Here is a 72,089-nt window from a genome sequence, read left to right on the forward strand (position 1 = left end):
ATTTGAAGAAATTCTCTCTTGCTGTGAAATGATAAAGAGAGTCTATAATTTCTTCTACAAATTTTATCCTTCATGTTTAGTTCTTCATTTATTTATATATTTTTAGTACTGATGATTGAACCCAGGGGCTCTTTACCACTGAGCCTCATCTCCAGCCTTTTTTAGTTTGAGAAAGGGTTTCATTTAGTTGCTTAGGGCCTTGATTTGTGAGCCTCCTGCCTCAGCCTCCTAAATTGCTGGGATTACAGGCATGCACTACAATGCCCAGCTCACATAATTGACCTGGAATTTATTTTTGCAGGTGATGCGAGATAGAGAAGTCTATATTTATTTATTTATTTAGTGGTGCTGGGGATTGAACCCAGGGCCTTGTGCGTGCAAGGCAAGCACTGTACCAATTGAGCTATCTTCCCAGCCCAAGAGTCTATTTTTTAATGCTTTGGTAATTACTTGTTCTAATAATATTTGTTGAACAAATTCATCCTTTCCTCCAGATTGGAATGCAGTACCACCTTTGTATGTTTCAAGTTTCCACCATCGCATGGACAAGGTTTGCATTTTGTATTTTCTTATATTCGTTTGTTAGCCTAACCTTCAAGAAATCTCACAGTCTCTTTAACATAACTTTTAAATAAGTCTTGACAAATATGAGTGGAAAATTTACTTGTTTGACTTAAAATTTGTATTGACTTGTTCGTGGTCTTTTGCTCTTTTATATGGATTCTAGTTTCAGATTATAAAGCTACACAGAATTATTGACTTTTTTTGGTTACTCATTCTTTATTTAATATATTTTAATCACCCTACAAAATTTGGTAAGAGTGAATTTGAAGATTTAAAAAGAATATATGGAATGCTTTTTTGAATTTGCATATCATCCTTGCACAGAGACCATGCTAATCTTCTCTGTATCGTTCCAATTTTAGTACATGTGCTGCTGAAGTGAGCACAAAAAAGATCTTATCACCTCCCCAAACCATTATATGCTTGTGTGTTTTCTTGGATTCTGTTTTCTACACCAGATTCCAATTTTTTGATGACAAGCCTGGCCAACTCTTCTTGGCTAGGGCGAGTTCTTATCCATATCCCTCTCTCTCCCGCTCTCTTGTCCCTAATTCTCTTCCCTTGAATATCTTCTAAAAGCCCATCTACAAAGGTTTTAAATCATATTGAGAAATCCAAATTTGCAGTTATTTAATTATTGATTTTCTTAAAATGGCTCACGTTAATCTCCCCTCCCCCCAGATCTCAGAGGCTGAAACCATGTTGTAATGATTGGTCCTTTGAGCTGATATTTTCTTTAGACTAAGGGTTGTGCCTAAGTCTTTCCCAAATCTTGAGTAAAACAATGTTAATGATCCTGAAATTCATTACACCTTTGATGAATGGTCGTTTTCTCTGGATAGTGCAACATCTCTACTTACTTGAGATGCTATAATTCTTTTGTCTCTTTGGCTGTCATTGCCCTGCTAGCTGGACACACCCATAAAGCATTGCAAGAAAAGCTTAAAACTACTTTGCTGATGAGGTCATTCTTTGTTCCAGGATTTTCCGTACAGATCAGTATTGGTATCTTCCACCCCAGTAAATAAGAAATGCAATTTAAACTGATGTATGGGGGTACCATTTATAATGTAGCTAAAATACTAGAAGCATAAACATGTCTTGGCAAGATGTTGCTAGGCAATACCAAATTCAGATTTGGGGGGGTGCTCTGCTGTAAAGGAGCTCTCCTGCTGGGTCTTGGAGCTACATTGGCCTCTGCTGAGAATGGCTGTGTTTGATGATTAGATTGGCTCAGATTCATTCCCTCTCAGAGAGGATTTCCGTGTCTCCCTTGGAATTAATCCACAAGAACAGAATCCAATTTCCTTTTTCTTGCAGCATTGCCACAGGATGTCCCTTAACCGCTGACTCAGGTTGGAAATATCAGGCTGCTGCGCCATCAACCGCGGTTTTAGAAGCACTGCCATGCCCCATGGCTATGAGCAAAATTCTTGGTCAACAGAGATCTCTCTTTTTGGGTCTTGAGTGAGCAGAGTTGATTAATGCCTATGAAAAGAACTTTGACAATTAACTGGACTGGGGAAACTTATATAAATAATAATAATAAAAAAAGGATGGTATTTAAATTTAAAGCTGAAACCAGGCTGCCTTCTCCTTCCATCCAGGCCCTGTGAAGCTCATGCACCTGGAGGAAGATGTCTGATAGCCCTCTTTGTTGCTGTCATCCATGCTTCTTGGTTGAAGGTATTCATTTATGCATCCTCATTTATTAAGGACTAGATCATTTGGGTCACTGTCCATATCCCTAACACTAATCCTGTCACCAGACAAATATTGAGTATCTATGCCTGCATTTTTTTTCTCCTTTTAAGACTATGGAATCCTTTAAACATATAAAAAAGTGTATAGTGCCAAGTGCTGTGGTGCACACCTGTAATCTCAGTGGCTCAGGAGGCTAAGACAAGAGGATTGCAAGTTTAAGGCAGCCTCAGTAGCTTAGGGAGGCCCTAAGCAACTTAGTGAGACCCTGTCTCAGAATAAAAACAGCTGTGGATGAGGCTCAGTGGTAAAGTACTCCTGGGTTAAATCTCCAGTATCAAAAAAAAAAAAAAGCATAAAGTATGGTATCACTGTAACTGCTAATAAAATTAAGACCATATCATCTCAAAATATATTGCTGTAGCACATTGACCATTTTGAATTAAGGGCACATAAAAAATAGTAAGTGTAACAAGGTCTCTTTGACCTTCCTTTTGTTTCCTAAAAACAGGAGATAAAAATTCCCTTGTAAAAGATGTCCTCCCTGTAACCAGAAGGAAAGTATTATTCTTGTCATTCAAGGACAGAAAGTTGAGATGAGAGAAGAAATCCATGCAAACAAATCTTGTTTAACCCTTATCTACCTTGTCACTTCTCTACCCAATTAACCACATTAGCTCAAGCCCCTTTGCCTTGTCACCCCTCACCCACCCCTCATCCAGTCAGGTACATCAGTGTTCAACTCTCACTGTGCCAGTGAGTTCTCATTTCCTCGTGAGGGCTCCTGTGCCATGTAGAACTCCTACTAAATATACTTGTGTACTTTTCTCCCGTTGATCCTTCTCATGTCAGTTTAATTCTAAGGCCCAGTAGGAAATCCCTAAGAGAGTAGAGGTAAAAACTCTCTCTCTCTCTCTCCTTTACAACCTGTGTACATACCACACAGCTTTTCAGGATCCTAATACCTTGCTGTGTTTGCTTCAGATAATTTTTCATTAAGAAAATCTGGGACTGGGGTTGTGGCTCAGTTGGTAGAGCACTTGCGTGGCATGCATGAGGCACTGGATTCGATCACCAGTACCACATTAAAAAAAATACTAAATAAACAAAATAAAGGTATTGTGTCCATCTATAACTAAAAATATTTTTAAAAAGAAATAAAATCTAACAAATACAATAAAACCCACCCTGACACCATTTCTAGAAAACATGACTATCCTGAAGTCTGTACTTATCATTGCTATGCCTCTTTTTATCTTATCAATGCACATGTATTTATTCATAATTTTTTCATACCAATATTTTGCAGGCTGTAGTGGTTTCGCTAATCTATATGGGAGTGAAATTGTATTTCAGTGTTACTTTATTTTGCATTATCTTAAATTCAAGAAGAATTGAATATACTGTCATATTTTTATTTTTTTATTGGCTGTTCAGACTTTTGTCTCAGAGAATTGTTTCACTTTAAACCTTGGACCTTTTCCTTTTTATTTTTTGGTATAAATTCTTTTTTTTCCCCTCCTTCCTTCCTCTCTCTCTTCCTTCCTTTCTTTATGTCTTTCTTTCGTGCTGGGAATTGAACCTAGTGGCAGTGGTGCTTTATCCTTGAGCTACGTCCCTTTTTATTTTTTATTTTGAGGCAAGGTTTTGCAAAGTTGCCCAGGCTGGCCTTGAGTTTATGTTCCTCCCGCTTCATCCTCTCAAGTAGCTTGGATTGCAGGTGTGCACCACTATGCCAAGCTGCTATGAATTCTTTATATATTCTAAATACCAATCTTTTGCCAGTTGCAAGTCAAATACTTCTTTCAAGTGATTTGTATTTTCTTTTTGTTAAAAGTATCTTGATGTATGAAGGTTTTAAAATTCTGTTTTTCCTTTTGGTATATTTCAAAATCTTTCCCTAGCTATGGTCACAAATATAATTTTCTATATTTTTGTCTTAAAATTTTAATGTTTGCTTTTCTGATTTGTTTCATCTCAAAATTTTTTAGATGCTATTTAATAAGGATCTAATTTTTACTGTTTTCTAATAAGTACTTAGTCCAAGCCACTTATTGACTAGTTGCTTCTATCCCCATGATTTTTAGTACTAGCTCTGATATATTATTAAGTTTTTAAAAATTGTAAACCCTAACCCTTGTTGTTATAGTGGGATCTCTGGTAACCAAGTCTCATTGACAGACTTGGTTAGCCCTCCACCAATTCTATTCTGTATTAATCACAGCTCAGGATCTAAATATGTTCTTCTTCAGGTTTTGACTATTTTTGGCTTTTTGGTTTTCATATGAATTATAGAATCAAGTTGTCAAAGTGTATAAAGAATATTTTTGTATTTTGATTGGATTTGTACTGCCTTTATGGATTCATTTTGGAAGATGATCTCTTGATGAGATTGAGGCTTCCTATCTATGAACAACGGACGCTTCTCTGCTTACTTATTCAGGGCTTCCATACTGTCTTTGATACCGTACTATGATTTTTTCCACAATGTATTGCATATACATTGTAGGTTTGGTTCTCAGTCACATCTAGTACTTATTATTTGTGAAAAATATGATATTAAAATTTTACTATTGCTGCTTATTTTGTTCTGGTGTATAGAAAGTGATTGATTTTTGTATTTCAATCTAGTATCCCAATAACTTGCTGAACCTTAATGGTTTGTAAATTCTCTTGGATTTTTGTATGTTGATAATTACATCATCTATCAATAATGACAGTTTGGAATTGATTTACAAACTTTATAATACTTTTTCTTGTTTCACTACACTAGTAAGGTCTTTCTTCCAGTATAACGCCTGATAGAATCAGGAATAGTGTGCATACTATACCTTTTCTACTTTAATGAGAATGTAACTAGAAATTACCATGAAATATGATGTTGCTTTTAGAAATGTTGCTGATTTTTATTCTTAGATTAAGGATATTTCTTTCTATTATTATTTTACTATGAATGGGTTTATATTATCTTAAAAGCATTTTCTGTAGCTATTGAAGGAATCACATAACTTTATTTGCCTTACTTTTATGAGGTAAGTTACACTATTTTTTTCTAATATACTATATTTGTATTCCTAGGATAAAAATGGTTTGGTTGAAGGTTTTTTAAAATTTTTTTATTCAGTTAATCTTCAGACATTTATGAAGGCAGTGTGGAAGATGCTGAATGAGTCTCATTTAGTATCTATTTCAGTTTCCTTCTTCCTTTCTTTATAAATCATGATGGTTAAAAGTGAAATACTAGAATTCACAAATCTCTCCTATAGCCAGGTATGGAATATGACACAATTCTGAGCAATAAGATTTTTGCCCTTTGCCCTGGCTAAAACTTGAGCTGACGCATGTTAGAGTGACAGATACTCTGATAACATGAATGAAGGGAAAAGGAGACTGGGAAGGGAGGCATGAGAGAAACATCTGGGACATTAAATAGACTATGAGGAAATTGATTCACCTGGAAGCAAATCACTTCCATGTCAAACAACAAGAAATTATTAGACAGTCATGTTATTTTGACCAGAATTATGCAGAGTTCTTCTCTTTGTCCTTCCCTCCATTCCTATCAACTTGGCATGGTCTTTTAGAAGTCTTTTAATTTCTTTACTTAAATCCAGTTTCTTCCCTTCCTTGATGACTTCATGAAGCTACAGCTTCACTCTTAGTTTCTCAAGCAGTGTATTTTTAGTTATGTGAGAAAAAGAAAGCCCTTATTTAGTTAAACTGCTGTAATTGGGATTTTCTTACACCCACTAAAGATAATGATAACTAATTCAGGTTCAGTGATAACTAATTAAGTGTTTCCTGGTCAGTTCATAAAATTCAGATTTACATAATTCGGTTGGGGATTAGGAAATGCTATAATAACTAAATTAATTACATTATTAATTCCAAAGCTAGTAGTTTTCATTTTATAAACCTGGCTTTAGTATTAGTCTACCTGGTATTCTAACATTCAGTAGGTAGTCCGGAAATATTTGATGGATAAAGAATCTTTTGATGTTAGTAGCCTTCTTTGCAAGATATATTTTTTTTAACTTTTGCTTTTTTTTAAAAAAAAATTATTTATTCTAATTTGTTATTCATGATGGCAGAATGCAATTCATTTTTTATTACACACATGAAGCACAATTTCTCAAGTCACTGATTGTACACAAAGCATTCTCACACCATTCGTGTCTTCATATATGTACTTGGGGTAATGATGTCCATCTCATTCCACCATCTTTCCTACTCCCTTGCCCCCTCCCTTCCCCGATCTTCCGTTTTGTTGAGGTTTTTAACACACTCAGATTTTTTTTTAAATGTGACTTTATTTATTTTATTTATTATTATTATTTTTTGGCATTACAGAGATTACATTGAATTCTGAGAATCATGTGGAATAAATGCCCATCCTTTTGGAGAAAAGTGGAGGTTTAAAAAAATGCACTGAGTGTCTGGGGAGACAATATTACATATTGGTTAAGGACATGGATGTAGGAGTAAACAAAGTGTGGGTTTGAATCAGAGATACCATATTTGCTAGATATTCTAATCATCAGTTTCCTTCTTTCCAAAGTGATTCCATGTCAAAGAGTTGCAGTGACAACCAGCAGTAATAAGTTTTCACACTCAGATTTTAAGAAAGACTTCCTTTAGTTTTGACTTTCACTGACACACTTTTTATGTTCAGAAGTGAGAGTGGCCTATAAATTTCCTTTTTCATATCTTTATTTAATTGTGATATAATGTTATATTAGCTGCATTAATGAACTATTAGCTTTGTTAAATAAATAAGAATGTCTTATTTTTCTATATTGTGGAACATGAGATTGAGCTTTTCTTTGGGTATTTTCTGGAACTTTTCTGTGAAACCATTTAGATTTGGTGTCTGTAGCACATATATGCCTATTTGTGCATTGCCTGTGTGTGTGTTTATGTGTGTATATGTAGAAAGAAGTAGTTTTGTTTGTTTCTTTTGTTTTTGATACTAGAGAGTGAACCCAAGGGCACTCTACCATTGAGCTACATTCCCATCCCCTTTTATTTTTTATTTTGAGATAGGGTCTTCCAAAGTTGCCCATGCAGTCCTCAAGCTTGTGATCCTTGTGCCTCAGCCTCCCGAGTATCCAGGATTACAGATATGGGCAATTGTGCTAGCTAATTTTTAATTACTAAAACACTTGAGTGGTTTTGGGTTTATTAAGTTTTTTTTTAAAAAATTCTCTTTAATTAGTTTGGTAAGTAATATTTTTCTGAAGTTGTCATTTTCAAATGTATAGGTGTATATAGTTTCCTTTTTTAATATGTATATTTCCTTTGTATTTACGTCTCCTCTTTCATTTGTGTTTTTACGATTTCTTTTTTCTTGATAAATCTTGCCAGTCTGTCTCTCTCTCTCTCTTTTTTTAATTCAACATTTCGTTTTGTTCATTATGGTAGTAATTATTGTTTCCAGATTCATTAATTTCTGTTCTTATTTTTATTTTTCATTCAGTACATTTCTTTCTCTGAGTTCTTTTTCAAATATTTTAAGTTGGAATAGCTTGCCCACTCATTTTCAGTATTTTTTTCTTTTTAAAATAAACATTTAAAGAGCTTCCTAAAGGGAGAGATGACCCCAAATACCAGGTTTAGCTCTTCTTCTCCTTGATCTTGATGTGTCATTCTTCACTGCCTTCTGGGGCTCTCTAATTCTTTCAAGTAAACTTATTATGTTGAGGTTTGGATTGAAGTTATTGTTGTAAACTTCGTTGAGGTAATTATTAAAGTGTAGTCCATATATGGTAAACTGTACATAATTAAAATGTATAATTTGTTGAGTTTTGACACATATTTAACGTGGATTTATTCTTGTTTATGTCTTTGTACACATAGTTTGGACTTTCTCTAAAAGTGGGAATTGCAATTGTATTGCATATGTATTTAGCCATGAAACCATTATCACAATTAAAATAGTGAACATATCCATTACCCTCCAGAGTGTCTTCATGGACCTTGGTAATCTCTTTTTTCCCTACTCTCTGAGTCATCCTAACTCCCCAACCTCAAGTACCCACTGATTTACTTTTTGTTACAATGAACTGGTCTGCATTTTCTAGAAATTTATGTAATAAAAGCAAATAGCCTTTACTCTGTTTTGTGTGGCTTCTTTCATTCAAAGTAATTATCTTAAGATTCATCTATGTTGTTGCATATATCAATAATTCACTCCTGTTAAATAGTAGTATCACGTTGTATAGATGTATCCTCAATTTGTTTATCTGTTCATCTCAAGATGGGTATTTGGGTTTCCAGTTTTTGGCTCTTATAAATCAAATCACTATGAACATTTGTGAGTGGGCATACATTTTAATTTCTCTTGGGTAAATAGCTAGGAGTTGAATAGTTGTAGTTGAGTCCTGTGGTAGGTGTATGTTTAAGAATACTTTGCCTTGTTTTCAGCAGAATAGTTGGTTGGATTATGTAATCTACTATTTTAAGAAGTAAAAGTCCCCTATATTATCTTTTTGTACTTTTGTGATTTCTTTTTTTTCCCCTTTTAAGTCTCAGATTCTGCTGGAGTTAATTTTGGTGTTAAAAGTAAGGCATCTTGGCTGGAGTTGTAGCTCCATGGTAGAGTGCTTACCTAGCATGTGTGAGGCACTGGGTTCAATTCTCAGCACCACATATTAAATAAATAAATAAAACAAATAAATAATAAAGGTCCATTGACAACTAAAAAAAAAAAAGAGTAAGGCATCTAACATTTTTTTTTTCTTCCCATTAGCTCCATATATTGACAACAATATAAATAAGTCAATACTGGAAGTGTGCTCTTAAAACTCATCAGAGGGTTGAATGAAGATTTGGAAATCTTGTTAACCAAAATAAACAGAAACAGAGACTTGCTTCTCTGTTCTGAGAAAGATGCTTGGAGAGTCAACAGGGAAGTGAACCATCACCAAATGAAACATTAATTATGGTTATTTTGAGGATTTTTCTTTGCCATACTTAAAGGAAGAAAAGAAAACAAAAGATATTTTAACCTCAAATATTTATCTCAGACAATAATTTTATGTAGTCTGTGTTTTCCCTCAATAACAATTATGTAACTTTAAGAAAACAAAGTTGTTATTTTGAATTTTAATCATGTTTGTTAAATGTGAAATGAGGATAAAAAAATGAAATAGTCTTTCAAATAAACCAGTGTGGAAAATATAAAACAGAGTTAATGCAATTCTTTGATATGATTCATAGTCCAGAAAGAAACATTTCTCCTTTTTTGATTTCCCAAGTTAAGATAAATTATCCATGTGGGGGAAAATTTACATTTATGAAAATGTAAAAATGAAGCAATCATTGGAAAAAAAAGCTACTGCTGTCTATGGATTTCTAAAGAATGTGTATTGTGACTTTTGGGTTACTATGTTATAAATATAATTCCTCCTCCTCCTCCTCCTTCTCCTCCTCCTCTTCCTCTTCTTCTTCTATCAAAGCAGAAGTAGCATTTATTATGTATTGATCAGTAGCCCAGGTATAGAGAGAGGCACACACTTAATAACAGTTCAGGTTTTTAAACATAATAAACTTTTAACATGGATCCATAGTCTGATGGCACTTCCCCACAAATCTCATTCCGTCTATGGCTACATTAGTGGACCTATGGTATTTAAGGACAAAAAAGGTCATCGTCCCTTTTCTTAGTGCTTATTGGTTCTGACCTTCATTCCTTTCCATTTGTTCTGAGTGAGTGTATAATTATATCTATAGAAGTCCCGCACTTCTGAAAGCATGATCCTCATCTTCCCTAAATCTTTTTAATAAGCAATATAAGGAAAGTTCTTGAATATTTTAGACCACAACTTTAGAAAAGGATAAGAACTCTTGTTTACATATTTACACTGATCTTTGGTGGAAGAAATGTATTGTTTTCTAACCTTTAAATCTATAATTAAATGCATTGTCTCCCCCAATAAATAAAAGAACTATAGATTGAATTTGGAGTGTGAAATATTGAATATTTTGGTAAAAGAACAAACTTAATATAATGCATGATCTGTTCAAAATGTACATTTGTTTTTAAAATTATACAAGTTTGTTGTTCCAAATCCTATAAACTTTAAAAATATGTATAAATTCTCTAGGTTTTGATCTATCTTAAAAAATATTTTAACTTATTTATTCAGCTAATATTTGTTACTTTATTGAATAGATATCCACTGATACTATGAACTAGCCCTGGGCACTATTCTGGATATTGAGAGCACAGCAAGGATCAAAGATGGACATGGTCCCTGGTCTCACAAAGTATATGTGCTAGTGGGGGAAGCAGACAATAAACACACAGACACACAGGTAAGATCTGTACGTTGGAGTAGATATTATGAAGAAAATTAACTGTGTGACCTCAGGGAGAGTGGATAAGGTGGGCAGTGTATAAGGGCATGGCTCACTGATGTGGGTTGAGCACTCTGCCAGGCCCCCTAAATGATAGGAACCCCATATGGCCACCTGAGATATGGCTTTGGAGAAGAGTCCACATGGCTTAAATCCCATTTCTGCCCAGGAGGTAGATTTACTACCAGCTAATGCTGCTTCAGCCTCAAGGTCCCTTACTCGGGAATAAGCTCTTTTTCTCCATGCAGTTTTGGGACATCTCCCTTTCCAGGTAGCCTCCACACATGTAGAGTTTTCACACTGACCGGTTTCTCAGATATTGGCTTCAGGGGTCCAGGTCCAGGAAGTACAAAAGCAGAAGCAGCTGGTCTTTTTAAAAGCTTAAGTCTTTTCTAAGTAAGCATTTTAAGAGAATTGTCCAAAGCCCTCTTAGAAGAAAGGGACTTGCATATCTGAAGTTTAAGTAAGAAGTCCTGATTTTCTGAGTTCATTCTGAATATTCACTTTCTTACCTAATTTTGTATTTTAGGATTAAGAAATTTTTTTTTCAAGACAAATTTTTTTTCCTATCCCTGTTTGTATAAGCTTCAAGTCCCATGAAACTTGATTTTGCTCTTGGCTTAGCCATTGACTATCTGTATGATTCTGCAGAAGTTATTTAAACTTTTCTTGCCTCAGTTTCCTCATTTGTAAAATGGAAATATTACCTTTGTCATCAGATTGTGTGGGCATTAAATGGAATTAAATATAGTACTTCAAACATTACTTACAATATTTGGCACACAGTAAATACTTCATAAGTGATGGCTATTATGAATATTATAAATAATATCTTTTAAGCTCTTGAAAGATTTATAATTTTGCTGGGGAAAGCAAAAGCAATAAACATAACTCCATGGAAGCTACTACACTGAGCAGATAGAGATTGGGAATGTGAGCTCTGGAGTCAGATAAACCTGTCTAAATCCTATTTCTGTAACTTGCTATATGACCTTTAGCCTGTGTTTCTCTTATACTCTTTAATTAATATGTATAATTTGGCTACCTAAAAATTTGTATATTAGTAGCTACCTAAAATTTGTTTTAGTGATACAGTGCTTGGTGCAGGAAAAATCTTTAGTAACATTAGGGTATGTAAACTTAGAGAAGCTTTCTCATAAAAGCTTATTAAAATCTACATCAGATTTTCCTTTACTTCTTGGTTTGCCATAGAGAAAACTTGGAAACAAGCCAATTTTTAAAACAAGTTGAGTTACTTATGCAATGGATGACTATTTAGTCATTAAAATGAATGAGCTAGATATATGGTTTTGATATTAATAAAGCTAAAAAGAAGTTTCAGAATGTTATGTGCACTGATGCCACTCATATTGAAGCAAAACCCCACATAAAATACTACCATGCCTTGTTTATGAGCCTATGTTTTGATGGTCTTTTGCTGCATAACAAACCACCCAAGAACTTAGTGACTTAAATGAACAAATATTTTATTTGCTACAATTCTACCATCCAAGCTCAATCCACTGGACAATTCTCCTGCTCTTGTTGTTTACTTGGTGGCTGGTAGGTCAGCTTGAACTGGGATCCACAGGGACTTGGGAATAAGCGCTTTTTCTCCATGCAGTTTTAGGGCATCTCCCTTTCCAGGTTAGCTCCACACATCAAGAGTTTTTACACAGACCAGTTTCTCAGATATTGGCTTCAGGGGTCCAGGGAGTACAAAAGCAGAAGCAGCTGGTCTTTTTTAAAGCTTAAGCATGAAACTGTTCCAATGTCAATTCTACCAATCACAGATTAGCTCAGAATAAAGGGATAGATTTACTAACTGTGTGAATTCTAGAAGATGTGCTTACTAATGTAACAAATCACCATATTATGTGTATGTGTATATTTGTGTGTGCACTGGACATAAAACAATATAGTCAGTTCAAGTTCATATAGTAGTGGCTAGTGGCTAGGGAGGGAAAGTAATAGGAGTGGGAGCACAGGGGATATTCAGTATAGCTGAAATGTATTTCTCAGAAAATTCAATCTGAAATAAATGCAACCGACATTATAACATGGTCATTTTTAGTTTTCTGTCTTAACAATGTTTAATAAATGGTAGTGATTATTAATACATAGGAAGGTTTTGATTAATAAAATTGTTTTCCTTTTAGAAACATTGTGTTTCCTTCTTGTGAAGGTTCCTCCTGGCATGGTAGCATGTCTCTGATTAACACAAAACAGGCAACCTTAATGGCAAAGCTCCAGATGTGCTGATTGAGTGTAACTTCATAAATACTTAGCATGATACAGAATGTGGGCTTTTGTGGAATGGTGAAAAGGAATGTGCTCATAGTTATTTACCTCATCCAAGATTTCCCTGTATCATTGGAGAACAGCATGAAGTAGCATACATTGACTGGGGTTTTCATGGGCCTGTTACAAAGGAGGGGAGAGGGTTCAATATGGGCTACAAACACCAGTGAAAGCTTTGGAGAAATAAATTAGATGTTGATTGATGGTGGGTAAGTTTGGATAGGTGGACCAGATGACTCAGGATTCAGGGTGTCAGAGGAGAGAAAAACATCCTGGAAGAGTGGAGCTCCAGATGTAAGAGGCTGGAGAGGAGAAAACATGAAAGGTCCTTAAAAATAGCCATAATGAGGTGTTGAAGAATCATAAGAACCTCATGGTAATAGCAGACAATTTGAAATTTCATTTAAATCAAAAATTGAATTTGTATTGAAAAATATTTTAAATTTTGTTTCTATTACTGGTTCATTTCATATTCCAGCTGGCTAAAACTTTGTCCCTAAAGCCACAGAGAAGAAAAACCATCTCCTTCACCTTGGCACTGAATCCTTGGGTCACAACTCTGAGAAGCTATTTAGCCAGTTATGACTTGCCCAAACAGTTAAGCCTGGGCTGACTCATTAATGGCTTGTTTTACTAAGAATGGTTATTTAGCTAACAGAAAGCAAATACTTCCAGATGATTAGTGTGTCTAGAACCAGCTTTAATGGGTCTTGAGCACCCTGAATGTTAGAGCGAGAACTGTCCATAGGAGTGAAGCTATCTGCCATAGTCTAGGCGATTGTAGACAGTAGACATTGCACTTAAATATGTCCCTGTATGGCTAGACAGGTGAATGAGAAGTGTCAATAATCAAGTGGAGGAAATTTTTAAAAATACCTAATGAAAAACATTCCACTAAGAAGAAGGTCTTGTGTAACTCATTGTTTAGGCAATTTGAATTAATCTTCTACTTCCTAACACAAGCCTGGGGCAGCCTTGAGGCTGTCTGTCATGACTTAACACCACTTTAAAGAATGGACAAGGAAAGGGCAGCAGGACAGATCAATTACAAACAGCCTCTGGGCAGATGGCCAAGGAACGTGTAGGGTCAAACTCAAGAAGGCCAACAGGTGAAGATAGCCACACATCAGACACCTGGGCTCCAATGAGATTTGTATTACTGCAGGGGAAACTGGTTTTGGTTAACTTAATTTCAGGGCAAGGTTTTTGTGTATTGTTCACATTGACTAACAAAAAATGGGTGTTAGGTGTATTTCACACTTGATGTTTTCATCGTTGAAATGTTAGGATACATGCCATGGTTAAATTATTATCTTGAGATTTTGGGAATTTTAATCCCTTGGTCTTGTCTTCTCTCCTCTCCTCTTCTTGTTCCTTCCATCTCTCCTCCCCCCACTTATCTAATAAGCTCAGTAATAGTATCGGGCCTTTAAAATCTGCAAAACTGGATGTGGGTTATAGCTCAGTGGTAGAGTACTTGCCTAGCATGTGTGAGACACGAGTTTGACTCTCAGCACCACATATAAGTAAATAAAATAAAGGTCCATTGTCAACTAAAACAAAATATAAAAAAGTCTGTGTATGTGGTTTTTATATGGGTAACTCTATACATTCCAAGTAATAAAGTTTAAAATGTCATGATAATTTTTGGATATAAGAATAATGGGATGGCGGCGAGGGGAGTGCATTGCCCCCGTGTGCTGCTTCACTGTGTGGGAGTATGACAAGTCAGGACGGCTAAAGGATATCTTGTTAGGAATTTCCAGCAATAGTGGGGTGCTCCGGAACCTGGAGGAAGGATTTCCATCGCACGAGGATCAGCTACGGGGACTCAAACGCGAGAGGTTTGTCGCACGGAGGGTAACACTGCTTATTCAGCAAATCGCCCCGCGGCTAGAATCTGCAGCGTGCGCTGGGATAGAGACGCAGGGTTACAGCGCTGCAGTTTCTGCCAGCCGCGCAAGCACCGTACTCAGGGCTGAATTCTGGGTTCGAGACGGGGGAAGGAAGCAGTCCATCTCGGTTCTCCACACCGGTCAGACCACAGAGGAGGCCAGCAGCCACCATGTTTGTAAACTGACGTCACCACCCCTGTTTTCGACTGACCGCAGCTCATTCAGCCATAGAATAGGTAATTTCAGGCTGCAATTCGCCTGCGGCTTGCAGACAGATTGCTAGGGCTCAGCGCCTGGGGGCTTCTTAGAACCTGATCTTATCGGAGTGAATACCAAGCGCGGGGCGGCCGAGTTCCGGCTCCCGGAACCGCCCTGGCCCAGGGCTGCTGAGCCTGCGGAGGCTGCTTCTTGGACCCTGCTCCTACCAGGGCATACAACAAGCACTAAGCAGCCGAATTACGGCTCCCGGAACTGAGCCCGCGGGGACTGCTTCTTGGAGCTTACATTTATAGGAGCTTACACCGAGCACGGAGCGGCCGAGTTCCGGCTCCCGGAACTTCCCTGGCCCGGGGCTAGGAGCCCGCGGAAACTGCTTCTCGGTCCGGATCCTGCTGAGGGCCGGTCAGGACTCACCCGGTGCTTTGGTTGCCCGGCAAGGGGAACGAAATGCTGCCATTCGCATAGGATACCAACATGGCAGAGATCTGATGTCTGCAGAAAGCGGCGGAGGAGGGAACTTCATCAATACCAGTGGTGACATAAGCAGTTGGTCTCCTGGTAGGGGCGGTGAGGCACAGTCACCCGAGTCTCCTCAATTTGTCGTCGAGCCAGAGGGAAGGAGCCGGGCTGCCACCAGCGCCCGGAGCAGGCCCAGCGGCTCGCCAGCGTGGTGACCGCGTGACCCCAATTGGAGAGGGGGCGGAGCGGAGCCGCCACCCGCAACCGCAAGGTGGGCAGACCCGCGACCCAGTGGTACATGGGCGTGGTAGGAGGGGCAGGGCAGAGCCGCGGTTCGCGCTGTGACGAAAGAGCGTGCAAGGTAAACAGACCTGTGACAGCCTGGCGGGTCAGGCCCAGTGGCCTGCCAGTGTGGTTCACACGTCACCCCAACTGGAGTAGGGGCAGAGCAGATCCTTCTCCCACGCCCGGATCAGGCCCTGCCGGTGTGGTGGTCACGTGACCCCAATTGGAGTGGGGGCGGAGCGGAACCGCCACCCGTGCCCGCAGGGTGAGCAGACCAGTGATCAACCTGCAGATCAGGCCCAGGGGTCCGCAGGCGGGGTAGGAGGGGCAGGGCAGATCCGCCGCCCGCGCCTCCAAGGTAGGCAGACCTACAACAGACCGGCGGATCAGGCCCAGGAGCCTGCCGGCGTGGTACAAACACCACCCTAATTGGAGTAGTGGCAGAGCAGAGTCGCCGCCCGTGCCAGGAACAGGCCCAGCGTCCTGCAGGCGGGGTAGTCACGACACCCCAATTGGAGTAGGGGCAGAGCAGAGCCTCCACCCGTGCCCGAAAGGTGGGCAGATCTGCGACCGACCAGCGGGACAGGCCCAGTGGCCTGCCGGTACGACAGACACGTCACCCCATTTGCAGTAGGGGCAGAGTAGAGCCGCCTCCCGCGCCTGCAGGGTAGGCAAACCTGCAACCGACCGGCGGATCAGGCCCGGTGGCCTGCCGGCGTGGTACACTCGTCACCCCAATTGGAGTAGGGGCAGAACAGAGCCGCCGCCAGCTCCCAGAACAGGCCCAGTGACCTGCCGGCGTGGTAGCCACGACACCCCAATTGGAATAAGGAGAGAGCAGAGCCGCTGCCTGCACCTGCAGGAAAGATACGCAAGCAGTATGAAAAGACAAGGAAAGAAAGGACCACAAGCAATGCAGGTCAACGCAACTTTAGAAGAGGTAACAGCTGCAGCAGATGGAATGTCAGATAAAGAATTCAGGATATACATGCTTCAGATGATCTGGAGTATCAAGGAAGACATTAAACAGCAAAATCAGACAATGAAAGATCACTTCGACAACGAGTTACGCAAACAAATCCAGGAAGCAAAGGATCAACTATACAGGGAGATAGAGGTTATAAAAAACAAACAAACAGAAATCCTAGAAATGCAGGAAGCAATAAACCAACTTAAAAACTCAATGGAGAATACTACCAGAAAGAGTAGAACACTTAGAAGATAGAACATCAGACAATGAAGACAAAGTATTTCAACTGGAAAAGAACATAGACAGCTCAGCAAGACTGTTAAGAAACCATGAGCAGAACATCCAAGAAATATGGGATAACATTAAGAGACCAAACTTAAGAGTCATTGGGATACAGGAAGGTACAGAGCTCCAAACCAAAGGAATGAGAAGTCTATTCAATGAAATAATACAAGAAAACTTCCCAGACTTGAAGAATGAGACAGAATCCCAAATCCTAGAAGCCTACAGGACGCCGAATGTGCAAAATCATAAGAGATCCACACCTAGACACATTATAATGAAGATGCCCAACATACAGAATAAGGAGAGAATTTTAAAAGCTACAAGAGAAAGGAAGCAGATTACATTTAGGGGTAAGCCAATCAGGATAACAGCTGATCTTTCAACACAGACTCTGAAAGCTAGAAGATCCTGGAATAACATATTTCAAAAACTGAAAGAAAATGGGTTCCAACCAAGAATTGTGTATCCAGCGAAATTAAGCTTCAGGATGGAGGATGAAATTAAAACCTTCCACGATAAACAAAAGTTTAAAGAATTCGCAGCTAGAAAACCATCTCTTCAAAACATCCTCGCCAAAGCATTACAGGAAGAGGAAATGGAAAATAACAATGAAAACCAACAGTGGGAGGTAGGACAGTAAAGGGGGGGGAATAATCAAAGAGGAAAACAAACCATGTTTAGTAACAGAAATAAACAAATATGGCTGGAAGAACAACCCATATCTCAATAATAACCCTAAATGTTAATGGCTTAAACTCACCAATTAAGAGACACAGGCTAGTAGAATGGATCACAAAACAAGACCCAACAATATGCTGCCTACAGGAGACGCATTTGATAGGAAAAGACATACATAGGCTGAAGGTGAAAGGTTGGGAAAAATCATATCACTCATATGGACTTCGGAAACAAGCAGGAGTGTCCATACTCATATCAAATAAAATAGATTTCAAGCCAAAGTTAATCAAAAGAGATAAAGAGGGACACTACATACTGCTTAAGGGAACCATACACCAACAAGACATAACAATCATAAATATTTATGCCCCAAACAATGGTGCAGCTATGTTCGTCAAACAAACTCTTCTCAAGTTCAAGAGTCTAATAGACCACCATACCATAATCATGGGAGACTTCAACACACCTCTCTCGCCACTGGACAGATCTTCCAAACAAAAGTTGAATAAGGAAACTATAGAACTCAATAACACTATTAATAACCTAGACCTAATTGACATATATAGAATATACCACCCAACATCAAGCAGTTACACTTTTTTCTCAGCAGCACATGGATCCTTCTCAAAAATAGATCATATATTATGTCACAGGGCAACTCTTAGACAATATAAAGGAGTAGAGATACTACCATGCATCTTATCTGATCATAATGGAATGAAACTGAAAATCAACGATAAAAGAAGGAAGGAAAAAGCATACATCACTTGGAGAATGAACAATAGGTTACTGAATGATCAATGGGTTATAGAAGACATCAAGAAGGAAATTAAAAAATTCTTAGAGATAAATGAAAACACAGACACAACATATCGGAATCTATGGGACACATTGAAAGCAGTTCTAAGAGGAAAATTCATTGCTTGGAGTTCATTCCTTAAAAAAAGAAAAAACCAACAAATAAATGATCTCATACTTCATCTCAAAATCCTTGAAAAAGAAGAGCAAAACAACAGCAAAAGAAGTAGAAGGCAAGAAATAATTAAAATCAGAGCTGAAATTAATGAAATTGAAACAAAAGAAACAATTGAAAAAATTGACAAAACTAAAAGTTGGTTCTTTGAAAAAATAAACAAAATCGACAGACCCTTAGCGATGCTAGCGAAGAGAAGAAGAGAGAGAACTCAAATTACTAGCATACGGGATGAAAAAGGCAATATCACAACAGACACTTCAGAAATACAGAAGATAATCAAAAACTATTTTGAATCCTTATACTCCAACAAATTAGAAGATAGTGAAGGCATAGATAAATTTCTTAAGTCATATGATCTGCCCAGATTGAGTCAGGAGGATATAGAAAACCTAAACAGACCAATATCAATTGAGGAAATAGAAGAAACCATAAAAAGACTACCAACTAAGAAAAGCCCAGGTCCAGATGGGTATACAGCAGAATTTTACAAAACCTTTAAAGAAGAACTAATACCAATACTTTTCAAGCTACTTCAGGAAATAGAAAAGGAGGGAGAACTTCCGAATTCATTCTATGAGGCCAACATCACCCTGATACCTAAACCAGACAAAGACACTTCAAAGAAAGAAAACTATAGACCAATATCTCTAATGAACCTAGATGCAAAAATCCTCAATAAAATTCTGGCGAATCGGATACAAAAACATATCAAAAAAATTGTACACCATGATCAAGTAGGATTTATCCCTGGGATGCAAGGCTGGTTCAATATACGGAAATCAATAAATGTTATTCACCACATCAATAGACTTAAAAATAAGAACCATATGATCATCTCGATAGATGCGGAAAAAGCATTTGACAAAGTACAGCATCCCTTTATGTTCAAAACTCTAGAAAAACTAGGGATAACAGGAACATACCTCAATATTGTAAAAGCAATCTATGCTAAGCCTCAGGCTAGCATCATTCTGAATGGAGAAAAACTGAAGGCATTCCCTCTAAAATCTGGAACTAGACAGGGATGCCCTCTCTCTCCACTTCTGTTCAACATAGTTCTCGAAACACTGGCCAGAGCAATTAGACAGACGAAAGAAATTAAAGGCATAAAAATAGGAAAAGAAGAACTTAAATTATCACTATTTGCAGATGATATGATTCTATACCTAGCAGACCCAAAAGGCTCTACAAAGAAACTATTAGAGCTAATAAATGAATTCAGCAAAGTGGCAGCATATAAAATCAACACGCATAAATCAAAGGCATTCCTGTATATCAGCGACAAATCCTCTGAAATGGAAATGAGGACAACCACTCCATTCAAAATATCTTCAAAAAAAATAAAATACTTGGGAATCAACCTAACAAAAGAGGTGAAAGACTTATACAATGAAAACTACAGAACCCTAAAGAGAGAAATAGAAGAAGATCTTAGAAGATGGAAAAATATACCCTGTTCATGGATAGGCAGAACTAACATCATCAAAATGGCGATATTACCAAAAGTTCTCTATAGGTTTAATGCAATGCCAATCAAAATCCCAACGGCATTTCTTGTAGAAATAGATAAAGCAATCATGAAATTCATATGGAAAAATAAAAGACCCAGAATAGCAAAAACAATGCTAAGCAGGAAGTGTGAATCAGGCGGTATAGCGATACCAGACTTCAAACTATACTACAGAGCAATAGTAACAAAAACAGCATGGTACTGGTACCAAAACAGGCGGGTGGACCAATGGTACAGAATAGAGGACACAGAAACCAATCCACAAAACTACAACTATCTTATATTTGATAAAGGGGCTAAAAGCATGCAATGGAGGAAGGATAGCATCTTCAACAAATGGTGCTGGGAAAACTGGAAATCCATATGCAACAAAATGAAACTGAATCCCTTTCTCTCGCCATGCACAAAAGTGAATTCAAAATGGATCAAGGAGCTTGATATCAAATCAGAGACGTGCCGTCTGATAGAAGAAAAAGTTGGCTACGATCTACAGTCGGTGGGGTCGGGCTCCAAATTCCTCAATAGGACACCCATAGCACAAAAGTTAATAACTAGAATCAACAAATGGGACTTACTCAAACTAAAAAGTTTTTTCTCAGCAAAAGAAACAATAAGAGAGGTAAATAGGGAGCCTTCACCCTGGGAACAAATCTTTACTCCTCACACTTCAGATAGAGCCCTAATATCCAGAGTATACAAAGAACTCAAAAAATTAGACAATAAGAAAACAAACAACCCAATCAACAAATGGGCCAAGGACCTGAACAGACACTTCTCAGAGGAGGACATACAGTCAATCAACAAGTACATGAAAAAATGCTCAACATCTCTAGCTGTCAGAGAAATGCAAATCAAAACCACCCTAAGATACCATCTCACTCCAGTAAGATTGTCAGCCATTAGGAAGTCAAACAACAACAAGTGCTGGCGAGGATGTGGGGAAAAGGGTACACTTGTACATTGCTGGTGGGACTGCAGATTGGTGCAGCCAATTTGGAAAGCAGTATGGAGATTTCTTGGAAAGCTGGGAATGGAGCCACCATTTGACCCAGCTATTCCCCTTCTTGGTCTATTCCCTAAAGACCTAAAAAGAGCATGCTACAGGGACACTGCTACATCGATGTTCATAGCAGCACAGTTCACAATAGCAAGACTGTGGAACCAACCTAGATGCCCTTCAATAGACGAATGGATAAAAAAAATGTGGCATTTATACACAATGGAGTATTACTCTGCATTAAAAAATGACAAAATCATAGAATTTACAGGGAAATGGATGGCATTAGAGCAGATTATGCTAAGTGAAGCTAGCCAATCCCTAAAAAACAAATGCCAAATGTCTTCTTTGATATAAGGAGAGTAACTAAGAACAGTGTAGGGACGAAGAACAGGAGAAGAAGATTAACATTTAACAGGGATGAGAGGTGGGAGGGAAAGGGAGAGAGAAGGATAATTGCATGGTAATGGAAGGAGACCCTCAGGGTTATACAGTGGAGGAGGTAGAGAGAGAGGAGGGGAGGGGAGGGGAGAGGTGGGGAGGGGGGAGGGTGGAGGATGGGAAAGGCAGTGGAGCACAACAGACACTAGTATGGCAATTTGTAAATCAATGGATGTGTAACTGATGTGATTCTGCAATCTGTGTATGGGGTGAAGGTGGGAGTTCATAACCCACTTGAATCAAAGTGTGGAATATGATATGTCAAGAAATTTGTAATGTTTTGAACAACCCACAATAAAAAATTAAAAAAAAAAAAAAGAATAATGGAGCTGTGGGCAATGGCACACCTCTGTAATCCCAGCGACTCTGGAGGGTGGAGCAGGAGGATTGTAAATTCAGGGGCAGCCTCAGTAATTTAGTAAAGCTCTAAGCAACTGAGTGAAGCCCTGTTTCGATTAAAAAAAAAAAAAAGGTTAGGGATGTAGCTTAGTGGTAAAGTCCCTAGGTTCAATACCTAGTACAAAAAAAAAAAAAAAAAAAAAAAAAGGCAAATTTTGACATTGAATACATGATTGAAGTTAATGGTCTCCAAATACTTTTTTTGTGGTACTGAAAATTAAACCTGGGAATGCTTTACCACTGAGCTGCACCTCCAGCCCCCCCCCCCCCACTTTTAAAAAAATTTTTTGTAGTTGTAGATGGACAACATACCTTTATTTTAAAAATGTGTTTATTTTTATATGGTGCTGAGGATCGAACCCAGTGCCTCACATATGCTGAGCAAGCACTCTGCCACTGAGCTACAGCCCCAGCCCCTCCAGCCCTTTTTATTTTGAGACAGGTCTTGTTAAATTACTGAGGCTGGAAACTTAAGATCCTCTTGCCTCAACCTCCTGAGTAGCCGGAATTACGGGTGTGTGCTATAGAATCTGACCATTTTTTAAATTGTGTAAGGTATAACCCTACCAAAGTTTTTACTCATGGACCCCTACTATATAGAATTTATTTATAAACTATGTACATTTAATATTATATTGATTAAATTTCTAACACTTCTTTCCTGTGTATTGATTTGTGTTTTTGGAGTGCATGAACTCCCCTACCCCAAACTCTAATATTACATAATGGTTTAAATAGCTTCTTAACTAATTTAAAGAAAGAGGTTTTTTAATGTTCCCTTAATTCTAATCATTAAGAGATTAAGAAAGGACATGATCCATAATTTTTGGAATGTAATCTTTGTTGTCAATATTGTGCTTTCAAAAAATAAGATTCTCAAGAGACAGTATAAGGAGGGGAGCAAGGCTGTTGAGGGGAGGTAGAACGGGGCAGATAGTTGGGAACAGAGGAGAATTTCTTTTAATTCAGTTTTGTCTATTGTGGGCCAGGCCTTGGGACATCAAGCTATATTAAGAAATAATCTCTCTCCTAAAGTTGCTTATAAAAATCTTAATAACTTAGAGAAATTTGTCTTTTTTGGAAGAAAATCCCAGATAAACCTAACTATCCGTGACGTGTTAGCTTAGTCTGCATGACAGGGAACAATGGGTAGAAGTGCCCAAATTGTTCCCACTAGTAAACGAATATGAATTGATATCCATTCTGTGCCAGACTCTTTTACATATATTATCTTATTTAATATTCTCAAGAATATTGTAAGATCCGCGTTCTTTAACTCTTGTACAGAGGAGGAAATGGAAGCTCAGGTCAAATAGTTTAGACAAGGTCAACAGGGGATAAGTGGTGGAGCTAGGATTCCAACCTCACAAGAAATAGTTACAATGTGTTGAGGGTTTCTTGTGCCCCAGGCAGGGACTCGTGCTTATTTACAGAATCTCATTACATTTCCAGGACAGCCCTATAAAGTGCTATTATTTTACCTTTTTCATAGGTAAGGAATCTGGGATTTGGAGAGTTGCTTATGGCATACTACTACCTGGTGGCAGAACTGTCATTTGACTGTTTCGTGGATTGTGCTTCCTCTGACATTGCGGCAAGAAGGCGTCAGCACAGAGGAGAGACAGATCATGACTCTGGGGACTAACCTGTGGAGGGAAGATGGCAGATTCCAGTGGTCTACAGGTGAATTTTATGGGCTTATTTAAGTCATAGCAATATGGTACATCTGTAAATAGTTGGGTATGTATTAGCTAAATGTTTTGAAAATTTGCATTTAATCTTATCCATAAAGTGTAAGTATTGCATTCTTTCCAGGAAACTTCGAGGCATAAACTCCATTTCAGAACAATGGTAAGGCACTGTTTGTGTCTAACTTAGAATCTGCTGACTACAGATCATCTCAGACCTATACTGGGAGCCAGGATGGCAGAGACGCTCAGATCTCTTCACAAGGATGATGTTAATAGGATTTATTTCCAGCCTGTTCTTGAAACTTGCTGCCCTCATTTATCCTCATTATCTCTCCTCCAACTTCTGAGTCATCTCACCTGAAGGTCCTAGAGTTCTGCTTCATTTCAGGAACTGCGGGCAACCACGTAGGTAAATAATGTTTTTATTCTTCCCTGATCTCATAAAAGTAGAACTGTGACTCAGTTACATTCTCCAGAGAGTCCAAGTTATACTCATATATGTCTAGGCCTGGAGTTAGTCACATAAACAGCATGGGGTTGCTAAGCAATGAGGTACACATTTCATTAGTTGCAAGCAATGGCACTGTTTGCTCTCAGTACCCAGGATACATGGGGGATTGCACGTTAAAGTTCTAAGAACACAGGTGCAGTAAAGTCCAGAGGAGCCATATGTGGTATCTTTTGACTCAACCCCATATTCTCTTTCCTCCTTCCCAAATCCCTTTGAATTAATTTTACACTTGGTGGTCAGGAGTGCAGTAATGAGACATGAAAATAGGAAAGAGGACTAATAGTTCAGGGCTGAGCATGTCAGGCAGTGGAGGGGTTAACATGTAGGACTTACTGTGTGTGTGTGTGTGTATGCATGATAAATAATTCAACTGTACAAACACCTATGGCTGGGTTCTATTTATTTAAGTAAGACAACTGGATTGACAGATGACCAGATAAGCTCAAAAGCCACCTAAGACTGGATTAGGTGTCTCCTGGTATGGGTCTTTGTTTTTTCTGGTTGTTAATAGTAAAACCTTATAGAATATGGGGCAGAATCCCCTTATGTGTAATATTTGTGGAATCCCTCCTTCTCTTTCCCCAGAAGAAGCTGAAGTGGGGGGCATTCTTTCTCTTTTACCTTTAGCAGTGTAAATCTTATTCCATCAGAATGTACTTTCTGGCATTTTGGATTGGAGATAGGAACACAAAGAAATAGAGATGGCAGGAATGCATTCCCTATTTCCAGTCGGGGTAGCTGCCCCCTGAAATCTTGTTCCTTCCATTCACATTTGGAGCTTTCTGGGATTCTCTCCATTTTCTGAGCTTGCTCCTCTAACCCTTCCAGACTCTATTAACCCTCTATACCCGAAATTCTTGTATCTCACCTTCCATGGATTTTTTTGTTTGTTTGTTTCAGTCAGCCAGAATCAGTTCCGAAACCGGCCCCAAGGGTCCTGAATAAGCCACCCTTCCATGAGTTCTTTTTCTTTTCTTTTCTTTCTTTCTTTTTTTTTTGGTACTGGGGATTGCACTCAGGGGAATTTGACCACTGAGCCACATCCCCAGCCCTATTTTGTGTTTTATTTAGAGACAGGGTCTCACTGAGCTGCTCAGTGCCTTGCTTTTCTTGAGGCTGGCTTTGAACTTGCGATCCTCCTGCCTCTGCCTCCTGAGCCATGAGTTCTTAATCACATCTGCAAAAATCTTCCTTCCTTTTTTTCCATATAAAGTAACATTCACAAGTTCCAAGGATTGGGCATGGATGTCTTTTAGGGACCACTTTTCAGCTACCCATGTATCTTTAACGTATCCCTCTGTAGCTCTGGTGATTGGTTTACTTCTCTGTCTCTCTTATCGGTCTAAACTCTTGGATCTCAGAAAGAAATTTTCTTACCCTCATCCATTCCTGGTTCTTTGTGTAGTCACACAAAACTATTCATTGAACGAATCAATAAAAAATTAAATCAAGATGAAGTTATTACTGCATTTTTTCCCTCATCACAAGTTTTGAAGCTTAAAAATTCACAGGCAACTTTTAAAAATAAATAGCATGTTGATATAAACACTGTATCTCTGTTTAATAAAGTTGGTTTGCTTTTGAACTTCTCATGGTTCCCTGCTACTACAGGAATAAGTCAGCAGACCTGCAGCATGGGGACCTCTATTTAATGTCTGCCCTACAAGGCAGACATTGCTAATATTTTATCAAAAGTCCACACACTGCCTTAGAATCCTTGACACAGGGTTGCAGGCAGCTGCTCCTTATTGTGTGAAGTGGAGCTGTGAGAAAAATATTCATGAAATTATGGTCAGAAGATAAAAAGCCATTCTCTTCAGTCTGGTCCCACCTTAGCCTCTTTCTCTCTCATTATTTCCAATGTTACATCTACTTCAGGATCAAGCAGACTACATTTCTCCACTCTAGATTCATAATGTTCTTCTCTCCTAGCCAGACAGTAACTCTCCTACCGGTTGCAAAGCAAGTCTCCACTTCAAACAGAAGAGATTTTTCTTTAACCTTGACACACATATTCATTTCTTTCCATGCTGCCAAAAATGATTTGTTTTCTCCCCAGATCTCCAATCATAATCAGCATCTACTTACTGCAGTGAGGTTCCTTTTCTTACTCCATCATACTGACATTTAATTTATTATCTCTCCCCCAAATACAATATGGTAAACACTTCAAGTCTTTTTTGAGTTTTTCCGAGGAGACTCTCATGACCTGCCAAATGGCTCCATCAGTTGCCAAGTGATGCTTCTGAGCCCTCCTCCCGACATTGTGTCTGGTTATGGAGACTGTTCCCTGTGTGTCTGGTGTGGATCAGCTGTAGCTTGAACCCTGTCTCTGGGCTGAGTTGGAAGGACCCACAAGCTTCTGACCTTTACCTTCCCAACAGGGTGATTTCAATGGCAAAGTGAGTGATAACGCTTCCAATACAAACAGCTTAGTCACCAATCAATGCACTCCTTCAGCAGGGAGAACACAGCAAATGTTTCCCCACAGCATTTTCTGCTGCACTGTGAGCCACCAAGCCCACTTAACCTTGGAGAAATTGTAGTGTGGAAATAAATTATCAAGATGTTGTCTTTCTTTAGTGTCCTAGTTGGCAGACTATTAGGTAACAAACTTTATACAGAAAGATAAGCCTGAAATTCATCTAAATCACCTGAAACGTATGTTTTGATCATTTATGTTTTTTTTTTTCTTCTTGTGGTGCTGGGGATTGGACCCAGGGCTTTGTGCATACAGACAAGCATTCTACCAACTGAGCTATATTCCCAGCCCTCATTTGTGTGCAAACATTTTTTTTTTTAAATCACCTAATGCTTCTCTAGTGTGGATAGTTATTCTTCTCTTTTTGGTAATTGTTGAGATCTCTGGGATGGATTCTGATAGGGTTAGTATCGATGTTCATAATAACTTGTTAATAGCTCTAATAGCTGATAATGGTAATCCAGTCTATTCATTGGCTGAATCAATAAAAAATTAAATTCAAGATGAAGTTATTACTGCATCTTTTCCTCACCACAAGTTTTGAAGCTTAAAAATTCACAGGCAATTTTTAAAAATAAATAGCATGTTGATATAAACATGTTTATATCAAGAGCTCATTCATTCAACATTGTAGTTCAAAATGTGTATTTTTCATATCTTTGGAAGTAAAATCAGGGCATGAGAAGCACACCATGTTCTTTGTGTATGGAAGACATCACAAGGCCCTTAAATCATTGGGCTGTTCCCAGCTGCTGTAGTTGAAGCAAACTCATCTGGTATCCACAGACTGTCAGCTGCCCAGCCTGTTCCAGCTCCAGATCCTTTTCTTCATTTTTTTTTCCCCTTTCTAGGTTGTGATTCTGGAATCATTGGTCTGAGATCCATTCTCCCTCCTCCCACACTGACCATAAGTAAAGTAACATGAAAAATTTTTTCACATTTTTTGCAGAGTTTGGAAAATCCTTTACACTGTTGGAAAGAGTGGATGAATATTCTTTTGTAGTGATTTTTAGACTGTTTGATTTTATTTTATCTTGGCTCAAAATTTATCTGCCATCTTCAAATCCCCGTATGAGTTCAACTTCTGTGATAGAAGGAACATCATATAAAGATGAAAATTTTGCTAATCATTGTCCCCAGACCTCCAAAGGAACAGAGCCAACTGGTCTACCTTTATCAATCTTTCCTTTTTTCCTGCTGTTCTTTTAGAGGCAGTATTTATGAGGAAAAATAAAAATGAAGATATCCAGGGGATCCAAGAATGGTGAGTAGACCCTGGCTGGATAGTCACCTTGAGTGACAGAGGATAGAACCCTTTAAATACCTTGTCTAGTGGGAAGATGGCAGAATAGAAGTACCCATCATGTAACTCTGTAAGTGAGAAGAGTCAGGGCAATAAAGGGGAAGTTGTATTCCTCCTAGAGAAAGAGGAGACTCTGGAACCAACAAAGAAGTGACAGGAAACCATATCAGCATGGAGAAGGAGAAAGATAAATCAGAGAAAAGTACAAAGTGTTTGAAACTTCAGTCCCTGCTACCCTATTCATGGTGGAGTAGTGAACCATGGTAGGGAACTGACCCTGCAAGCATAAGGTAAGTGGGAGATGGCAGAAAACCTCAATGACAACAGCAAACTGGCAGACCTAACTGTGAGGCAAACCCATTGTTCTTACAAGCTTTCCCTCCCCATAAATAAGACTTTTTATTTGTCACTATTAAAATTCTAAATTTTAAATAGATTCTTGGACCGATGGTTCATGTCCATCAATGTGTTCAACTTAGTGCTTGTCATCTTATCCATAGTAGCTTTTCTAGAACCATTATCTTTACCAAGAAGCTCCATGAGTTTTCCCATTTCCACCCTGGGTTTCTTCAGTATTTTTACTTTTCTAACAAAGACATCATAAAGAGGATAAATAGACTGGTGAACCTTTTCTATATCTTTCTCATTGCTGCCTGAATCAATTTATTGATCACTTCTTTCAAGTCAGTTTGGTACTTCTGGGGTCATGATTTCTGTTATCTCCTTCTGGATTAGGCAGACCAGTTGGTGCTGAGTATGAGAGGGCTTCTGCATTTGATTGTTGCATTTTAAAAAGTAAAACCAACAAAGAACAGATGCAGAAAATAGCCATCCATGGTCTTGACATCAATTTGAGCTTCAATCATGGTCTGCCACTCTTTTGACCATGAAACTCATTTTGTCACTGGTAAGATCCATGCACTGGAAGTTAGGCAGTTTTGCCCTGAACATCCTCAGTAATTAGCTTGAATTTTCTACATGCAATTTAATTATTCTGCAGATCAGCAAGACTTACTTCAAACATATGACCCTTGAGGCCATCAGATGCAATTTGGATTCCTTGAGTTCTTGTGGCTAATGTTTTCCCAGGATTTCTCATATTGAACATAGCTAGTGCTTTCACATTATACCAAACGTTCTTAGAAAATTTTCTGCTTGGCTTCCTTCTTGCCACCTTTTATAAGGTGCTTATTCTTGCCTACTGCCAAGGTGCTACTTAGAGAGGTGCTCCTCCTGCATAACAAACTAGTTTTAGAGAAGGGATTCATTATATCACTCAGCAGACTCTAAGGGTGCTATAACCAGGAGCCATCTTGAGAAGGGTCTTCTGTTAGGGACTAAACTGCCCTAGGAATCAGAAAACAGAACAATCAATTAAAACTCCCTAGGGACACCCCACTGCAGTGACTGAGGGAAGAGAGCCACATGAAATGGTTGAGATAGTAGTGGATAGAGAAAGTGTCTGTTACAACTCTGCAGAGGGGTTAGAGAAGGGGAATGTGGGCTGTGATTGGAAGGGGATTGTAGGGCTCAGGGGTCTGTGACCCGGACTTCTGTGATAAAGAGCAAGACCAATCATATGAGGTTTAGTGGGGATGGGGGCAGGTCTAACAGCACTTAGACTGAACCTGGCAAATCAAAAATTAAAAAAAAAAAAAAAAAAAGGAAACTGGCAAATCATTTAACTTACCCCTACACCCTGACCCTGCCTGTGTCCCTGTTATCCAGTGCAGAATTTAGCAGTGTGATTGCTTACCCCACTGACAATTGCATTCCAGGATACTCCTGACTTTGATGTTTGCCATTCACCCGGCTCACAGACTGAGGGCTTCTGGGGCAAGTGTGTACCCACCTGGCCGGTCCATAGACTCCTGAAGCTCAGTCCACACACTAAGATTCTCAGTGCCTCTGACTTTTAACAGGCTCCTGAGTGTGCATACAAAAGATGTCAGGAGTGAATACAGTTGTTCTGTTGCCAATATTATCTTAATCTGCCTGGTGAGACACATGGGACAGGGTGTGCCTACATACCATCTGGATCCATTTGGTCGAAGTTGAGAGGAATCACAACCAGCTTCTGCTGTGACCCATTGTCTTCCTACTATGCCTGGAAGACTCCCAAATTAGAAGACCCAAGTATCTCAGGTAGGAGGAATTTTTGACCCATTTTTTCTTTCTTATATTATTCTTTTTTTCTGTCTTCCTTCCTTTTTCTATAAATTCTTTAACTGGATCCAAGCATTATTAATCCAGTAAACCATCAAAACTTTAAGATGAATAAAGGAGAAACAAGTGAACATAGATTATTCAAAGCAATCAGAAGAAAAACAACAAAATGACAGGTACTAGTTCATGTCTTTAAATAAAAATTCTGACTATAATGTTCTTAATTATCAAATTAAAAGATGCAGTCTAGCTGACTGGATTAAAAAACAAGACCCAACTGTTTGTTGCCTGCAGGAAACTCACCTTATCAGCAAAGACATACACAGACTGCAAGTAAAAGGTTAGAAAATGTTATTCTAAGCAATTGGAATAATAACAGGAAATCCTCACAATTTCAGTGAGCCATAAGCATTTAAACCCCACAAACCTTCAGCTGATCATCTGGAGTCAGTCCAGTCTTTACCAAGAACTGGCTTGTGTTTTTGTGCTGATCACCCAGTAGCTGAATTGCTTCTCAATATTCTGGATGCTTAATTATTCTACCATTGCAGGCAAATTTCTTCTTAAACGCCTTCACTAGTTTCCTTTTTTATGGTATCATCAGCAATCCCTTGGATAATAGTAGGGGGTCTTCCTGACGTTTCTCTGTTGATTTCTTATATGGATACAATCCTCAGTATCAGCAGGAAGCAGGTTACCACCCTTACTTGAATCAGTAAAGAGGTAGAAAGAGTGGAGGTCCTGGATAGTGGACATACCATACGATTCCTTTGCTTGGGCAGAAATGGCCTATGGAAGGCAGTTGTGGAAGAAGGAGTGAGAAGGGAGTTCATCAGGAGGTTGCTGAGTCCTCATAGGCAGCTCTGTGACTTGGATCAAAATTCTTAATATAAGACTTGAAACTTTGAACCTACTAGAGGAAACGGAGGAACCCCTTCAAGATACTGGCACCAGGCAGTGATTTCCTCGACAGGCCTCTAATACCCCTGGAAATAAATGGAAGAATTGACAAATGGGATTGCATCAAATTGAAAAGCTTCTGCAGAGCAAAGGAAACAATCATGGAGTGAAGAGTCCATCTACAGGATAGGAGAAAATTCTTGCTAGCTATTTGTCTGACAGAGGATTGATATCCAGGATATATAGAAAAGTCAAAAAACTTAACAGAAGAACCAGTAACCCAATCAACAAACAGACAAAAGACCCGAACAGATATTTCTCAAAAGAAGTACAAATGACAATACAAATATGAAGAAATACTCAACATTTTTAGCCATCAGGGAAATGCAAATCAAAAACTTCATTGAGACTCCAACTCAGCCTAGACAGAATGGCTGTTATCAAAACCAACAAAAACAAGACATAATTAGAAAAAATCCCAAAGAATAACAAATGTTGGGGAGAATTTGGAGAGGAAGGAACACTTAGGCACTGCTGATGGGAATGTAAATTGGTATAATCATTATGGAAAACAGTATGTGGAAGTTTCTTAAGAAACTAAAAATATAGAGCTATCATATGATCTAGCTATACTACTCCTGGGTATATACCCAAAGGAAATGAAGTCAGCATACAAAATAGTTCTCTGCATACCTATGTTCATTGTGGCACTATTCACAATACCCAAATTACGGAATTAGCCTCAGTGTCAGTCAATAGATGAATGCATAAAGAAAATGGAAAATGTGATATATAGACACAACAGAGTTTTATTCAGCTATAAAGAAAAATAAAGTCATGTCATTTGTAGGAAAATAGATTTGGAGGTCAGCATGTGAAGCAAAATAAGTTAGACAAGTATCATATGTTATCTCTCATATGTGGAAACTAAAAATCAAAAACAAAACCCCCAAAACCCCAAAATGATGTCCTGAAAGTAGAAGAGGGGTTATTAGGGAAGGGAAAGGAACTGGGATGGAGGGAGTTAGAGAAAGGAGAGGGAAAAGGAGGGAAATAGAGAGTGTGGATATGATCAGAGCATGATATATGAGTATATGTCATAGTCAAACCCATTAATTCATACAATTAATATACATTAGTAATGATAATAAAAATAAGCACCTTGCTTAATAAGATAAAATTATGCTAAAAGAGCATGTTTCCCAAACACTTTGGTTTAGAGATAATAAAAATCTCTAACATAACTGAAATGATGTTTCCCATGTTTTAGAGTAAAAATTGCCAACATTGACCTAGGTACCTGAGGTCAATGTTCAGTGCCAGTATCTTTTGGGGGAAGGAAAGTCTTTAGGTTCTGCAGTTAATAGGTCCTCAAAGCAGTTAAAAACACAATTTTTGCTTTATTCTCCAGTCCAGAACCAGACCAATTAGAAATCAGGTCCCTTCTGTCTTAATTGCTTTGCAGCATCAAAATATGGATGCTCATAAAATTGCTCATCTTTAGGTTGTTTTCCAGTGTGTTAAGTGCTAACCATCTGATATTTGCGCTACATGGGATTAGAGAGAGAAATATCAGTGGGGACAGCTTCCCAGCACGACAGATTGTGGGGAGGCCTCTAAGCTACAGCAAATGGTCATTTGGATTCTCCCATGACCATCCAGAAAGGGAGGTGAGGGCTGCAGTCTTTGGATGTCTGGTATTTTACTCTTGGATGCAGCCTCATGGAAACATCTGGTCCAGTCTTGTGGCAGGCAGGCAACACTGATTAGTGTTGTTTATAACAAATAATGAAGGACTTTAATTTGAAAAGAAGCTATTTGGTTTTTTTTCCCCAAATACTTGGTTTCAGGAAAACAAGAATGTTCTCTGGAAAAGGATGCCTATCAAATGTCGTATTCATAAAAGACGATGACATGACCAGAGAACAGACTTTGGGAGGGCATGGTTCTCATTGTTTGATGAATGTTCTAAAGCAGTGCTTCTTAAACTTGAATGTGCTCATCAACTTGAAACCACAAATTAGTTCTGTGGTGGGGCCTCAGAGTCTGACTTCCCAGCAAGCTCCCGGAGGATGGCTGATGTTGCTGGCTGTTGACCACTCTTTGTGGAGCAAGGGTTTGTATTCATACTCATGTGTGGGCAGGGAGGGTATGTATAAGAACTAACTGGAGAAAATTCTTTCAGGTAACAAATTCTCCTTTTCCCCCACCAACACTATCAAATTGAGTTAATGAGGAGCATATTTATTTTTTAGTTTTATTGAGGTATAATTTATATACCATAAAATTTACCCTTTAAAGTGTATAATTCAGTGATTATTAGTATTAGTTGTGCAACCATCACTGCAAGCTTCTTTTAAATAATTTCTACCACCCAACCACCCCTTGTGCTTGTTTGCCATCATTCCTCATTTCCAACCAATGATCTATCTCCATAGATTTGTCTTCTCTTGACTGTTCTTATAATTATAATCATACCACCTATGGTGTTTGGGTTTGATTTCTTTCATTTATCATGATTTTTTCAGATTCATCCACTTTCAGTACTTTCTTCATTCTTATGGGCATAAGGTCTTTGGGAAAGTTTTTCAGGGTGGTTCAAGGGTCTCCTTGTTGAGGACTACCATACATATGCTGTATTAGTTTAGAAATTATTGTCTTCTTTTCAGATTGAGGAAACAGAGGCTAAACTACTGCATGCAACTATGATTGAAATCAGTATGGTTTTACTTCAAACCTAAGGCCCTTCTTCTGATGCACACTCTTCATAAACCCAGTGGATAACAGGTTGAGATCAACTCAGGCATGAAGTGCTCTCACCAGAATGCAACCAGGATGAGACTTTGTATCTGTCTTAGCAAGGGGTAGCAGTCAAAAAAACATGTTTCCAACTTCAAGAAAACCTTGTTAAGGGATTTTAATCTTGTTACAGTCTTAAAATTCCTACATGAGACACAGAAGGGGGGCATTACACAGCATGATTCATATATATCAAACTAACAATCCTCTTTGAGTGCCACATCTCCTCCAAATTACACTCAGTCCATCAACTGTCTCTTCCTCTGGGCCTCCCTCCTGTCTCTGCTCTCCCCTGCCCTCTCTCTCAAGCTCTAGCTTGTACTGGCTGCCTTGTCTTCTGCTACCTCCTTTAGGGAGGTGTGATTTTTCTTTGGTTCAGGAGTTCCTTGCCCTTTTAATACACATTGACTTAATCTCTGTCTGTCACCCCCCCCCCCCCATATCTATGTGTTTTTATCCATTTCTGAGTGGCTTCCCAAGAATTTGTGAGGGTGGAGAAGGCTTTGTCTAATTTTTATTTTTTTCTATCCTGATCCACAGGCATTGGAGGTGGGTTGTGTTCTGAGCAACCACAGCTTGCCATTTGAAGAGATGTCCAAGGGGTCAGGCATCAATACAGGTTGGCCCATGTCCAAACTAAAGAGGGATAAAACCCATTCCTCTTCTTGCCTGATCTTCCTTATCTCCTGCCATCCCTGTTTTAGTAAGCTTTTCATCACTAGAATCAAACTTAATTACCTTCAGTTAAAAGGTAATTAACTTAAAAAGAGAAAAGCCTTATTTTTGGCTCACAGTTTTGGAGATTCCAGCCCAGGGTCAACTGGTCCCATTGCTTTGAGCCTGTGGCAAGGCAGCAAGAGATGGGGAGGAAAAGATCAGGTCTCTCTTTCTCTTTCAAGGGCACGACCCCAATGACTTAAAGACCTTCCACCTCTTAAAGGTTCTACTACCTCCCAATAGCACCACCCTGAGGACCAAGTCTTTAACACATGGGCAATCACAGGACATTCAACTCCCAAACTATCACAACTCCTGTCCCCAAAGCCAGTCTAGAGTCAACCTTTTTGATTAGTACCCAGTAACAAAATAGTTATTTAAGGAAACTTTGAACACTTAATAATTTCCATTCATCTCAATCTAACAGTTTGGCTTTTGTTCTGGACACAGAATCTGTTCATAGTGGGTCTTATAATCCGGGCTGTCTATTACATGCTGGGCATGAGCAGAGCAACTTGGCAATTCAACAGTTTTTTTTTTTTTTAAAACTCTGATCTCTACTTTGTCCATGACCTGGGTGCTTCTTCTTTCCTTTCCTTATTTAAAAGTGAAGATCTGGCTACCCAGAACCCCAGGTCCCAGAAGAAGATTCAAAAGGTTTTTTGCAGCTTGTCTTCTTCAGTACTTTTATTTTCCAGGTGTGAAAACTAAGGTCCTCAGAGGTGAGGTGTCTTGCAATTATTGTCAGTAATTTAGCTCTCTCTCTCTCTCTCTCTTTTTCTCTCTCTCTCTCTCTGTGTGTGTGTGTGTGTGTGTGTGTGTGTGTGTCCCGCTTCTATGAGAAACAAAGGGGAAGAAGAAAAATAAAATAGATTCTATACATAGCCAAGAGCAAAAAAAATAATAGCAGAAGCTAGGAAAACAATAACATTTGAAATGGAAATAAATCCCCAGACACACCTGTCTCTCTGGCAGCTGTCATTTGAGATAGAGGAGTGACACGAATATTAACATATGGTGTTGGAAGCAGCCAGGTGACACATTAGTGCTTTCAGGGAGAAAAGGATTCTGGATAGCTTCTGGAAGTCACATGTTGAACACAGTCCTGTGGCACATCAGGGGCTTCATAAATATTTGTTGATGGTCTCAAGTAAGATTACAAAAGGTAGGCATACTTCAAGGTGTGTGCAGAAGGAATGGGCTGCCGTTTCTGCATTTGCAAAGGCCAAATTTGGTTTGCTCTTCTCTCTGGGCTTGCAGGGCTCTTTGTGGTCTTGGAAGCGTGTCCTGCTCTACGGCAGATTTGGCTGTGTTCAAATCTGCAATGGAGACTTAGTGAGTGCTCCCTCCTTTTTAACCCTTCCTAGAAATCAGAATTCAGAAGGCATAGAAAGGAGAGGCAGGGAATATTATGTCTTGTACGTTTGACGTTGAATTTCTGTTTAGCCACAGCAACTGGTGGTAATAGGGCTTTTCTGCTTGTAGAACAATCTCACATAGGCTTTTCTCTTTGGTTCCCTCAGCAACCGTCAAGCCTGGACTCCCAAGAACCTATGTCAGGCTGCCCGAGTCCAGGTCAGTGCCTAGTATTCTGTATGCTCTGAGTTCTTTCAGGCCTGGCCACCCATTGAGATTTCCATGGCACCCTAAACACTTTATCCCAGCACCTTCGCAGGACCTTTCCTGGGTACTGCTTCTCCGTCAGTGTATCCTCTGGCAGAGCTTCCCTCAGAGTTTGGGGCCCCCACAGCCCTGGCTTCCCTCAGGAGATGTTCTGTGCTCAGGGCCAGGAGATCATGACTCATGAACTACAGGAAGTTCTTGGCATGCTCCCTGCAGGCTGAGAGAAAATTAAAGCCTCAGAAGTTGTGCTTGAGAAGGAGGACGGCACAGACAGTGAAATTCACGGTTGGAACACACCTGCAGGTCCATAGGGAGGCTGGCCTGGGACGCACAGCTTGTGTGGGGATCTCAGGTGTCCCTTCACTTCCTATCTGAGCAAGATGCACTAGATTTCCATACACACACTGTCCATATTATGCATTTCCTCCTCCTCCTCAGTCCCCTTTCCTCTATGAGCCTTACTTCAGCTGGTACTGAGGAAAGTGGCTAAGGTTACACCATAACTCGTGTAGGCTTATAAGGACTTTTTTTTTGTGTGTGTGTACTGGGGACTGAATCCAGGGATGCTTAACCACTGAGCCACATCCCCAGTCCTTTTTTATATTTTATTTAGAGATAGAGTCTTGCTGAGTTGTTAACACCTCACTAATCTGCTAAGGCTGGCTTTGAACTCTCCATCCTCCTGCCTTAGTCTCCTGAGTTGCTGGGATTATAGGTGCACTACACTGCGCCCAGCATAAGGGCCATTCTTTAAGGAGATGTTAGTCATCCATCCGTCTAGCCATCCATCCATCCATTCATTCATTTTTTTTTTAAACAGTAAATATAGAAGTCCCTCAGTATCCACGGAGGGATTGGTTCCAGGACCCTGGCGAATACCAAAATAGGCAAATGCTCAAGTCCCTTATAAAAAAAAAGGCATAATATTTGCATATGACCTTGCATATCTGCCCATATTTTAAATTATCTCTACATTACTTATATACCTAACACATTGTAAATGCTATTGTTGTTATACTGTATTGTTTAGGGGATAATGACAAGAAAAAGGTCTATATATGTTCAGTATATTTTTTTCTTTCTCTTCCTCTTTTTTCTTTTTAGGGAAGGAAGAAGTAAAAGGGTCTTTATTTACAGTTGCCATAATTGTTCACTGATAAAATCCCAAAGAAGACACAAAGTGAGTGAGTTTAGTAAATTTGAGATTAAGATTAATATACAAAATCAGTTACGTTTCTATATATTAGCAATGAATAAGTAAACATTATAATTAAAATAACAGCATCATTTACAATGAACATGGGATTCTTTTTTTCCATTGCATTTTTAAAATCATATTTTTATTTTTATTTATTCTAATTTGTTATATATGACAGCAGAATGCATTACAATTCATATTACACATATAAAGCACAATTTTTTCATATCTCTGATTGTACACAAAGTAGAGTCACACCATTCATGTCTTCATACATGTACTTAGGATATATGTCCATCTCATTCCACTGTCTTCCTATCCTCATGCCCTCTCTCTTCCCCTCCCACCCCTTTGCCCTATTTAGAGTTTATCTAATCCTCCAATGCTGCCCCCTCAACCCTATCATGAATCAACAACTTTATATCAGAGAAAACATTTGGCATTTGATTTTTTGGGATTGGCTAACTTCACTTCACTTAGCATTATATTCTCTAACTCCATATATTTACCTGCAAATGTCATGATTTTATTTTCTTTTATTGCTGAGTAATATTCTATTGTGTATATATACCACATTTTCTTTATCCATTCATCTACTGATGGGCATCTAGGTTGCTTCCACAGTTTAGCTATTGTGAACTATGCTGTTACAAACATTGATGTGGCTGTGTCCCTGTACTATGCTGTTTTTAAGTCCTTTGGGTATAGACCGAGGAGTGGGATAGCTGGGTCAAATGGTTGTTCCATTCCCAGTTTTTCAAGGAATCTCCATACTGCTTTCCATATTGGCTGTACCAATTTGCGTCTCACCCAGCAATGTAAGAGTGTGCCTTTCCCCGTACATCCTCGCCAACACTTGTTGTTGTTTGTATTCTTAATAGCTGTCATTCTGACTGGAGTGAGATAGAGTAGTCTTGATTTGCATTTCTCTGATTGCTAGAGATGTTGAACATTTTTTTCATATATTTGTTGATTGATTGTATATCATCTTTGGAGAAGTGTTCAGTTCTTTGCCATTTATTGATTGGGTTATTTGTTTTTTTCATATTAAGATTTTTTTAGTTCTTTATATATCCTAGAGATTAGTGCTCTATATGATGTTGGAGTGGTAAAACTTTCCTTCCAAAATGTAGGCTCTCTGTTCACCTCACTGATTGTTTCTTTTGCTGAGAAGAAGCTTTTTAGTTTGAGCCCATCCCATTTATTGATTCTTGATTTTAATTCTTGCCCTATAGGAGTCTTACTAAGGAAGTCAGGGAGGGCCTAATCCAACATAATGGAGATTTAGGCCTACTTTTTCTTCTATTAGGCACAGTGTCTCTAGTTTAATTCCTAGGTCCTAGATCCACTTTGAGTTGAGTTTTGAGCATGGTGAGAGATAGGGGCTTAATTTCATTTTGTTACATGTGGATGTCCAGTTTTCCCAGTATCTTTTGTTGAAGAGGCTATCTTTTCTCCAATGTATGTTTTTGACTCCTTTGTCTAATATCAGGAGCCATTCTGGATACGAGCTATGTACACCCTTTAAGTCCTGAGTAAAGAGGTACTGAACATTGCAATGCAATTGGACCTTACTTCCACTAGGATAAGAGAGGTGCAGCTTCAGAAGGGGATGTCACCCGATGGGGTTTGATTATACCCACCTGTTTATTGTAACCCTACCCCTTGCCTCATTTGAATGGCTTCTCCCCAATAAAACCTAGGTTTGAGGTGTGCTATTTCTGCTTTTTCTATTTCTATGAGGAATGCCATTGGGATTTTTATTGGAATTGCATTAAATCTATATGGTGTTGGGCTGGGGATGTGGCTGAAGCGGTAGCGCGCTCACCTGGCATGCGTGCAGCCCGGGTTCAATCCTCAGCACCGCATACAAACAAAGATGTTGTGTCCACCAAAAAACTAAAAAATAAATATTAAAATTCTCTCTCTCTCTCTCTAAAAAAAAAATCTATATGGTGATTTTGGTAGTATGGTCATTTTTACAATATTAATTCTGCCTATCCAAGAACAAGGTAGGTCTTTCCATCTTCTAAGAATTCTTTGATTTTTTTCTTTAGCATTCTGTAGTTTTTGTTGTAGAGGTCTTTCATCAAATTGATTCCCAAGTATTTTTTTTTTGAGGCTATTGTAAATGGGGTAATTTTCCTCATTTCCCTTTCAGAGGATTTGTCACTGATATACAGAAATGCCTTTGGTTTATGGGTGTTGATTTTGTATCCTGCTACTTTGCTAAATTCATTTACTAGTTCTAGAAGTTTTCTGGTAGAATTTTTTGAGTCTTCTAGGTATAGAATCATATCATCAGCAAATAGTACTACTTTGAGTTCTTTTTTTCCTATCCATATCCCTTTAATTTCTTTTGTCTGTCTAATTGCTCTGGCCAGCATTTCAAGAACTACAAAAAATAGAAGAATATTAAATAGAAGTGGTGAAAGAGGGCATCATGAACAAGGGATTCTTAATAAAATTAAATCTAACAAAATATGTGCAAGAGTTACTGAAAGCTACAAAGCACTAATGAAAGAACTCAAAGACATAAATAAATAGGGAGAGAGAGACCCTGTGTTAATGAATTAGAAAATTAAATATTGTCAGAAAGTTAATCTCCATAAACTGATCTATGAATTCAACACAATCCTAATCAAAATTCCAGAAAGATTTTCTTATACAAATTTACAAATTAAAATACATTTTTTTTCCTAATCTACAGTTGGTTGGAGCCATGAATGTGGATCCAAACCTGTGGATGTGGAGAGCTGACTGTATTTATTATGAGCCCACCAGAGTAGGGCCTGGGAGACAATGGCAAGGTCTATCCTGATGGAGTGTTGAAGAGGGTGCACTTGGAGGATAGGACAATAAAATAGGTGAAAACACTACAGCATGAAAGAGGAAGGACAGTGTGCCTTGGAACATGTGGCAGGAACATCTAACTACTTATCAGTGCAGTCTGGATTCGTTAATTCAGAAGAGGAAATTCATATGGTATAAAGTCAGGCAATACATCTGACTGCCTCAGGAGAGGTTAGCGCTCTGAGCCCTGACATCCAGTTCCAGTCTTGTTCCTAACCATCCGTGGCTTTAGCAAGCTAGTTCACTTCTTGACCTTGTTTTCCTTCTCAGTACAATGAGGGCGTAGGTCTTGATGGCTGATGAGGTCCATCTATGTGGGAACCAGATGCATCTGATGTATTTCTTCAGGAGGTTGATTCTCTCTCTATTTTTGGATAATAGGTCACTTGGAAAATTGTTGACTTTCTTCCAAGAAAAATGTCCTGAAGCCATACATTTTTGCATGTAATTTCAGGGGACTTTCTCTCTGTGTTGGGCAAAAATCTGTTGAATAATCAGTGCCCTTGACATAAGGGTGTAAAACCCAGTGAATTTGACTTTGTTTGTGGAACATTGACTCCAACCCTTAAAGCAGAGGCTCTAGGGGTATAGGAGCCCCTTGGAAATGAGCCCCTGGGAAATGTTTGTGTGAACTCTTCCTACCCACTTTTGTGTCTGGGAAGCTGCTTTCCCAGAGCTTTTGTTTATCTCCAAGGAGTTGAGAGGCAGTGTACAGTTGTTGAAGTATAGGCTCTGGTTTATACTGTGGGGAGGCTACATCTGTTTCTACCATGAATTGGTGAGTAATCTTGGGCAATTTACTTAACCTCTGTATGCTTCAGTTTCCTCATCTTATAAACTATGGAGGATGATAACATTACAAAGAAAGTGAATAATAGCTCAATAAAAAAGAGCAACCATCAATATTAAAGCAGCTCTGTGTATTCATTATCTCCTAGATGAAGGAAAGACTTTTTAACCTTGACTGAGACACCACCATGTTGATTCCATGTCACCTTATGTCAATTGGATTGCTACAAGTAGTATCTTCAGCTGCAAGTATTGGGAGATACATTAAAAATTGGCTTACACAATAAAGACATGCATTCTGTCATAGAATTCCATGTCTGTAGTTGGTGGTGTAGCTTCCATGGCAGTGGCATTTATAGACCCCAATTTGAGAAACTCAGAGCTGGTGCTTAACAAATGTTGTAGCATTTGCTGAAAATCTTTTTGAAAAGTAAAGGGACTCCAACAGAAGACTGTGAATCTCCAGACTTCAGGGTGCCATGTTCCTTGGATGGAGGAGGCTTCCCATGGAGTCTTCCATGTTGGAAGGGCTACTATGTGGTCTCTCCTGCTTTGGTTACTCACACACTAGGACAGGCTTTGGCATTATTCTGGTTCCATCAAGCAAGGAAGAGGTCTTGTTCAAGGCCTTTCCTTTGTAGGTAGTGTGGGGAGAGGTACCAGGCTCCCCTCCCCACCCCCCCGACTTTCTGCTATCTCAGTTGCACATGCTATGGTTACACTTGGAGTTTCCCTCTTGCTGAACCTCAGAGGAAGGGAGGGGAGTGAGTGCCCCAACTCTGCAGCCCTTCCTATGCATATCCCAGGCATCAGAGGCCCCCAATCTATATGATATATATCTCCTCCAGTTTTCAGTAGTTTGATTTTAAAAGAAAGAGTTGTGGCAGGTGAAGATTTGTTATAATTTTACAGTGAGCCGGCTCTTCTCAGAAATGCTTCTGACCAGGTGTGGGCTTTCTTTGCAACAGAATGAGAGCCCTGTGACACAGAGCCTTAGATCCTGCTGCAGCTTGAGTGAGGCAACTCTAAGACTGGCCCTGGGGTGGGGGTAGGGACAGGGATGGCATGGCTGGGAAGTCCTGTTTGTTCTTTGCTGACCAGAGAAGGCACAGTGCTCATCTGGATTTAATCAGCTGTCAGCTGGTTACTAAACACTAACATGCCCACAGAAGATGACTTTGGATGGCCTGTTCATAGCTGGGTTAGAGGTGCATGTGTTCTGCCACCCTGGGGCATGGCATTTAATTGGAGGGGGTCTGTTTTTCATTATAGAGGTTGGCTAGAAGTTAATTCTCCAGGTGGTAGTATTTTTTTGACTTCAAGTATGTTTCTCCCGGTGGCCAGAATTTCTCTCCCTTTGCCAAGGGAATTAGTCCTCCTGGGTTTTCTGACAAGCCCCTTCTGTAAGTGGTGGTGATGAGTCATGTGGATGGAGGGGAGCTGGGCTGGCAGCTCTCAGGCAGCAGGCCCGGCTCTCCCTCTACTTTGCCCAGAAGGACCCCTATCCTGTTGTTTTCATGTATATTTTGTGCAACAGAGAGGGACCTAACTGCCCAAGAATGAACTTTCTCCATTGCCTTGGGCTGGGTAATCTCCCTGTCAATGATTTCTGTATATAGAGAGCAAAGACACAGAATCCCTCTAGAAGGGAATAATCCAATGGGAAGACAGGTCATGCACATCTATAGTGGAATTACAAGCTTCCACAATAGGGAAGGAGTCATCCCCAGGCAGCAGAGGCCAGGGTAAGGAGGGGTGTGGCAGCTGGATGAACCATGCTGGGCTTTGAAGACTGATGGAATTTGGACAGTGGAGTACTAGCAGTAATACTGATGGGGATCATTTAGAGAGCACTTAAAGAGTACAAGAACCCTGCTAAGCACTATGCAAATGCTAATTCAGTCTACAAAACTGTCTGGTGGCTGCTACCACATCTATTTTATAGAGCAGAGAACTAGGTCAGAGTAATTAAGAATTAAGTCAAATAGCTGGTAAGAGTGGATCTAGGATTTGAACATAAGTGAGTTCATCTCTAAGGTCTATACTTTTATTTTCTGGTGCCTCTTGTGTTTCTATATGTCCCATGAGTGGGCACTGGCTGATTTTGATTTGCTACTCTTTCCAAAGATGTTTGTGGAATGAACAGCCTTGAAAGGTAGCACTGAGATCTCACTCTAGAACAAGGAACAGACATGATTACTGCTCATTATAAAGGATTCAAGTTCCCTAAGCATTGGATTTCTCTTCTGTCACGCAACCCCACTGCATAAGCACGTGTCAGCTGGCTCTCTTCATTTTGTTCTCTGGGAACTGGAGCCGGGGAAGCCAGTGCCCAAAATGTTGATGCTTAGACTGCTTGCCATGTTAGGAGTAATAAAGTCCTTTGTCTCTGGCTCAGGAGTTTGGGTCTTCTGCCAGCATCCATGTCACTGTTATAAAGTTTTAGTTTTTAAGTAAGGTTAAAAAAAAATCTCAGACCCTTCATAGTTCTTGACAGTGGTGTGTTATTGTTGTAGTGTGTTCTTGCACATGGGAGCTGGATCACATGGGAATAGGGAATGAAGTGGGAGAGGTGTAGAACTTTGAAGATCAAAATGGAGAAGTGTGGGCTGGGGATATAGCTCAGTTGGTAGAGTGCTTGCCTCACATGCACAAGGCCTTGGGTTCAATCCCCAGCATCACACACACACACAAAAAAAGGAAGCAACCTGTCATGGTGGCCCATCCCTGTAATCCCAGGTACTTGGAAGGCTGAGGCAGGAAGATTGTAACTTTGAGTCTAGCCTGGGCAACTTAATGAGACCCTATCTCAAAATAAAAAATAAAAAGGGCTTGGAATGTAGCTCAGTGTACTGGGTCCCATCCCTAGTACCAAAGGTGGGGGAAAAGTATGGAGGCAGGAATAGGAAGAAATCAGTATGTAAGTGAGTTTGTTCTGCATGGAGAGCTTGTGTGAGGGGAAAAGTGAAAGATGAAGTTGAAGGGACTAGAGCCTGGCAATGTCTCTTCAGTATCACACCTAGGGATAGATTATAATGTTCAGCAATGACAGCATACTCTGAGGATGTGGCTGCAAGAACACCAACAGCCCACACTTCAGTCCTGCCATGCCCAGATGCCTCATGATTTGGGGCCCTGCTCTTCTCACTTTGTGCCTGCCCATTTCTCTGTTTCCAGACATATCTGGACTTCACTGGGAAAACCTTAAGCAGCCCCAGCTCTCCAGTGCTGGGACAGAGTCGGCTTTTGAAATGCTTTGCATTGTCTGGCCCCCTTTTTATCCTGAACTGTGGCTAAAGAATACAATGCTGGGTGCCATTTCTCTTGGCAGCCAGGCTGCACTTTATCTACCTGACTCCTGCTTTTGGCCTTTCTCACCCTGGATTATAGCTCCTGGCTGGTGTGTTTGCCTGCCCTGTTAGGGAATGAAGGGGGAGAGGTGTAGAACTTTGAAGATCAAAATGGAGAAGTGTGGGCTAGGGATATAGCTCAGTTGGTAGAGTGCTTGGCCTTTCTCACCAACCAATAGAAAGCTGGACAGTGACAAAGATGAAGACGGTCTCTGGTGGCTAACCATCTGGCAGTAGTGGAAGGAGGCTGGAAATGATTCTACAGGCTCCCCATGGCATAGAACACCCCTAGGAATGGGTCTTCTCTTTCCTTTTCTTTCTGGTTTGTGCTCTTTCTTTCCTGCTCCAACTCTCTAAGGATAAGACTCTTGACCCTGATATGGAGATACCCTTAAAATCTCAGCTGACTGAAAGTTGGTGTGGAAGGCATGGTGGGTCCTGCAATTGGGAAGGGCAGCTGGTAGGACTTGGCCGATACTTCCTTGGCCTCACCATGTCCATGCAGGCCTGCCCCACTGCCACCTGCCAGTGCTGCTTCTTTTTGCCAGAGAACCTGCTTTTGCTGCCAAGGCCCTCTTTCCCTGCATTCTGGGTAGACTAGAAATGTCAGAGCATCAATGACTTCAGGAAACACATACAGAAAAGAGATGAAAAGCAAAGGGTGTGTTGGTGAATTATGGTACAACTCAAGTGGTCTGCAATGAATATCTAATGGGAGTCCTTAAATGGAGTGGGAGGTGGCAAAGAAATATTTGCAGGAATGGCTATATCTTTTTTTTCAAAGTTTTTAAATATGTAGATATATTTTTAGTTATAGATGTACATAATTCCTTTATTTTATTTATTTATTTTATGTAGATCGAACCCCGTGCCTCACAAGAGCTAGGCAAGTGCTCTACCACTGAGCTACAAACCCAGAAATGGCTACATCTTATTTTATTGTTTTAATGAATTATGATTTATTTAATCATTTCCTATTGTTGTACATTTACATTATTTTCCATTTTATGACATTAGCTCTAATGAACATTTTTGTACCTTAAAAATATTTCTATATCTTCCTACTGGCCGAAAGGATGTAAACATCTTTAAAGCATTCAAGATTTATTTTCAAATGATCCTAAGACATATTGATCCAAGTTACACTCTCAAGAGCAATCTATGAGGTACCTTGTACCTACATACACGTTGGTCACTCTTTGTCCTTTTATAGGTGTAGTGATAATTTTATTGTTGTAAAGCTATATGTTCCTTTGATTATTGCTGTAAAGCTATATTCCTTTGATAATTGAAGTTAACTATGAATTTTACTTCTTACAGAGCTGTGTATTCATATCCATTGTTCATTTAAACTTTGTATTATCCATCTTTTTCTTGCTGAAATTGATTATGGAGACTGGAAAGTCCAACCCGCAGACCTAGGGGAGAGCTGATGTTCTAGTTTGAAGGCCATCAGGCAAGAAGAACGGATAGTGTAGATTTAGTCCAAAAGCAGAATTCTGAAGAATTATTTTTTACTAGGGTGGAGAGGAAGTCTTTTTCTCATGTTCAGGCCTTCAACTGAGGGGATGAGGCCCACCCACATTATGGATCACATCCTCCTTTGCTCTATAGATTAAAATGTTAATCTGGTATAAAACCTACCAATGTAAATACTAATTTCATCTAAAAATACCTTCACAGAGCACTAAGAATAATGTTTGACCAAATATATGAGTACCTGATAGCTTAGTCAAACTGATACATAAAATTGATTATCATGAGCACTTACAGGCCAGCATACCCCAGAGAGATAAGAGGATAAATTCAAACCTTGACTACCAGCTAAACAACTTGTCTTTTAGAGCCTCCAAATGAAATTATTTTGATAGTGTTCTGTTTTTGCTAGAGTGGGACACAGATTTGTTTCAAAGGAAGCCTCAATTATTATGAGGAAACTTACCCTAAGTGATGGGAAGAATATAGTACAGATATAAACATGAAATAAGAGTAGCGAATCTTTTTTGCTCTCATCTTTATTTCAAATTAATAAAGTTGTATCTGAGTTTTCTTTAGTATCTCTTCTTTTTTTTTAATTGTAGTTGGACACAATATCTTTATTTTGTTTATTTATTTTTATGTGGTCTGAGGATTGAACCCAGGGCCTTGCACGTGCTAGGTGAGCACTCTACCACTGAGCCACAACCCCAGCCCTCTTTAGTATCTCTTCTAAAAACTCATTAACTTTTTTTTAAAATGTTTATTTTTTAGTTGTACACAATACCTTTACTTTGTTTATTTATTTTTATGTGGTGCTGAGGATCGAACCCAGGGCCTCACACATGCTAGGCAAATGCTCTACCACTGAGGAGCCACAACCCCAGCCCCCCCTTTTTTAAAAAATGGTTATTAAAAACTCATTAACTTTTATTTTCACATTTAACTTTTACAATTGTATAAGGAAGATGGGAAGATACCACAATTCCTTACACTTGTGTCTCCTAAACTTCAATTATTTGCTTATTATCTTTAATGTTGGGTTGTCTTAAGCTCCATTATACCTGCACTATTATATGATTTAAATCCACTACAGTTTTTTATTTCAATCCACTTAATATATTTATATTATTTTGCAGTACTGGGGATTGAGCCCAGGGCACTCTACCACTGACTTCATCCCAGCCCTTTTTAAAATTTTTTATTTGGAGACAGGGTCTCACCAACTTGCCCAGGCTGTCCTTGAACTTGCAATCCTCTTCCTTGACCATCTGAGTAGCTGAGGTGTGCCCGATTTATTTAATATATTTTAAAACCAAACTTTGCATCACTTATTTATTAATTAAGAACCAATATTACTTATCATAAATAGTAGGTACCCATAATAATAAATATAATAAAACATTAAAAAATTTTAGCTATCATTGTCTGCATAATACACTAAAACAATATTGAGTAAAACTTGTAAAACTTGTAGCTATTGTCTGTTTCTGAACTGGAGGCCAGCTCTTTCTTAGTTAGGATATGAGCAAATATTAGAGGCTTGTTTGAGGTTAGCACTGAATGGAACCCTTTTTCTTGATGTAATCAGAAGATTTGAAAAGCTCGAAGTTGTTTAATCATTAGTCATAAAACCTGAAACACCTGCTATGTTCTGAATGTTTTTTTGTGCATTGAATCTTAACTCACAGTGTGATGGTACTAGGATGCGGGACTTTGGAAAGTGATTAGATCATAAAGGCTGAATGCTCATGAATGGGATGAGTGTCCTTATAAAAGAGGCTGGAGAGAGACCTTCAGACCTTTCCTCATGTGAGGACACAGAAAGAAGGTGCTGTCTATGAACCAGGATGTTTTAGTCAGTTTTCATGCTACTGTGACAAAAGATCTGACAAGAATAATAGAGGAGGAAATTTATTTGGGGACTCATGGTTTCAGAGGTCTCAGTCCATAGATGGCTTGCTCTATTCCTCAGGGCTAGATGTGAGGCAGAGCATCATAGTGCAATAATGTGGCAAAGAAAAGCAGGTCAGGACATGGTCACCAAGAAGCAGAGAGAAAACTCTCCTCACCATGACAAAATATATACCTCAAGGACCCACCTCCTCTAGCCACACCCTGCCTGCCTACAGTTACCACTCAGTTAATCCATACCAGGGGATTAATTCATGGATTGGGTTAAGGCTCTCATATCCCAATCATTTCACCTCTAAACCATCTTGATTGTCTCACACGTGAGCTTTTGGAGGATACCTCATATCTAAATCATAGCACAGAAAATGGGTCCTCACCAAACACCAAATCTGCCAGTTCCTTGATCTTGGACTTCTCAGACTTCAGGGCTGTGAGGAGTAAACCTCTGTGTATGAGCCACTCGGTCTATGCTATCTTGTTATAGCAACCCCAACATGCTAAGAAAGTATCACTCCTATGTGGAGCATACTGTCATCTTCCCATATAACCACAGATAATTGTTTTTTATTTGCATGGTTTGTGAGCAACAGATATTGAATGCATGAATGATTTATTTATTGAAAATGTTCAGACACTTTGGGTGTTTGAATTAGGATAAAAATTTATATACCCTGAATTCGAGTTCTATGTGTTCTCTTCTGGATTGATCAACGTCTGAGCTTACAGAGACAACCTTCTCTTCCAAGAGTTAAAATTTGGTTCTTCTGGAAGGCAAAGGTTGACTGGTCAGACACAGAAATTTTCCTAGTCTTAAGGCTGATTCCTTCTTTAACTGGCTTCTGACAGCAGCCAAACTCTTCTTCCACTGCTTTGGGACTGTTTACAAAGCCAAGAATTATCCCTTAAACAATCTCTTCTTTAAAAACCTCTGAATAATTAACAACAGAGTGGCTACTGCTGGGTTTCCTTTGGGGGAAGAACAGAAATCCTAGAGGGCTGTGCTTCAACTTGCTTGCCCTAAAGCCTCATGGAATTGAGAATGCCAGAAGGAGGTTGCCAAGACCTGGGACTAAAATCAAAGTAATTAAATAAAATCTTCCTAAGGAACAAAAAACTTTTCATAAGGGCCTGATTGTTGGGAAATCTTAGGTACTTTGCAAAGCTTCCAAGCTGCATCACATTAGCTGGGGCTATTTTCCTTAATTACTTCCCTTGAAACATTTTGACTTTTTTTTTTAGGTCTCTCCCTAGTTGCTTCTCCTCTTTTTTCCCTCTGCACTAGCTCTAGCTAGGCCCTTGGTGGGACATGAAATCTTAGTTGTGGCCTCACCCTTAATGTATTGAGGACAATAATAGGTAACTTACAATTTTCCTGGGGATGTGCTGAGCATTTCACAAACATTATTTAATTTCTTTCTCACAGTGACCCTGGGAAGCTGTACTCCATCGTTTCCACTTTACCCATGGAAAACTAAGAACAGAGTGCCAGCAAATTGTCTGGGTCACAAAGCTGGGATTCAAACCCACACTCGTGGGGCCTCTAAGATGGAAGCTCAGCTATTCCACTGTGCCCTTTCTCACCATCCTGCTAGTGATTCATACAGTGAACCTCTTGGCTACCAAATCTTCAGAGCACAAAAAGGAACAGATGATAAAGTGTTAAAATGAATTAATACCCAGATGCCCAGTGAAAGGGTAGACTTTTACAATCATGCATAGATATAAGAGTAGGTTTTCATTTTCCTTTCTAATGATCAATATTTTAAGAGAAATTTAAGTACATTGTAATTCTTCCCCCAAGTATTCCTGAACAGTATAAAATGAAAAACAAAGAGTCTTCCACCTGTATTTGTGGATGTGCTCTATAATTTGAGAATATTCAGTTCTGCTACCAAAGAAAACAAGACAAATGAAAAGATAAAACTTGGAAGAAAGGTTAGGTAGACATAGTAAGTAAGCAAGTCAGTCTGAGAAACAGGCACAATTCATAAGATGTGTCTGGTAAATGTAAGTAACCTGTACAGCGTTATATAATAAAAACAATGAGACAAACAGGAGTGGAGTCCCTTGAAGGTCCCCACTATGTTCCCCTTCTGGCCCCACATGTGCTTCTCCTAAAAATGCCAATAAAATCCTGGTTGGTAGGACAGTTAGTTTAAAAAAACAAAACAAAACAAAACTCAAAAGACATCAAATTTTAAAAGTTATCCAGGCTCAACAATAATGTTTAGGGATATACACAGGTGGTGAACTGATAAAGTAGCTGAGGACAAGATTAGAATGAAATCCAGGAGGGCTGAGCCTAGAAGATTGAAAGGGGAGGGATTTTGGGGGTTGCAAAGTTCTATTCCTTGATCTGAAGCGTGGGTCAATGGATCTCTCCCTGATAGTAATTAATTACACCATGTTTTTGGATTTTAGGTTTCCTGTACCTTTAAATTTTTATTTTAAATTCAATTATTTTCTGATACATAAAAACAAAAACATTATATACATTAATAGGGTACCATGTAATATTTTGATACATGTATATGTCATGTTTAAATCAGGTTAAGCACATGGATCTTCTCAAACATTTATTATGTCTTTATGGTGCGAACATTCAATCTCCTCCCTTCTAGATGTTTGAAACATGCATTACATTATTTTTATCTGAAGTCATCCTACTGTGCCATAGCACCAGAACTTCTTACTCTATCTCACTGCAACTTAGTACCTGTTGATTAACCACTCCCTGCCCCACTCTCCCCAACCTCTGGTAACCACCATTCTATTCATAACTTCTATGAGATCTACTTTTTATATTTCACATGCATGAGATCACGTAGTACTTGTCTTTCTGTGCTTAGCTTATTTCACTTAACAGCATGACCTCCAGTTCAATCCATGTTATTGCAATGACAGGATTTCATTCTTTTTTATGGGCAAATAGTATTCCTTTGTGTATTTTACAACATTTCCTTTATCTGTTCATTAGTTGATGGGCAATAGGTCCCCCCCCCCACCCCGCCCATTTCTTGGCTATTGTGAATAGTGCTTCAATGAGAATGGACATATCTCTTCAATATACTGATTTCATCTCCTTTGGGAATATACCAAGGAGTGGGGTTGTTGGATTATATGGTTGTTCTAGTATTAACTTTTTGAGGTACCTTCATAATGACTCTACTAATTTACATTGCCCCTGGTAGTATGCACGGGTTTTTCTCCACATCCTCCCCTGTACTTGTTATCTTTTGTGTTTTTGATAATAGACACTCTTACTGGGGTGAGGCAATAACTTGCTGTAGTTTTGATTTGCATTTCCATAATGATTAGTGATGTTGGGTATTTTGTCCTGTACATGTGGGCCACTTACATGTCTTTTTTTTGGAGAAATGTTGCCCATTTTCGAATTAGGTTGTTTACTATTTAGTTTTTAGAGTTCTTTATGTATTCTGGATATTAAATCCGTGTCAGATATATGGTTTGCAAATGTTTTCTCCTATTCTGTAGGTTGTCTCTTCACTTTGATGAGTTTTTTTTCCTTCACTGTGTAGAAACTATTTAATTTGATGTAATCTCATTTCTTGTGCTTTTGGGTCTTGTTGAAAAGACCTATCCTGTGTCCTTTAGCATTAATCTCATGTTTTCTTCCAGTGGTTTCATTCAAATCTTTAATCTGATTTGAGTTAATCTTTTAAGAGTTGAGACAGAGGGGTCTAGCTTCATTCTTCTGCTTGTTGATTGATATTTTTTTCCAGCACCAATTTATTGAAAAGACTGTCCTTTCTCCTATGTGTGTTCTTGGCACCTTTGTCAAAAATCTGTTGACTCTAGATGTGGGGTCTACTTCTGGGTGCTTTATCTCTCACTGGTCTGTGTGTTTTTTGTCATATCACACTGTTTTGATCACTACAGCTTTGTACTATATATTTTTAAAAATATTTTTTAGTTGTAGATGGACACAATACCTTTATTACCTTTATTTTATTTTTATGTGGTGCTGAAGATCGAATCTAGTTCCTTCTACATGTGAGGGGAGAACTCTACCACTGAGCTACAACCCCAGCCATTGTACTATATTTTAAAGTCAGGTAGTGTAATGCCTCCCACTTTGTTTTTTCTTTCTCTAGATTGCTTTGACTACTTTTTTTGTGTTCTGTATAAATTTTAGGATTATTTGTTTCGGTTCTGTGAAAAATGTCATTGGTATTTTGACAGGGAATACATTGAATCTGTAGTTCTCTTTGGGTAGGATGGACAATGTTGATTTTTCAAATTTATGAACATGGTATATCTTTCCATTTTTCTGATGTTCTCTTCACTTTCTTTCACGTATGTTTTATAATTTTCATTGTAGAGATCTATCCCCTCTGATTAAATTACTCTTAGGTATTTTTTGGCAGCTATTGTAAATGGAATTGCTTTCTTGGTTTTTATTTCTGATGATTTGTATCAGCATATAGCAACATTACTGACTTTTGTTTGTTAATTTTGTATTCTGACTTTTTGCTGAATTCATTCATTAGTTCTAATAGTCTTTTTGTAGAGTATTTGAGGTTTTCTATGTAAAAGATCATGTCATTTGCAAACATCGGCAATTTGACTTCCTCTTTTCTAATTTGGATAGCCTTTCTTTCTTTCCCTTGCCTGACTCCTCTGAGTAAGACTTCCAGTACTAGGTTGAATAAAAGTGGAGCAAGTGGGCAGCCTTGGCTTATTCCAGTTTTTTTTTTAAATTTTTTTCTTTTAATACTTTTTAGTTGTCAATGGATCTTTATTTTATTTATTTATATGTGGTGCTGAGAACTGAATCCAGGGCCTCACACGTGCTAGGCCAGTGCTTTACCACTGAGCCACAACCCCAGCCGTTATTCCAGCTTTTAGAGAAAAATTTTCATATTTCCCTCATTCAATATAATATTGCCTGTTGACAAATTATATATGGTGTTTATTATGTTGAGGTATCTCTCTTCTATATTTAATTTGTTCAGCGATTTATCATGAAGGATTGTTGAATTTTATAATGCCTTTTCTGCATCTGTTAAAAAAAATCCCATGGCTTTTTGCTTTATTCTGTTGATATAGTATATCACATTTATTGATTTGTTTGTGTTGAACTGTCCTTGCATCCCTTGGAGTCATCCCACTTGATTATAGTGAAAAAATTTTTTAATGTGCTAATGTGTTTGCTATCATTTTGTTGAGGATTTTTGCATATATGTTCATCAAGAATGTTGATCTATAATTTTTCTTTTTTTTATGACCTTGTCTGGTTTTGGTAACACTGGCCTTACAAAATGCACTTGGGAGAATTCCTTCTTCTTCAGTTTTTTTAAGAATTGATATTAGTTCTTCAAATGTTTGGTAGAACTTAGCAATGAAGCTGTCTGGCCTTGGGCTTTTGTTTTGATGGGAGACTATTTATTACTGAATTAATTTCAGTATTCTGTATTTGTTCAGGTTTTCTTCATGATTCAATCTTGGCAAGGTGCATGTGTTTAAGAATTTGTCGTTTCTTCTAGGTAATTAAATTTGTTAGCATATAGTTGTTAATAATAATCTCTAATGTTTCTTTGTATTTCTGCAGTGTCTCTCCTTCTTACCTTTAATTTTATTTATTTGAGTCTTCACTTTTTCTTAGTCTGGCTAAGGGTTTATCAATTTGGCTTATCTCTTTGAAGATAAGCATTTATCTTCATTTTGTTCTTTTGGATTTTTTAAGGTCTCTATTTCATCTAGTTCTGCTCTGATTTTCATTATTTCTTTCCTTCTACTAATTTGGGTTTGATTTATTCTTATTTTTCTAGTTCCTTGAGACACAGCAATAGGATGTTTAAGATTTTTCTTTTTTCGGATATTTGTGTTGATTGCTATAAATTTCTATCTTTATCCAACTTTCACTGTATCCCACAAGTTTCGGATGTTGTGTGTTCATCTTTAATTGTTTCAAGAAATTTTTATATTTCCTTCTTGATTTATTCCCTGATCCATTGGTTTTTCAAGAATAAGTTATTTAATTTCCATGTATTTAGTTTCCGAAGTTTTTCTTATTGATTTCTGCTTTTATTGCATTGTGGTTGGAAAAGATACTTGATATAATTTCAGTTTTTAAATATTTGTTGAGAATTGTTTGTGGCCTATCATATGATCTATTCTGGAAAATGCTCTATGGGTTGATGAGAAGAAGACTGTATTCTGCAGTGGTTGGCTAGAATCTTCTGTAGATGTTGGTTGGGTCTATTTGGTCTAGGGTACAATTTAACTCTGCTATTTCTTTGTTGATTTTCTGTCTGGATGATCTGTCAACTGCTGACAGTGAAGTGTTAAAGTCTTTTGTTATTATCATGTTGGAGTCTTCTGTCCCTTTAAGTTTTTATTAATATTTTCTTTATACATTCGAGTACTCTGATATCGGGTGCATATGTATTTAGAATTATTTCCTCTTGCTGAATTGATCACAGAATCATTATATAATAGCCTACTGTTACCATTTGGATCTGGAATGTTTCCCAGAGGCTCATGTATTAAAGACTTGGTTCCCAAGGTAGCAATGTTCTGAGGTAGGACTTTTAGAAAATGATTGGATCATTGAAGCTCTAATCTCATCAGTGGATTAATCCATTAACTGATTCATAATTTGGACTGTTGAGAGGTGGTAGAAACTGTAGGAGGTAGGAACTAATTAAAGGGAGTAGGTCCTTGGGGGCATGCTCCTGGGGACTATATCTTGTCCCCAGTCCCTTCTTCCCCCGTTATCTCTTTCTGGTTCTGACTCCTGGCCACCAGGAGGTGAGCAGTTCTGCTTGGCCACACCCTTCTGCCATAATGTTCTGCCTTAACTCAGGCTCAGAATCAATGCATCCCAGTGACCATAGATGAAACCTCTGAAGTGAGAGCCAAAATATATCTTTTTTCCTATAAGTTGATTAGGTATTTTGTCACCATGATGAAAAGCTGACTATCACACCTACCTTGTCTCTTTTTACTGCTTTTTATTTAAAGACATTTTATCTGATATAAGTGTGGCTACTTCTGCTTTCTTCTGGATTCCATTTGCATTAACTATCTTATCCCATCCTTTCACTTTTGGTTTATTTGTATCCTTGGAGATGAAGTGAATTTCTTGTCAGCAACATATAGTGAGCTCTTATTTTTTAAAACCTTATTCAGTCACTATATGTATTTTAATTGGAGAATTTAATCCATTTATATTTAAGATAATTACCAATAAGTAAGGTCTTACTCTAGTCATTTTGTAATTTGTTTCCTAATTTTATTGTAGTTCCTTTCTTTCTCAATATCTTACTATCATTCTTTGTGCTTAACTGATTTGCTTTAGTAGTATTTTTATTCCTTGCATATTGTTTTTGATTTATCTATTGTAGATTTTTGATATGTGGTTGCCATAGGCTTGGAAAAAGCATCTTTTGATTATAGCAAGCTATTTTGAGATGATAGCAACTTAGATGATGGTAAAGATAAGAAACAAAAAAACAAACAGAAAATATACTATTAAAAGCTCTATACTTGTGGGCTGGGGTTATGGCTCAGCGGTAGAGCACTCGCCTCGCATGTGCGAGGCCTTGGGTTTGATCCTCAACACCACATAAAAATAAATAAATATAACAAAGATATTGTGTCTATCTACAACTAAATAATAATTTTTTTTTAAAAAAAAGCTCTATACTTGCATTTCCCACCTTGATTTTTTGGTAGTCCATTTTATATCTTTCTATATTGCCTATTTCTTAACATATTAAAAGACTTAAGATTATTTTTAATTACTTTATTTTTTAGTCTTAATATTAAAGATAAATGGTTAATATATCATGTTTATAATATTGGAACATCCCACACTTTTCTGTCTAGTTACTTTTATAGTGAGTTTTACATTGTCTGGTGTTTTCTTCTTACTTGTATCTTTCAGTTTGAAGAACTTTAACTCTGTATGTGTGTCTGTGTGTGTGTGTACGCGTGAGTGTGTGCAAAAGAGGGAGAAAGATGGAGAGACAGGTCTGGTGGAGATACATTTTGGCTTTTGTTTGTCTTCTTTATTTCTAAAGGATAGTTTTCCTGGGTGTAATATTCTTGGTTGTCAGTTTTCCCCTTCAGTGCTGTGAAAATCTCATGCCACTTTCTTCTGGCTTGTAAGATTTCTGCTGCAAAATCTGCTATCAGAATTGGGAAACCATTATGTTTTTTTTTTTCTCTTTCTTTTTGCCTTAAGAATATTCCCTTAATCTGGGGCTGGAGATATAGCTCAGTTGGTAGAGTGCTTGCCTCACATGCACAAGGCCCTGGCTTCAATCCTCAGCACCACAAAATAAAGAAAGAAAGAAATATTCTGTTAATCTTTCACCTTTGAGAACTTGATTATGTGTCTTGGGGTAGACTGTGTTGAATTACATCTGGTGACTTTTGACCTTCCTGTACATGGATATTTCATTCTCTAGGTTTGAGAAGTTTTCTGTTATTGTCTCTTTGATTAAACTTCCTGCCCCTTTGGCATTCTTAAGTCCCCCTTGAGCTGCAACAATCCAAATATTTGCTTTTTCAAATTTTTATTTTAATGCTGTCCCAGTGTTCTCATAAACTTTCTTTATTCTTTTCCCTTTTTCCATCATGCTTCCCAGAGGTGGGTCTTGCTCTTCCTTCTGCTACCTGAGATTGGTGGAGGCAGTTGGTGCCCAACCTAATGCAGTAGTTCCATCTGCTGGTACTGGTGTTAGGGCTGTGGCTCTTCCCAGCACTCAGTTTCTCTGTGTCAGGCCTGGTACTGGGTTTCAAACTAAGGCCTGGATTTAATCCTCTCTCCATCCTCTAAGCAAGAGGTGTCTCTACACTGGATTTCTTTGAGTTGGGAGTTGGGGAAGGCAACTCTTTCCTTCCTGTCTTCTTCAAAGTATTTAAAAAATTATATAAAAATTATATATATATATATATATATATATATATATATATATATATATATATATATATATAAACATCCTGGCTTTCTTGACCCTAGTGAAGGAAGTTCAGTGTGTAAAGAGCTGTTTAAATTGGTGTGTCTCTGGGGAGATGACCACTGGAGGTTCTTACTTAGCCACCATCTTGTTCCGCCTCTTCTTATTTCCTGTATCTTTATTTTATTTAATAGTAAGAATGGGGCATTAATATGAAGTGTTTGCAATAATATGATTCATATAAATTTTATTTTGTATAGAACATCTATGTTCTATAGAAGGAAGGAAGGCAAACTGGTCATACGTTACAAACTGAATGACATGAAGTAGAATGTTCTAAGCACCAAGGTCAGATGAATTTCCTTTTCTTTTTATTCTCACAATGGCTCAAAAATCATCCTGAATTTTGGGTTGTGGTTTTCTTAATTTTATAGTCTTTCCCCTGTGCGGGTTTTTATTTATCCCTTTTTTTTTCTGTGAACAAAAAAGCATTTTATATTACCACCTAGAACACTCAACTGCTTAAACTAACTATTCATGTGAATTTCCTTTTTGAAGTCTTACTCTCATCATAGCTCTCTTATTTATTGCTTTAATTTGGATTGGTTACTTCCTAATTTCCTGCATAACTGTTTTCCTGCGCTTTTTAAAAAGTTGAGATACTTGGTTGTCTCCTTTTTATTTAATCTCATGTTTTCCTTTTTCTCCCCCTTAGATTCCTTGTTTTCTTTTAATTTGTGGATTATGTGTGTATGTGTGCACATGTGTGTGTGTGTGTGTGTTACTAGAGTTCAAACCTAGGGTACTGGGTATGCTAGACAGGTACTATATCACTGAACTACCTTCCGAACCCTTTTAAATTTTTAAAATTTTGAACAGGGTCTCACTAAGTTACCCCTGCTGGCCTCAAACTTGCGACCCTCCTACGTCAGCCTCCCAAAGAGCTGAAATGACAGGCATGCACTGGCCACATGTAAAATAATTTATTTTGCAGAAAGGTTATTATGGGAGGTAGTTTTTCTGAGTTCTGGTATGTGAGAAAATGTAAACCTTTTTACTTCTCACTTCCTTGAGAGCTTGGCTATGTACAGAATATTAGGTTCAAAATAATTTTCCCCTTAGAGCATGGAGAATTATTTATTAACATCCATTGTTGCTGATGCGTGTGACACCAATCTATTTTGTTTTCTTTTGGCATTAACCTTGATTTTTTTTTGACTCAGGAAAAATAGATCTTCCTTTTGTCCTTGGTGTTTAGAAATTTTACAACGATGTACCCTTGTGTGGGTCTTTTTGATTTAACTGCTCTGAATTTGCTGAGCCCTTATAATCTATGAAGCCATATATCTTGCTTCCTCTTTGGAAAAATTTATTATTTATTTCATTATTTTCCCTTTCTGAAATCCATATGGGGGAATGCTTTCAGATTGAGTTAAAATTTTGCTTAATTTTCCATTTCTTTGGCTTTTGCTCGACTTTCCAGAAGATCTTCTTGTAGCCTTTCTAAAATTTAAATATATTTGTAATATCTTTTATTGTTCCTTTTTTCTTTTTGTGGTACTGAGGATTGAACCCAGGGCTGCTTTACCCGTGAGCTACATCCCCAGCCCTTTTTTCAGTTGCACTGAGACAAGGTCTTGCTAAGTTGCTGAGGTGGCCTTGAACTTGTGACCCTCCTGCCTCAGCCTGAACATTGTTGTCTCAAATCTCTCTAGATATTCTAATTAAAATTATTTTTAGATTGTCTTCTTGTCACTTTATTATCTGTTTCCTTTGAGGTCAGATATTTTGTTTGAGCATCTATGTCTTATTTTGTGTGATTTTTTCACTATTGTATATATTTACAGCCCTTTGAAAAGAGGCTTTCATTATCTGCCTAAAACCAGTGGGTGTGCACTGGAAGCTTTTACTATAGGGTATGTATTAGTGTATTTTCTGTTTCTATAACAAAATGCCTGAGGCAGAATACTTTATAAAGAGGTTTATTTAGCTCACAATTTGGGAAGCTGAAAGTAGAAGATTAGGTGGCCTTGTGAGTCTGATCTTTGGTGAGGGAACCCCCCTTGCCTCAATACAACTTGGTGAAGAAACAGAATTGTCATTTGCAGAAGAGACTGAGCATATGAGGTGTCCTTGCTTTATACCAACCTGCTCTTACTGCAAGAGACCAGCATCCATCCCTTATGAAAATGTCTCTCACTGCAAGAGACCAGCATCCATCCCTTCTGAGGGCAAAGTTCTGATGATCTGGTTACTTTGCACTCACTTCTTAAAGTTTCTTTGCCCACTTCTTAAAGTTTCTACCACTGTCAGCATCAGCACCATGGGGACCCAGTTTCCAGCACATGAACCCTTGGGGAACAAACATCCAAACCATAGTAGGGTAGATGGTTAGAGGTGAAGTGCTAAATAATGAGGGCTTCACTGGACTTTTATATGTCAGTTATTGGTTTTTACATGCAAGGAAAATTTACTGAAAAGATATGGGGGCAGCATATAAATTCTCAGGTAAAGCAGAGGGACCAGGTTGGAACAGGCCAGGGGCTAGGACCCACAGAAACCAGAACATCTCCAGGGATTTACCTCCAGGCAACAACCACAGTTAAGGAAAGCAACGGTTTATTCAGAGCATTGTTCGAGGGTGAGAGAACTTGATCCATTTTCAGTCTTTGTTTCGGTTAGAGAAATGATCTGGTTGGCTTCACTTGGGTCAGGTGTTCACCTCTCGGCCGAGAGAGGAAGGTACTTTGGCTTTCAGGTTTTTCATTGACTAGTCTGTAGTCAATGCAAGATGTGTGCCTTCCAAAAGCAAAACTGGAGTTCTAAGAGAAACAGGAATAAATGCAAAGAAGACCAAGGGTTGGGTGCTTGTTGGAGGCTGTAGCACGTGAACTGCAGGCTTGGTTCTCCTTAAGGAAATTTTTTCACTCTCTCTGGGAGGTAGCTCAAGTTTTTTTCCCCCAGGAGTAATCCTCCAGCTAAGACTTATTCTCCAAATGTGAGGGCAAGGACGTGGCCTGATTCACCATCTCTTCCAGACACAGGCCTTCAATTTGTCATCCTGATTTCAATTCCACTTTCCACCCCCCCCAACCTGTTCTCGTGACCTTGAGCTCAGAGCTTCCCAAAAATGGCTCCAGCCTTGGGCACCACTTTCTCTGGTGTACATTCTGAGAAATGTAAGTTCAATATAAGTTCACCTGCTCCCCTTATGCCCAGAAATCTATCAGATTTCTGACCTACTGAAGGTTACCATTTATGATATACAATATTTTATTTTTTCTCTTCCTTACCATCATGCCCATTTGATTTAATGAAGGAGGAGAGGTGAGAGCCTGTTTAGTCTGCCTTCTTGAATCAAAAGTCTCAGTAGATTCATCTCTTGATTTCTTTGAATATTTCCAAGGAAGGTTGATTTTAAGGGCTTCTTTTTTCTGGACAAATAATCCAGATTTGGTGAAAGTGAGATGGGAAGCCCTGGCATGTCTAGCTTTTCCTCACCTAGGATGGATGTCAGATTTTCTGTTTATGCAACACTATATTCAGGTTTCATCAGTGGACACTCATAGATTCAGGCCCAAGGCACCAGATTATCTCTGACATCCTCTGCCAACTGAACTGAGCTCATTGCTGACAGACTTCTCCTTGTTTATCTTCTCCCTTGAATTTTGTGCTTGTCTGATGTGAAATTTTGAGGAACACTCCCTTTGCTCATCTTCCAAAAGAAATTAAAGTAAGGATCTGTTTTATTTTCAAAGGCTTAGGGTCTCTCTATTCTGATAGCCAAATCAGCTGAATAAGATTTTATCTTTAGGGAAAGGAAGGGACTTGGACTAGTTTTTAAAAGTACAAATCAGGAGATCTAAGGTTTTATCCCTTGCCATGTCACTTGTGAGTGACCTTCAAGAGGTCTCAGAGCCTTAACTTCTGAAAGATGTGGCTAGGAACACTGCCTCTGCTTCCTTTACCTGGATATCAAAAAGACAACATTTTGAAACGCACATTGAAAACTATTGTACAAACAAAAACCATTGTTCAGAAGGGTCAGCATCATTGAAGTAGTCTGTCTAATTGTCTTTAGCCCATGAGCATTAGAAAAAGTGTGAACCTGGGGTGGAAACTAGATTTTAGTTTGGGTCTGACCTGTGCTATAGGAGTGGGGATATCAGGGCATGTTTGTTTGTTCAGTGACTATTCACTAAATACCTTCTCAGTGTCTGGCAGAGTACAAGGCGCTGGGGATTTAATGGTGAATATATGGTGCCTGTCCACTGGGGCCTGTTGACTTGATGGGGATATGGACATTATCCCAAATGACTATCTAAGATAAAACAATAGAATGGAAACGAGTGACAGCGAATGACTCCATGACTGCTGTATCTTTGGTGCTTAGAATGCCCAATAAATCCTCAGCAAATATTTGTTGTCCCTGTGGTCAACCCCTAGGAAGGAAAAGTACACGAAGCCTTGAGGACAAACCTTAGGGGGGCTAACTTAGCATCTCTTCCTCAGAGAGGGGTTGAAGGCCTCTCTGAGGAAGAGATGCTTGAGCCAAGATTTGAAGGGTAATGAAGAATTAACTTGGTGTCATTGCAATCAATGCCCATATAATCCACTCCCCCACCTCAAATTAACTTGGGAGGAGGTGGGAAAGGAGTGTTTCAAGCTCAGAGATTGATGGAGGAAGAATTTGGCATGTTCTAGCAACTGAATGGACGTCAGAGGATTTGAAATAGCCAGAAAGAGAAGCAACAGGAACAGGAATAGGACTGGGGAGGAGTTATGGGGAATTATGGAACTTTAAAAATGAGGTGGACTTTGTCCTGAGAGCAAAAGAACCAGTGATGGTCACCGGGAAGAGGAAGACCAAGAAGAGATCTGTGGGTTTTTGTTTTTTTTTTTTTTTGATACTGAGGATTGAATCCAGAGGTGCTTTACCACTAAGCCACAACCCCAGTCCTTTTTTATTTTGAGACAGGTACTTACTAAGTTGCTTAGGGTCTAAGTAGCTGAGGCTAACCTTGAACTTGTGATCCTTCTGCCTGAGCCTCTATAATCCCGTGTTGCTGGGATTATAGATGTGTGCTACCAAGCCCGGTGAGATCTATGTTTTAAAAAACTCTGTGGTCTGGGAATTCAGAGAGAAACACATTGGGAAGCAGTTGCTAAAATTTACACAGAGAGGTCAGCGATTTGATCTGGAGTGGTCATGGAGGAAATGGAGAGAAGTATATAAAATCAAAAAAAATTTTTTTTTGCGGTATTATGTACAGGATTTGTGATGGATGGGATGTGAAGAAGAAGAGAGATGGAGGAAACAAGTCTGACTCCCAGATTTCTGATTGTAGCTGTATGGGTAAAGATGCATCTGTTGAGGGAACTCATAAAGGTACTGATCTAAGCCTAAAAGGCACCTTCTGACCATGTGTGAGTCCTTGGATGCTGTTAGGAATCTCTGTGTCTGAGGGTTATCCCTCATGGGTCCTCTGGTCCTGTTAATCATTTATCTCCTGATTTTATTCTTTCATGCAAGGGTTGTCTCCAAGAACCCTACCACATAAGCTATCCCAGGTTCCAGAAAGGCTCAGAGAACAAATTAAGACCCAAATCACATGTTTATTAAAAAATTAATAAAAGCAAAAAGCAAAGGGAAAGAGAGTGGATATAGTTGCATACTTGGATCGGGTACACGGTCCACCCTGCTGAATCTTGGGCTATGCCATCTTCAGATGTCCTGCCTCTTTTGGCTACAATAGCATTCTCTGCCAATGGTGTGGTTACAAGGACTAAGTTGAAGTTTGAGTAGCAATAAAATGGAGTGGACCCGGGGACAACACATACCTTTATTTTATTAGCAAGGCATAGGAGCAAGTACATCTTGCCACAGCTGTTACAAGTTAGCTATTCAATCCACTAGCTTTTATCTTTATTTCTTGTAGAACACACATGGAGCCAGGAGAAGAGCATTATGGATGCCACTAACCCGGTGGTCAGCTCAGGAGGTCCATTGCTGTCAGCTCAACGGCTGTGTAACTAGACCTGTGACTTGGTCTTTCCACCCTTCTAGAGTCTATAAGTAACACTCTTGCTTGGTCTAGCATACATTTGATTCTAATTTTAACAGCTTTGACAGATTACTATTTCCTTACTGTTGATGTTTAAAAATATCTTAAGAATTCTGTCTTATTCTCACAGGCTACTCACTGACTCATCATCCATGTTTAACACTTCCAAGGAGTTTAACTGACATCTAATGTTATTCACTTACATTTGTGGGTTTCTAGCCCACCCATTTCTCTTCCCTTTTATGGGAGAGTTGAATATTCTCAAAAATAAAGCAACATGCATTACTTGCTCTCTTCAGAAAAATCTTTTGAGTTTTGTAAAACACCTAGCACAAAGTCTAGTGCTAGGCATTCAAGGAGTAGCTGTGTGACATATTTATGTTTTATATGCAGGCATACTTGATTTTAGTCAAAATTATAAAAGTCTTGACTAAAGTGATTTATTAGTTTATGCTTATTCACTTTATGTTGAGATGTTTCACATCACAAATGATTTTTCAACAGTCAATTCTCCCTATTATTTAAGCTATGGTAATTTTGCATATGATCTTGGGTCACTCTTTTTTTAATCTTTTCCTTTTTAAAAAAAATTTTAGATGTATGGACCTTTATTTTATTCATTTATTTATATGTGGTGCTTGGAATCGAACCCAGGGCCTCACACATGCTAGGCAAGTGCTCTTACCACTGAGTCACAACTCCAGCCCCTCGGGTCACTCTTATATAAAGTGAGGTACACTCAGATCACGTAGGGCATTGTTTATTATCTTTCCTCCTCAGTGGCTGTTACCTTGTCTTGACTTATAGCCATACTTTTAAAAGACAGGGTCTAATACCACTCAAGGACATGAAAGTGGACAGGAGGATATTAATTCGAACACCAGTTTGGTTCTAGTGCCTAAAACAAAATAATAGTAGCTTGAACAAGATAGAGACGTCTTTCTGTGGTAGCAGAGTAATGGCCTTCCAAAGACGTGCCCTAAACTCCAGAATCTGTGACTCTTACCTGATACAGCAAAAGGGGTTATGCAGATGTGACTAAAGGTTGTGAGCCTTGAAATGAGGAGCTTGTTCTGAATTATGTGGTTGGGCTCCTGAAAGTGGAGAATTTCCCCTGGGCTGTGGCCCTGGGGACAGGTGACAATGGAAGAAGAGTCAGAGAGATGGTGCAGACTCCACCTGCTGTCACTGGCTTTAGAAGGTGGGGGAAGGGAACCACAGGCCAAGGAGTAGCAGTGGCTTCCAGAAGCTCAAAAAGGCAAGTAAACAGAGTCTTCCCAAAAGCCTCCAGAAAGGAACCTAGTCCTCCATATTTTAGCCTCGTGGGACCCATGTTAAGACTTCTGACCCACAGAATCATAAGATAATAAACGTGTTGTCTTAAGCCACTAAATTTGTGATAATGTATTATAGCAGCAATAGAGAACTAGTATAGATTTTGGTACCTGGAAGTGGGGTACTACTGTCACCAATACATTTAACTAAAAATGTTGAAGTGGCTTTGGACTTGAACCACAGGCAGGGCCTGGAAGAATGCTGAGGAGCCTCAGTTGCTATCAACAGACTGACAGTAAGGATATGAACTCTAAAGTCTTTGCTGGTGAAGGCTCAGGAGAATCATCTTTGAGCATACCCAAATGGTTGTGAAAGACTATGAATATAAATGTAGATTTTTAAGAACACTTCTGGTGAGGACTCAAAAAGAGTGAGGAGAACATTATTGGAAACTGGAGGAAAGTGGATCCTTGTTATATAGCAGCAGGAGGGTTAGCAGAATTGTGTTTTGCACTTATATGGAAACAGAGCTTGTAAATAACAAACTTAGATATTTAGATGAGGAGTTTGCAAACAAAGTGTTCAAGTTGAGACCTGATTTCTACTTTCTGTTTATAATAAAATAGGAGAGGAGCAAAATAAATGTTAAACAAAAAAGAAGCAGGGGTTGATGTTTTGGGAAATGTTCAGCCTATCAACATTGTAAAAGATGCTAAAATGGGGTTGTAGCTCAGTGGTAGAGTGCTTGCTTCACATGTAGAAAGCACTGGGTTTGATTCTCAGCACCACATGAAAATAAAATAAAGGTATTGTGTCTATCTACAACTAAAAAAACAAAAAAAGATGCCAAAATGGAGAGATTTATGGTAAGGAAAGAAGGCTCTCAAAAAATAAATAAAGCTCAGGGTGTGGTTGTATGGTCTTTTGCTAATACCTCAGAAACATCAAAAGGTCAGAATATTCTGCCACACAAAAGTCTCTCTGAAGGATATGACCCACAGATAGTTCAATCAAACCAGAGAGCATCTAAGAAACTTAAGGGCATTCTCTCTCAGCCATCTCAGCAAAACACACACACACACACACACACACACAAAGTAGAGATTCGCTTATCTAGCAAAGATCTGTGTAAGAATTTTGTAGCAGTATAAACACTGCTAGTATGGATTGAAAGGGACAGAGTATGACATGAAGGAAGACTATCACTCTTCCCATCTATTATAGTTGGATATGAGGTGTCCCTCCAAAGCTCCTGTGTTAATGTTGTAATGCTCAGGGGTAAAGTGATTAGACTGTTAGAGCTATAACCTGATCAGTCCATCCTAGTTTGAATAGACTAGCTAGTAACTGTAGGCAGGTGGGGCATGGGTGGAGGAGGTGGGTCACTGAGGCTGTATCCTGGAAGGGTGCATCTTTCCCTCTCTCTCTCTGCTTCCTGACTCTGCCATGAGCTGAGCAGCTTCTTTTTGCCATACCCTTTCCCCATAATCTGTCTCACCTAACACCCAGAGCAATGCAGACAGCCGTCAATGGACTCAGACCTCTGATAACATAAGCCATAACAAACATTTACTCCTCTAAGTTGTTCTTATCAGGTATTTTGGTTATAGTGATGCAAAATCTGACTAATACACCACTCCACAAAGTCTAGAGTTGGGAAATGGGCTGACAAAACTATTTAGCTGCAGATTGTGCTGCAGACCTTTCATGAAAAGACTGGGTGGAGGAAAAGGAAGGAGGGAGAACTTAAAAGGTGGGCACTTCTAGGTGCCTGTTCTATAACAGATGTTATAGAAAATGTATCATGCTAAGTGAAGTAAGCCAATCCCCCAAAACCAAAGGCCGAATGTTTTCTCTATTAAGTGGATGCTGACCCATAATGGGGGTGGTCATGGAGAGAGTGGAGGAACTTTGGTTGGGCAGAGAGTCAGGAGGGGGCATAGGGGTAGGAAAGATGGTGGAATGAGATGAACATCATTACCCTAGGTGCATGTATGACCGCACATGTGATGTGACCCTACATGGTGTACAACCAGAGAAATGAAAAGTTGTGCTCCATTTGTGTACAATGAATCAAAATGCATTCTGCTATCATGTATAACTAAATAGAACAAATAAAAAAAATAAAAAATTGGACCCACAGTTTTATTTGGATGAGCTACAAGTAACCCTCTGTTCCCATCATAATGGACAGTGATTGTATGTGCTATCAGATGTTGTGAGGCAGGGTTATGTTTATAATTCTGATGTTATATTTATATATTTCTAACCCCAATTATATCTAGTGTGATCAGTGTTATTTTGAAAGCGATAGAAGCTAATATAGAGAACCGGCACACATTTTCAACAAGATGTCAAAATTTGTCTCATCCAAGCCAAACTCTTTGGAGAAAACAAGTTTTCATGCCAATGTAAGCAGAGAAAAGAGGATAGTGGCATAAGAATGGAATTGACCAATATGTCAGTACCCAAGGTTTAAAAAAGCACTGGCAGCTTTAATTTTGAAATTCCTCTTTCATCTAGTTGGCAACTAATTGACTATATTTTCAAAGACTTGTGTATTCATTTAAAAACAGACTAGAAATATCTTCAATGTGTGCCAAGCCCTATATTAGGTTCTAGGGAGAATAGTGCTCATTAAGATGTGTTTTGCTGCTTGTGTAGTTTGTAATAAGTGGCCACAAATTCCTCCCTTTCTTGGATCCAGTTCCCTTAGTCCTCTGACTTTGCCTCTCCTTCCTTCAGAAGGTGAGGTGTATTTTACACCTTGAATGTGGGCTGACCTGCAACTTACCTTGTCCAATAGAATGTAGCAGGAGACGCTTTATGAGACTCACAGCTGTGGGAATTCCAGGCTTTGTAGCCTATAGTCTTGCTCTCTTGGAACACTACTGTTGCCATTGGAAAAACCAACTTAGCCTCATTGCTGATAAGCCATATAGAAAGACAGAAGCCCAGCGCAGCCAGCCACAGGAACAAGGCTATTTTGCAATACCAAGTCCCTACCGAATTGCTAGCCAGGAAGAGATCCAATCGTCTGCATCTAGTCCACACTGATGCCCAGTGGCATAAAAAGCTAATAAATTATGATTGTTTTAAGCCACTAAGTTTTGAGGTGGTTGTTATCATATCATAATATACAACTGCTATTGAATGGCCCACAGTCTAATGAGTATGTATCTATGGCTTCCTCATTCTAGAAGATTTACCAAGGAATTCTTTATTTAGATTCATGGTAGTTCAAGTCATTGAGTTTCTCATATTGACATATTCTGTTTTGCTTATTTATATTTGCAAATGATATGTGTACACACAAGTGCCAACTTCATAGGCTCTTTCCATAAGGGAAGAACACTGTCAGAATTTCTCTCATGGTCAGGCCCAGACAAGGTATTCTCAAACACCCAGGCTCAGCAGTCAAGGGGACTTCACTACTTTTGAACTTTGATAATAAGGTGTATTCAATTTTAGACCTTGTGTCTAAATTTTCACTGAGTTCACCAGATGATCACTGAAGTCCTACTTGGTATAGTGGCTTCATACCATAAGATGGGAAGGAAGGACCTGTGGCAGGGAGGGATTATCCAAACTGGATTTGGATTCATCACAAGAAGCAGGGTTCTTCATGGACACAATACTTCTCCCCTTGACTTCAGAGCCTGGGTGTTCAAGAGTATCTTGTTTGGGTCTGACCATGAGAACTAATTCTGATCAGTTTTCTTCTCTTATGGAAACAGTATATGAAGTTGAACCAAATTTATGTACACTCCTACCATTTAAAATAGATTCTTACATTTCAGGGTTGCAATTGAGGGCCCAAAGTAAATCTTTAGTGAGTGACATGTGGGAAAGATTGTCTCTTATGATTATCAATCAGTTAAAATTCACCACACTCCTAATGTTTTCGTTTTTGTTTTGTTTTTTCCTAGCTGAGATGTGCCATCTGGGCCGGCACCAAGGATCAGTTTGTCTCTGCTCATGGATCAAAGAACTTTCTAATGCTCAGAGGACCTGCGTCTTCAGTATAGGGATGTGCTCACTAGTGACTGGATGTTTTAGGCTATAAATTAATTGGAAGTGGGGTTGTAGCTAGGAGATCAAAATATTTAGTATCTTCTGGGTAACATAATGTGTCTTTTTCTAAAATTCCCATTGGTTCTCAGTGATATTATCTTTTATTCTCAGGAATATATTCTTTCCTCTTACTTTGCATTTATGTGTTACATTTCACCTTAATTAATGTCGAGAATTGAGGCATGGCAACATTTAATATAGTTAGCTCATATTTCTCAGTGAGGAGCAAGAGAGAAAGTAGATATTTGTATACTGTTTGTCTCTAGTTGTTTAGAAAAAGTAATTTACAGAGGATTTTATGAAAAGAATCACAATCTTATTGCTAGGATTGTAAGGCCTTAGTTAACAAGAAGTTATGTAGCAGTCTTAATGCTTGTGAGTTTTTTATTTTAATCTATTAATTACTGCCCTGTTGTATTTTTGGGCTCTCAGAAGTAGATATTTGAGGAGAATAAGGCTTGCTAAAATACCAGTTGAGGGTATAATAGTATACTTAATAGTACAATAGGAATTTTAGTAAATGTATGTGAAATGCTAAGCTAGTTATTGCTTGAGAATTAAAAAAGCTCATGGAGATTCCTAAGAAGCTCATTTTATGTCCTGAGAGTATGTGAAGACAGGACAGGTCTTTTATAACCTGAGTGCTAGAAGCTCATGGTCCCTTTTGAGGAAAACTGTCAGACCTGTAGCTCTCTTCTGGGAAAAGCCAAAGCAGACAGCTCTTTACATTTAATTTCTATTCTGCAGCCTGGTAGCTCTACTACCCTGGCCATAGCTGATGGGATCAAGGATTGAAAGATTTGTGACTGACCCAAAGGGAGCTATGTATCAGTTTGGGTTGGCAGATCTATCCAATCCAATCTGCTTCTGAGGAGAGTGGATTCTATTGACCCAGATATAAGAAGTAAAGTGGCAGAGAAGCCAAGAGGCATGGAGAAGGCAGTAAAGAGAAGGCATGAAACAAGAGAAGCTACAGTGTAGTAAGTGTAGGAGAGACTATTAGTATCAGCTCACCATAAAGCACAGTCAGGACAGGGAGCAAGCGAAGCCTGTGGGGAGACCTCAGACTAGCCAAGGATGACCACTCGCCTTTTGTGGCACTTGCTCTGTTCATAGCAGTCCCTTTATTTTGAACATCCTTCTTTCACACCCTTGATGCTCCTCTCTGGCAGCCATGTTTGTGCTCCATGGCTCCGCCTTCCAGGCTTCCCTTGATTGGACAGAAGAGTTTCATCCAACTTGAGCCAATCAGATGCTCTTTCCTGGGACTTTGGAAGTGGAACTGAGGCTGGAGCGAAGGGACTTGGAACTGTAGGGTGAAAAGACAAAGCTAGTGTGTGGAGAGAAAAGAAACAAAGCCTTACTGTAGCAAGAATCAGACATGGAGAGGCCTTGTGGCAGGTGGGAGAGGGAAAGTCTTGCATCTTTCATTCTGATAGTATAGTGTTCCATTTCCAGGTTCTGATTCCTCAGAGAAGTCGGTTAGGGACTCAGGATACCTGCATTTTTATAGTAACTACTACCATTTTTTTTTTAAGTTAAGGTGGCTCAAGACAGTTTCCAATTTTTGCAAAGACAATCTCACATGAGATTGTATGGTAACCTGTATGAACTTTGTGTTCTCTGGAAGCCCAGCAGGGCAGCTGTCAATGGTTTCTTGTCTCTGTTACATTTAAGCTGGTAACTGAGTATGTCTCAGTGTTTTGCAACCTAGACAGAACTGATAAACAAATATCCCCTAGAGGATCTGACAAACTAATGTTCCATTATGCCATAACAATGGAATAATGAAGTATAGAACGAATAGAATTAGATTTTCAAACACCAAAAACCAAGGCTACTTTAGACTACTTCTGGTATTTTCTCTCTGGTTATCATTTTCTGTATATATGTGTTGGTGTCCTTGGAGGACCTAGTCTATCTTGGTTCAGCAGGATTGAGGGAACCTAATGCTGAGAAGAGTTTGTTAGCTCTGAGGTCCCAATCCCCCAATTGAAATCTCTATAATCCTACTCATCCGTACTGACAAGGATTGGCCTTTGAGGTGAACAGACCCTTCATGACTAAATATGGACTTACTGATTATGACTTTATTAAGGACAAGGATGATGTTGCTTATCATTTGCGTACTCCAGAGCCTAGCACATGGCCCAATACCTAATAGACCCTCCATCAAAATTTATCAAATGAAAGACTGAATAAATAGTTTTTCTCATTGGCAATTTATTTTTTTTTAATTTTTATTTTTTTTAAAGAAAGAGTGGGAGAGAGAGAGAGAGAGAGAGAGAGAGAGAGAGAGAATTTTTTTTAATATTTTTTAAAAAATTTTTTAGTTCTTGGCGGACACAACATCTTTGTATGTGGTGCTGAGGATTGAACCCGGGCCGCACGCATGCCAGGCGAGCGCGCTACCGCTTGAGCCACATCCCCAGCCCACTCATTGGCAATTTAAAAGATACAGAAAATAGAACATAAAACCTGACTCCAAACCACATATTAGATTATATAATCTAAGCATACAAATGATGGATGCCTTATAAAATTCTTTAGGGTAATAACTATGATGATGGTATCTTTTCTATGCAATTTCTTAACCCAAGGCATGAATTTTCCAGTGTGGGTAACATAGATAAGGATATTGGGTCTCTGTATCACTTGCAAAAGCTTACTTTTCCTTTACCCCAGATTGTGTTTTAATTTTGAAAAAAAAATTGCAAGGCCTATTGCCATTGGGTCATGCATCACTCTTGCTGTATTCCCCAGTGGGGGAATGACATCATGATTTCTCAGAGGCTTCTCCTTATCTCATTTGTCATACGAATGTTTATAGTTTTCATATAAATTTTAATGGCTGGAAACATCTGTTCCCCATCCGACCATGATATTTCAAATTGGGTCTAGATGGTGATCTCTTGGCTGAGCACAAACCATATTTGCTGTGTCTCAGATGCTCAGAAAAATAATGTGGATTAAACACAAAGGAGTGGAGAAGAGAGTGAGAGGAGAGATAGGGCTGGAGAAGAGAAAGTGGAAGGAGTGAATAGAAAGTGGGTGTTTGTGCAGGAAACTTCCCCCTAACATGTATGTGGGCACATCTGTGGCTGGTCCTGGTGGATTCCAGCCTCCCTTGCAATCCTCCTTCCCAGCAGTGCAGCCACTGGGTCTCATGAGCCTTTTAGCTTCATTTTATGGAGCTGCTTCCTCATAAAATTTGTGGGCACTTTCTGGTCTATAGATGGGAAAGGGTGGATGTGTACCTACACGTAATGGTTCCTGCAGCCATATGAACCTCAAGGCTGATGGAGCTGGCTTCCCCTTTTTTTGCTCCCCACCTCTCATCACCTTATCTCATGCTAGAACTTTGATTCACTGATGTGAGACTGAACAGGGCATCCATTGGGCTCTTTTATAGCTCAGTATTTATTAAGGACCCTGACTCATCTTTCTGCCTGTCTCTCTCTCTCTCTCTCTCTCTCTCTCTCTCTCTCTCTCTCTCTCATTTCCCTCACAGTTACTTGTTCCACAGCCATTCCAAATGGTCTTTGTGTGTGCTGTTTTTTTGTATATGCATATCCTATCCTCACAGTGGGATATGCAGATGCCTAGAACATACACATAAATATGTATACAACCTCAATGTGCAAACACACAAATACACTCCCCTACCATTTTCTCTCCATACATAAAACACATGAATGACTGATTTTTTTTCTCTGTGGACTTTTCTCTGACCCATTCAAGCATATTTATCATGACTTTCTCATTGCCTTCACTATTCTGAACATGTACGTCTGTTATAGTGTCTGTCATGTCACTTTGTAATGTTGGTTAATGGTCATTATGGATATAATGGCTCCCGTTCAGAAGTCAAATTGCTTGAGTATAAACCACAGCTTTATCACTGAGCAGTGTGATCCTGGGTAAGATATTTAATG

General features: G+C 38.9%; 1 non-coding gene and 2 pseudogenes across 1 annotated transcript; all 3 read right to left on the bottom strand.

Annotated features, from left to right (window-relative positions):
- Positions 1-842: 842 nt before the first annotated feature.
- On the bottom strand, positions 843-950 carry LOC114106513 (U6 spliceosomal RNA). The gene has a single exon (XR_003585205.1). It is a non-coding gene; the product is annotated as a U6 spliceosomal RNA (small nuclear RNA).
- Positions 951-28,452: 27,502 nt separating this feature from the next.
- LOC114101721 (small ribosomal subunit protein eS1-like) lies at positions 28,453-29,293 on the bottom strand (annotated as a pseudogene).
- Positions 29,294-29,297: 4 nt separating this feature from the next.
- On the bottom strand, positions 29,298-30,947 carry LOC114101716 (eukaryotic translation initiation factor 1 pseudogene; annotated as a pseudogene).
- Between the last annotated feature and the right edge of the window lie 41,142 nt (positions 30,948-72,089).

Source organism: Marmota flaviventris, chromosome 15 (genome assembly GCF_047511675.1).
Source record: "Marmota flaviventris isolate mMarFla1 chromosome 15, mMarFla1.hap1, whole genome shotgun sequence".
NCBI lineage: Eukaryota > Metazoa > Chordata > Mammalia > Rodentia > Sciuridae > Marmota > Marmota flaviventris.